This window comes from Malania oleifera, chromosome 12 (genome assembly GCF_029873635.1).
Source record: "Malania oleifera isolate guangnan ecotype guangnan chromosome 12, ASM2987363v1, whole genome shotgun sequence".
In the NCBI taxonomy this organism is placed as follows: Eukaryota; Viridiplantae; Streptophyta; class Magnoliopsida; order Santalales; family Ximeniaceae; genus Malania; species Malania oleifera.
In genome coordinates this window covers 80341218-80413306 of record NC_080428.1, presented here as the reverse complement: position 1 = coordinate 80413306, position 72089 = coordinate 80341218, and the positions used below count along the sequence as shown (strand labels likewise).

Sequence of the window (72089 nt, the reverse complement as noted above, 5' to 3'; positions counted from 1 at the left end):
AATCAGGTCTACCACTCTCGCACGAAACATATTGACGTGCAGTACCTTGCAGTTAGAGGTTGGGTTGAAAGTGGTAAGTTCCAGTTATTGAAGATCCACACAGATGGAAATGTTGTAGATATGCTCATGAAACCTGTTACATTAGCTAAGTTCAAGCGTTGTTTGGACTTAGTTAATGTAGTCTTTTATTGATTGTTGACAGAGCATCCCAGAGCGTGGGGATGAAATGTTGTGTTTGACTATGATTAAAAGTCAAGGTGGAGATTGTTAAAAAATATGTTATTTATTTATTTATTGTGGCTTTTATCACAACTGTTGGATCGTCTCTAAATCCAATGGTTGTGTGGTGTCATATATATGTTTTTAAGTGTTGTGTGTAATTAAGTTGATTGCTAATTCTAAATTTCAAATTTTAATTAATTATAAACAATCCACAATTTGATTTTACCTAAGCATCAACCACAATCACACCTAAACGAAAACCTGTTTATGTTAACGTGTGCGTGTGTGTTAAGCCTGAACAAGAAAAATATATGTTCACCAATCCAACATTCAGCAAAACATAAACATGACACAATCACAATCCACAAGAACACATTTACGTGGTTTGGCCAAAAAATTAGCCTACATCCACAGCAGAAACTCACATCCTGAGACACTATATTAAATTGGCAGAAATAAATACAAGTACACACAGATTCCTTTCTTGGCTTACCAATTTCCTCTAAAAATCAGCCCAAGAACGACCCAAGAAAGCCTCTATTCACACCTGCGAAGAACCCTACATTTCTCCCTATCATTCTCCCTAATTTCCCTAAAAGAAAACCTTCCCAAGAAACTAAATCTATGTTTTTACCTTCCCTTACCAGTGCGTGAACCTCCGCTGCCGTCTCCTTCTCTCGTGCGGCCTCACTCTCCCGTGCAGTTGAAGGAACTCGCTGCTGCAGATGCTCTTTCTCACGGTTGCTGAAGAAGAAGACTCGCGGCTGCAGGTTGAAAAGAAATCTGAAGCTGCCCCCCAAAACCTGAATCTGTTCTGAAGCTGCTAGCGCACATCCATCTCAAATCCCCCTGCCCCTGTTGTTTTTTTTTTTTATTATTTACAATTATTAAAAAGCAAATTACATACATGCCCTCAACTAACAAAAAAGGAACAACAGCCATTGGATTTCCATAAAGAATGGACGGCTCAGATTCGTTCCAGATTCAAGCTTGACACTCCAACAGTAAGTCAAAGGAAAAAGAGTGTATTACTTGTCATTTTGTGCAAGGAGAGTTAGAGGGGGCTCTCTCTCTAAGAAGCTTTTTTCTTCACTGATTGGTGAGGTGAAGGGGTGTACAGGGGATCTAGGATCGGGTAGAGTCTGATTAGATCTTATACTACCATCATTTTATAGTAGATTTTTCTCCAAGTGCACGCTCCATGGACGTAGACAATCTTGCCGAATCACGTAAAATCTCTAGTTTACATTTTTATGTGACTGTTCTTTGTATTATTTATTTTATTGATTGGAAGATTAAAATCGCTGCGCATCAACAATTACTTTTTACTAAAATTTTAATCATAGACAAATTAACCAACATTTTTTATTCAACTAAACAACATTATTATACAAATTTGTCTATTTTAAGAAAGAAATTATATTTTATACTTTTCAAAAAAGGAAACTTACTTTTCCAAAAGGCAAACATGCCTTACATATGCAAAAATATAGGAGTATAATTTTTTTACACAAGTGAAAATGTTCTTTTATAATTTTATTCAATAATATATATTACCCGTTTTTACACCCAAAAACAAAAGAAAAAACAAAACCAAAGCATTAATAAATCACAAGAATAATATAAAATATATATAATTTTATTTATATATAGATATTAATATTGCGCACGTTGTCTGCTAACTGGTGAGTAAGCAGATCAATAATGCTGGCGATACAATGTATCAGAAGGCCATTTGCCAAATGTGGGACCCACCCTCAACTTGTGGCTCTTCCTTCTCAGTTCCTTCCCACCCCCCCTCATCTCTTTCGCACGTGCTTCCCTCTTCCCACCTATATATACTCCTCCCAGCTGTCACCCCTCTTAATTTGGTGAAGATCACCCACTCCCTCCCCACTCTCGGCGCACCTTATCCTATGGCCGTCGTCCGACACCGCCGCCAGCTCAATCTCTGCCTCCCACTACTCGACCTCCCCGATCGCCGTAACCCTCGTTTCCCCTTACCCCTCCCCTCCTCCTCTCTACCCCCCGCCGCTGCCGCCGCAGCCGCCACGGCGGCCGTAGCCAGTTCGGATCTCGAGAAACTCGGAGTCCTCGGGCACGGCAACGGCGGCACCGTTTACAAAGTCCGCCATAAGCGCACCGGCGCTGAGTACGCGCTCAAGGTGGTGCACGGCGACATGGACGCCACCATCCGCCGGCAGGTCTTCCGCGAGAGGGAGATCCTCCGCCGCACAGACTCCCCCTTCGTCGTCCGGTGCTACGGTTTCTTCGACGAGCCGGCCGGCGACATCGGAATCCTCATGGAGCACATGGACGCCGGCAGCCTGGGATCGTTGCTAGAGTTCGACGGCACCTTCTCGGAATATTCTCTGGCTGACGTGGCCCGCCAGGTCCTCAACGGCCTTAACTATCTCCACTCCCACAAGATCATCCACCGGGACATCAAGCCATCGAATCTGCTAGTCAATGGCAAGATGGAAGTGAAAATAGCGGATTTTGGGGTGAGCAAGCTCATGTGCCGCACGTTGGACGCGTGTAACTCCTACGTGGGGACATGTGCCTACATGAGTCCGGAGCGGTTCGACCCGGATACATACGGGGCGAACTACGACGGGTATGCGGGCGATATATGGAGCCTGGGGCTTACCCTGTTGGAGCTCTACATGGGTCATTTTCCGTTTCTGTCGCCGGATCAGCGACCCGACTGGGCGACCCTGATGTGCGCTATTTGCTTCGGAGACCCGCCGAGCTTGCCCCGGGATGCGTCCGACGAGTTTCGGAGCTTCATTCAGTGTTGCCTGCAGAAGGAGTCGAGCAAGAGGTGGACGGCTTCGCAATTGTTGTCGCACCCGTTTGTTTGTAGGGATCGGATATCGGAGTCTCAGTGATCCGAGTTCTTATGATCGGATCCGAAATTCCAATTTTCCTCTGTACATATTTGTAGTTACAGCATCTTTGTTAGTTTTTGTGGTAAATAAGGTGTTGAAAATGAGGGGATTTCATTTCCGTGCGGCTGGAAGTAGAATCAAAATCCAGGAATTTTCATTTCCATGTTTGGCTTGACAAAACTGCAAGCCAAGCAAGTTGGTTTTTCTACTTTGCAAAATGGCTGCTTCCCACGTTCTAGTTTACACTTATTAATTTTGAATAAGATTTAAATTATATGAATTTTAATGAAATTTAACATTCAAATTCAAATTCTCCAATAAAAACGGGAACATTCTTCAATTCGATGCATGGATGAAGGCTCTAAGTTCTATCCAAATTTTGTGTCTACAAACTTTGAATATGGTTTCATTAATGAAATCATACTCCCAAACCATTACTTAAACTAAGAAAATTAAATCATTTTAAATAGTTAATCAAAATTTGGTCAATAATTTTAAATCAGTATCCGATGATTAATCTAATGAACATTGAATTGCATTTAAAATTTTAATGCATTACAAGTTAATATTGGTCTTCCTATAATAATCAAATGAACATTAATTTCTAGAGTAATACAATTATTGTTATTTAAAATTATTAACATTTTTTGTAATAATATACATGATACATAATTTTATTTATTTTTAAGATATTAATTTAATCATTTTTATTGAATGGGCATCAAACCAAACTGAATCGATAACCAACAAATTTAAAATTTTGAATCAAAAGCTCAATTTTGAGTTCGCTACCAAGGATTTGGGTTACCTTAATTACTTCCTTGGTCTTGAAGCTACCTGCCCCACTAATGGTCTCCTTATCAATAAACTGTAATATGCACGGGACATTCTCACACGTGCTCAATTACTTGACAACAAACCAGTCCACACCCCAATAGTTGTTTCCCAACACCTATTTGATGATCGTCCTCTGTTTTCGGATCCCATGCTTTACAGATCTCTCATTGGTGCTCTTCAATATCTGACTATCACATGTCCTGATATTGCTCATGCTGTCAATTTTATCAATCAATTTCTTCATTCTCCAACTGAAGACCATTTCCTTGATGTCAAATGTATTTTTCACTATATTAAGGGCATACTGCATTTTGACCTCACTTTTTATCCATCTATTGCTCCTGGTGCTTTGTTGCTTACTTCGATGCAGACTGAGCAGGATGCCCTAATGCTCGTCGTTCTACCTTTGGTTATTGTATTTATCTTGGCGACAATTGGATGTCTTGGAGTGTAAAGAAACAACCTATTGTTTCTCGCTCTAGTTGTGAATATGAGTATCGTGCCTTAGCTTTCACTGCTACCAAACTTCTTTGGCTCACGCATCTCCTTCATGATCTCAAAGTCCCTATTCCACAATAGCCTCTTCTACTTTGTGACAACAAGAGTGCAATCTTCTTGACTTCCAATCCAGTTTCTCACAAGCGGTCAAAGCATGTTGAGTTAGATTACCACTTTCTTCGTGAACTTGTTTTCGCTAGCAAACTTTGCACCCAGTATGTACTCTCTCATTTGCAAGTTGCCGACATCTTCACCAAAAGTGTGTCAATACCTCTTTTTGAATTCTTCCTGTAATGACCAGAAGAATAATGATATTTAAATAATAGAAAGAGAGAGAAAAATGGAAATATAAATAAGGTAGCACGACGTGGCATTGTGGGCTCGTCGATGAGGGTACGCTTCGTCGACGATAAGATACCGAGAGGATATTTGGACGACTTTGAATTTTGCCGATAAGGGGGAGAGTTCGTCGACGAGTAGCCTTCTTGACCTCGTCGACGAGGTGACGTGGCTCCTCGACGAAGGCCAGTATATAAATAGGCCAACTTCATTTTTTTGGCTGAAAATCGACGCGACAAGTCTCTCTCTCTCCTTTTGGTTTTCCTTCCTTCTCTTTAGGATTTCGAGCTGATCTCTTGTTGGTTCGAAGATCCAAGGCCACCATGACACTCCTTTGGAAGTTCTCTACAAATCTACTGGAGGGGATCGTTGGTGGGGCTGGTTCGGAATCTATCCTAGGTCCAGGGTAAGGCTTTCTACTCATTATTTGACTTTTCGACAGTTGTAGGAAGCGTAGTACGCGTAAAAATACTGAACTTTTGTTCTGAAAAATATCATTTTTAGGGTGTTGAATGGGGAACCCTACAGGTGCAGGACGAGTATAATTTAGGAGGTTTCTTCTCAGAAATCAGGTAAGAGAATAAACTAAAGCAATTATTATTTATTAGCAAATTAATTTTCAAGAAAGCATGTATTATATTTATATATTATGGAGAAAATACATATTTGGGAAAATACTGCTATTATGTTAAAATGTATATATATGTATGAAATGTCATAAATTATTATTTTAGAATATAATGTATGGTTTTATACAGAATTGTGTGGCATGAATATTATTTTACGTGGAAAGAATTATGATATGACAGTTTTATGAATAAAACATGTTTTTAGAGATTATGAAATAATGCAGTACATTATGATTTTAAAATACATGATAAATGAGTTATTTATTCAGAATGATAAGTGTGAAATATTCGACGCAAGACCGTGATTGATAGTTGGCGCAAGACCGTGTTTTACGTATGATTTCGGCGCAAGGCTGTATTTATGAATGTTCGGCGCAAGGCTGCTGATATGAAAGAAATTGGCGCAAGACCATATGTATGTATGTTATTTCAGAAAATGCTATCAATCTATTTATGTTAGACAAGTATATTATCATGTATTATATGTTATCAGAATCCAAATGATAGTTTAGTTTAGTTATAGGAGGACGATACTGTAACTATACAGATCAAATTATTATGTTCAAACTTGTGCTAACCGCCCCTGTTAGTAGGAGGGGTGGGAGATTGATAGTTGATGTGACTTTTACTGTAGAGTTGTAGACGTCTACCTGGCAGTCCGGACCAGGATATGGCGGACCCATTGTACTTACAGACATTTTTGACTCGGTAGTGGTCAGCCAGCCATTGTCAGGTCCCGCCTTTGGACTGCACAACCCGTCATGGGGGTTAATACACGACATCAGCTAGCTATACATCCTGGATAAATTTCAGTATTATCAGTTATATCAGACATTTCATGATTAGTATGAATTATTAGAAACTATGAAAGTATGTGATTATTTAGTATGTTATGATGAATGTTTTCCAGCATATGAAATGTACCGTATATGTATGATAGCACCAAATATTCATGTTATCACACAGTTATATTTAATTTATTTTCCCTTACTGAGAGGTGTCTCACCCCCAACATTAAATTTTTTTCAGGAAAACCAAAAAGACCGATGAATCGAGGCTGCCATTGAGATTGTGTGAAATTACCCTGCTAGGAGGATAAGTTTTGATATAGGAACAAGAGATTTACGTTATGGGTTCCTAGACATGTATGTATGTTTTGTGTTTTGGGAGATTATATATAAACACAGTATTGTGAGATGTAGTTGGCTCTGGTATTATACGTTTTATGGTTGTATGAATGTCGATTTATATTTATTGCTGCTTAGGTTTCCGCTGTGAATGTTAGATGTGTCCTCGTCACCTAAGGGTTTGAGTTGACTTTATTATTAATTATGTTTTAATATATGATAAGATAAGCAGGTCCTTACACTTCCGATCCAAGTTTCACGTCCGTTCAAATCCGACGCTCAGCTTGCAGGGGAGTGTCGAGGATAAAAATTTTTCATGACTTTTCCCTAAATTTCCTAAATTTTTCTTTGTTTCCCTAATTTTTGATTTTAAAAAGTATTTTTTCTCAATTTAAAATTATAATAAATAAATAAATACATAAACAATTAAATGTCCAAACCGGTTCAAATGGGGGCCACATGTCAATCCTGTGTAGGGACACGTGGTAGATTTTTTTTTTTTTTTTTTATCTTTTTTTTTTTCCTGCTATGGGGTGGCCTCATGCTAACGTCACCTATAGGAACCCAAACCAAGAAAAAGAAAAGAAAAGAAATGATTTGGTACAAAGACCAAACCGTCGATGGTTTAAGGAATCTCAAAAAAACTGTCGACGGTTTCCTGCGAGCCAAAGGCCTATAAGTTAGAATCTTATAATTTATTTTTCATTTTAACTTTCTCTCTCTCTCTCTCTCCTAAAGTTTTCTCTCTCTCTCTCTCACCCTTTCCCTAAACCGAGCCTCTCACTCTCTCTCTAGCCCAGAATCTCTCCACACGTGCTTTCTAATCCTCGCTCCCTCCTTTCTGCTTGTCAGTCCTCGCTCCTCGCCTAGGTTAAGAAGTTAGGGTTTTCCTCTGAACGTTGTAGGCGGATTTTCAAGAATAGGTAAGGGGATTAGACTATGTCAGTTATTTTTGAAATGTGAACCGATTAAACTGAAGTTTATGGATATAGGAATACTATGTATGATTTTTTTAATGAATCAGGCATATCAAAATGAGGATTTTGGTTATTGTATACGTATTTGGAGAAAACTAAAGTGAGTAGGGTAATCATCTCTTTTTTCATGTAAAACATATATTTTGAATTAAAGTAAACCCTAGAGATGATTATACCCTTATTTTTAGCAAAATATATTTTCCCTGGGTAGTTTATTATATTATGATATATCACTCAAATCGTGTGGCATGAGAATGATTATTATTGCATAATTAAACCTGTTGGTTTTTAAAGTATGATATGGTAAACGTTATGGTTTTATACTGATCTCAGGAAATGTTGAGAATAATGTGGATTTATGAAATGACGGTTTGATACCGAGTTATAATATGACGATTTTATACCGATTTGTGAAATGATGATTTCAAATGACGGTTGATACCGAGTTGAGAAAAATAAGATCATGTTATTGTTTTTATTATGTAAATTGCAATATATGATTTAAGAATCCTAAAGGACTTGATGTAAATGAAGAACAGTGCCGTAACTAGTGAAATTGTTAGTGCAACCACACTGTAGTGGAAGTGTATGCCATGGATAGTCAATTTGGCCTGAGAAGGGTAGGGTACCGTCCTGGGTCTGGACCAGGATGAGGTAGGCAAATCATACTTCAGGCAAGATATTTTTGACTTAACTTGGTGGTAGGCCAGCCAAGGTTAAGTCTAATCTGTGGACCACACAACCCGATCATGGGGGTTATAAATGATGTTAGCCCAACAAGGTTGGTTCTTTTATGCATATATGTGAATTTATGTAAAATGGGCTATATTGAGCCAAAACTATATTATGAAGGAAATTATGTATTTTCAACGATATAGGCGTGGGTACAGTTTTCAAATTCCATTTCACTTACAGTTAAATAAATGGATGTATTTTGTTCACACTAAAACTCATGTTAGTCACACACTGATGATAATTTAATCCGTCTTACTGAGAAGTGTCTCACTCCAATATCTACCTTATATTTTAGGACCTACAGGGAATCGAGCCTAGCGAGCTACAAGGCTAGGATTAGATTATATAGTTATTGTAAGTGCTTGCGAGACACTGGGTTGTCATGTTTTTGTCTATTTTGGGATGTAATATTAAGTATTGGAGGTACATGTGTAACTATGGTGGTTTTTAGAACTCTCGTAAAGTATTGAGATTTAATTATCTTCCGCTGCATGTTTTAAATTGAGTTATGGATAGTGATACCCGGGACCCGCTTTCAGGTTCAAGTCACCATAATTATGGTATCAGATATATATATATATATATATATATATGGGTTATTTATGGACGAAAATGTAGCACTCCGGGCCCCACCGGGTTCAGGGCGTTGCAGTTGTGGTATCAGAGGCCAAGTTGATAGGTCATGTAGACTTTGAAAGATAATTTTTACCAGAGTATAGGTTTAAGTTAGGATGAGGATAGGAATGGATAGATTAGGACATTGGTAGGTCATTATTGGAATTTTGGGTTTTGTTTCGCAGTCTGGATATAGAAATCCCTTAATGGTCTTCTGTGATTTTCCTGAAACGAAGGTTTCAAAAAAGCCACGAAAAATCCATCGATGGTTTTGTTTTGAAGCAGTGAGACTAGAACTTGAAAATTAGAACTGGAACGTTAAGCTGGTTGGATATGTCGTAATTTATGTGTTGTGATTAGAGGTCGGTACCTTGAAATAACTAAACGTATACAAGAAAGGGATTAGTGAAGTTTTCTGGGGCCAAACCGTCGACGATTTTCTGTGGCATTCACAAACTATCGACCGTTTTCTCAAAATAGGCTCTCGGTATCTCAGGAAATCTGTCAATGGTTTCAGGACTCTATGAAAAACCATTGATGGTTTTGTGTCTGAACAGTAAGAATGAACCTTAAATTGAGAACTTGGACGTTGATTTGGTTTCCTTAGTTAATGATTGTGCCCGATCGTGTTACGATATTGGAATTCTAAATTGATTTCTGTCTTATTTTCAAGATGGACCCCAAGGATAACGGCATGAATGCTGGAGGAAGTAGCAACAAGGAGGCTTCTAATGAGGACAACATTGATTCTACTTCAGTGCTTCATGGTTTAGCCCAGCAGGTCATGGCAGAGATCATACAGTATTATAGGGGACAGAATTGTCCCACCACTGACCTGGGTTGCACAATTGAGCAATTTACCAGCATGAAGCCCCCGACTTTTGTGGTAGGAGCCAACCCAATCATTACAAAAAATTGGGTTCAGGAGATATGGGAGATACTAGCGGTCCTTCGCTGTCCTTCGCTGCATTGATGAACAGAAGGTCCTTTATGCCACTTTTAAAATGACGGGAGAGGCCAAGCTTTAGTGGATGGCTGTGAAGCTACTCGAGGAATAGAGGCCAATACCCACAGCTCTGACCTGGAACCGTTTCAAAGAGATATTCTTTGATCGTTACTTCCTCGCCTCCACCAGAGATGCTAAGGTGTAAGAGTTTACAAACCTAACCCAGGGGAATTTGACCATTCAGCAGTATGCAGCCAAGTTTGTTGAACTGTCTCGGTTCACCCCTTATATGGTTCCAGATGAGTCAAAGAAGGCGTGGAGGTTTGAGAAAAGCCTAAGACTTGGGATCTACGAGCAAATGGTGGCATTCCAAGTGCAGAATTTCTTAGAGTTGGTGGATAAGGCCACAGTATTGGAAACGAGTCTGTAGAGAAGTGTAGGGATACTGAATAAGAGGAAGAGGCCAATGCATCATGATTTTCATGTAGGTACAGGTCAGGGTTCATGGAGGAGAAATGGTAACAGTAGAAGCCAGAGGCAGGAAATGGGGAATCGAGCGTATCAGTTTAACCCATCCCTACTTGTCCTAAATGTAACAAGAGGACCATCTTAGAAGAGGCTCACAGATCTCTATACACAGTTCATCCTAGCAGCACGAAAATGTATAGGGATCTGCGAGAGTCTTATTAGTGGAGTGGTATGAAGAAGGAGATTACCGAGTATGTAGCACAGTATTTGACGTGCCAGCAGGTAAAGACTGAGCACCAGAGGCTGGCAGGGCAGTTGCAGCCACTTTTTATCCCAGAGTGGAAATGGGATCACATATTTATGAATTTTGTTTCAGGATTGCCGTCGGCATTACATGACCAGAATGCAATCTGGGTGATTGTAGATTGTTTGACCAAGACTGCCTATTTCCTTCCATCAAGATCAGCTACTCCATTATTAGATTAACAGAGATTTATATTTAGGAAATAGTCCATTCTCACGGTGTGCCAATGTTTATAGTGTCAGATCAAGATCCACGTTTCACGTCATGATTTTGGAGGAGTTTGCAGGAGGCTCTAGGGTCTCAGTTATCCTTCAGCATGGCGTTCCATTCTCAGTCAGATGGGCAGACTGAGAGGACGATTCAGATATTAGAAGATATGCTTCGAGCATGCGTGTTAGATTTTGGGAGTAGTTGGACCCAGTTTATGCGACTAGTGGAATTTGCGTACAATAATAGTTATCAAACCAGCATTAGCATGACACCGTTTGAGGTGTTCTACGGTAGAAGATGTCGTTCTCCTCTGTACTGGGATGAAATGGGATAATGCTGAGTTGTGGGACCAGAGTTAGTACAACAAGCGTATGATAAGGTTTAGCTCATCAGAGATAGAATTAGTGCAGCTCCTAGTTGACAGAAGAGTTACATCGATACCCACCACGGGAAATTGGAGTTTGATATTGGCGATCATGTGTTTTTGAAAATAGCTCCGTTAAAAGGGGTTATGAGATTTGGAAGGAAAAGTAAACTTAGCCCTAGGTTCATTGGCCCGTTCGAGATTCTAGAGAAAGTGGGTCGGTTGCCAACAGGCTAACTTTGCCACCTGTGTTGTCTAGGATACACGACATATTCCATGTTTCCATGTTGAGGAAATACATGCCAGACCCTTCTCACGTAATTAGTTATGGTGAATTAGAGTTCAATGATTTTCTAGTTTATGAGGAGGTACCAGTACAAATTCTGGACAAGAAAGAGCAGGAATTACGTAATAAGAAGATTCCTCTAGTAAAAGTTATGTGGAGAAATCATGTAATAGAAGAAGTTTCTTGGGAGCTCGACGAACAGATAATGCAGAAATATCCGCATTTATTTAGTGGGGTTCAATTATAATAAAAAAAGTGTAAGTGGTTATGAAATGTTTGCTTTGCAGGTTAGTCAGTACATGTAGTAGTTTAGTTAGTAAGTAGTATTTTTTGGAAAAAATTTATTTTATATATGTAATCTCCCAAAACTTTGAATGTAACCACGGTATTCCTCCGCCATAAGTGAGGGTAAGTAATAAAATAAGTAGACTGTTTGTCTTTAGGGGATGGTGAATCATATGAATAGTAAATTTTGAGGATGAAATTTTTATAAGGAGAGGAGAATGTAGAGACCCGGTGAATTATATCAATTAAATAATAGGAGGAGGAGAGAAAAGGAAATTGTAAATTTGGAATTCAACTGTGTTCGTGGATGAACATGCTTGATGGGATCGTCGACGTGGACATGTGTGTCATCGACAAGAAGTTACCGAGAGGCTATTTTCAGTTTTGAATTTCGTCGACAAGGAATAAGTGTTCGTCGACGACCTCCCTTCATGGCCTCGTCGACGAGGTGATGTGTCTCGTCAACGAGTGCAGGTGTATAAATAGTCTAAACTCGATTTTCACCGTAAAATTCACGCGAAGAACTTCTCTCTCTCTCTCCTCTTCAGTTCTCCTTCCTTTTCTCTAAGATTTTGGGTCCGTTCATTGCCAGATCGACGATCTGAAGCCGCCACCTTACTCCTAGGGAAGTTCTCTTCAAGTCTGCTGGAGTAAATCGTTGATGGGGCTAACTTGGACTCCATTCCAAGTTCAGGCTAAGGCTTTTTATTGAGTATTTGACATTCCTACAATTGTAGAAAAGATAGCATTTATAAAAATATTGAAGTTTTGTTTGGGGCAATGTTATTTTTAGGGTGTTGAGTGGGGAATCCTGCGGGTGCAGGACTAATTATTTTTGGGGTTTTCCAGTAGTCAGGTAAGAAAGTAAACTAAAACAGTAATTTTTCATGAAAATTATTATTAATTAATAACAGATTAATTTTCAGAAAACATGTATTATGTATGAGTATATTTGGGAAAATACTGCTGTTACATAGAAATATGTTTTTAGTGTAAAATGTCAGAAAATGTAGTTCTAGAACATATTTCATGTTTTTATTCAGTTTGTGTGGCATGAATATTATTTCACATATATTGTACTATGTTAAGTTAGGTTTACAGAAAGACATGTTTACAGTTATTTTCAGGAATAACATGGATAATGCAGGAAATTATGATTTTAGAATATATGATAAACAATACATATGCTCAGTTTATTATCAATGATATGTTCGGCGCAAGGCCGTGATTGATAGCCGGTGTAAGGCCGCAGTTATGTATGTTATCCGGTGCAAGACCATGATTATTTAAGTTATGACAGAATTCAGAAAATGCTATCAATCTATTTATGTTAAAATAGTATATGAACATGTACTATATGTTATTAGAACTCGGATGATAGTTTAGATCAGTTTTCATGAGTACGGTACCATAACTAAACAGTTTAGTTCAGACTTGTGTTAACCACCCCTGCCAGTAGAGGGGGTAGGAGATGGATAGTCGATGTGACTTTTAGTGTAGAGTTGTACTCCACCTAATAGTTCGGATCAGGGTGTGGCGGGTCCATCGTACTTACAGACATTTTGACTCGGTAGTGGTCGGCCAGCCATTGTCGGGTCCTGCCTTCAGGCTGCACAACCTGTCATTGGGGGTAATACATGATACCAGCTAGCTATTCATCATGAGTATATTTCAGTACTACTAGTTATAGTAGATGATTTTATGAACATTGAGATAAAATATGATTTAGTATAACTATGAAATTGTATGTTTATTCAGTTATGATATTATCAGTGTTTTGAGGCATGTAATATGTACTGTATATTTATTATAGCACGCAAATATTTATGTTACCACGCAATTATATTTAGTTTATTTCCCTTACTAAGAGGTGTCTCACCCTAGTTCTAAACCATTTAAGGGAACCCAGAAAGATAGACGGACTGAACTCTGCGCCATTGAGGCAGTTGTTCTACCGTACTATAAGGGTGAGTTTTGAACTAGGGTCAGTAGATTTTTGATGTAAGATCCTAATTTTATCTTTTGGTGTTTTTGAGAATTGTATATACACATCTACGGGAATATGGTGGAATGTAAGTAACTTTAGTATTGTATTTTATGGTTGGATGAATGAAATTTATATTTACTGCTGTTTAGGTGTTCGTGACAGGTGTGTCCCTGTTACCAACGGGTTCAGATTGACTTTGTTATGTTATAAGTTAATGGTATCATGGTATTTATTGTGGTTGATTATATAGTAAGATAAGCAAGATGTTACATCTTGCTTACTTATTTCTCGATGAAATAATCTTTTAAGTTAAAGTGTTGTATTTTAAAGCTTTTTTCGAATTCATGTAGAGGGTTATTTTTTTATAAAAAAATTTATTAACCTTATATTTTAGACTTAATTAAATTTAAATGATATAAATATAAATATAAATTATGTATACACAATTAAGATTTAAAATCTATACTCCAAAAACACAAACTCATAAAATTAATCAAACCCTAAAATTTAAATTTATTTAAATTTTAAATTTAAATCCAATGCTTAAAACTCTCTCAATTCCTTCTAATTATCTTTGGAGAAAAACATGGAGTTTTTTCCCGTTTTATAATTAAAAACAAATAAAATATAAAATAACACTCTGATTGAGAAATTTTTTCCCAAAATTTAAAAGCGATGCCAATGAGAAGCTGATGCGTGGGAGAGTGCAGAGAAAATCTCGCAGCTTCATGCTGCGAGATTTAAAGACTCAGACGAACACGGTGGTGACACGTGACAGTGGGAAAATCTCGCAGGTTAGTCCTGCGAGATTTCTGGCTCTATTTACTCCCCTTTTTTGCAAATTTAAATTTAAATAATAAACATTTCCTTTTAATAAATTTAATCATAACTTTCCCTTAAAAATATAATTTAAACTTAAATTTTAATTTTTAAATTGTAAATATATAATTTAAAAAAAAAATCTACATAAAAGAAAGTATTGATTATAAATAAGTATTTTGTCATAAAAATTTGGATAAAATCCAAAAAAAAATTTCAAAATATGATTCTAACCCCTGAATTTACAAAAATTACTACAAAATTTCTTATAATTGAATTTTATTGACGAAATGATTATTTTGTCAGTTAACTATTAAATGCATGTGGAATAAAAAAATTTGTCCTTAATAAAATGATATTTTAAAATGAGTGGATTAGAGACCGAACAAAATTTTTTTTACATATGTAATTATAAATATTATATTACATACATATAGTCTCTCTAAGGAGTGTATGAAAGATAATAGCAGCATCAATACCTCTTCGTACGTCTTAATTTTTTTGTTTTTACTCTTTTTTATTATATTTTGACTATCCGCATACTAAATCAATTATTTTGACCCATCCTTTGGGTGTTTGAAAGTAGGATTTGAATTAAATTGAATTATTGTTAGAATGTTTTTTTGTCTTAGTCACCCATTCATATTAAAATAATTAAATTTTTAAAAAATTGAGTCTAATTAAAAGACAAAAATAATAATTATCTCTACAATTCCTTTGACAAAAGGCATGTTTATCGCTAAATTAAAATATATGAAATATTCAAAACACAGAATATATAGTTCAATTTGCCAGGTTGCGCTTCAAGTTAATAATAACCTGCACTGTGAGAAAGGAGGAAGAAGGCAGAGATATTTCATGAGAATGAAATTTATTATTATTTTCTTTCAAGTTCAAAAATTGGACCTCTCTCGCCTTGACGCATGTGTGTAAAAATGAAAGTACAATATTATTTATATAAAATTAAAAGATAAAAAAAAAAGATATAACATTATTTGCGTGTGGAAACAAATATTTTTAATTTTTCAAATAATTGTAAAAATATCAAATTAATTTTTTATTTTCTAAATTTATATAAAAAAATTAAAATATATTTTTATTTTATATATATTTAATTTCTTAAAATATTATTTTCATGAATGTAGAGAAAACCATACTAAACTTTTTCTAATTATACAAATTTAAATTCAAATGCAAAATTAACGATTCTTACATGTTGTAACTACATGAAGTTTGAACTTTAAATTTGGATAGTCAATTAAAGTATAAGTTTAGAGAAATCATGAAATAAACTTTAATTAAGGATATACATACTCTCAAAATTAATATATCACTTAATCAATAATATTTTTTTATTAAAATTAATATACGTAATTAATTAATATACTTTAAGACAAATTGACTAGGAGTTTAATGGAGAGAACATATATTAAGTGCTCCCTAAGATTTTCGGTGCATGTAGTATATGGCGGTGAGGGCAGGTTAACGTGTAAATGTTTAGAGTGCTGAAACACGTTTGGATCTGACGACGCACGTAAATGCATGCAGACATACAAATTTTAGCAACGCGAATTTTGCAGTAAAAGACAATTCAATTTAAGGAATTAACTTAACTAGACATACAAATTTTAGCGATATGAATTATGTGTCATTTTTTATATTTGACAGTATTGAATTCTTTAGAGATACGAATTATTAAATGATATATACAAAAGAATAAAAAAAAGAATCAATTATATACAAATGAAATCAAAACAATCATTGATATACATACAAATAAAATGCAATTAAAATAATGCTAAACTACTCCGTGCCGCAGCGAGGTCGTCTCCGGGGTCGTGGTGGCTGCCGTCTGCGTCTATCCTCTCCCTGCTCGTCAGCATCATCAGGTGTCCTGTCCCGTCGTACTGGATGTGAATCCTCTCCACCAAGAGGTGCTGCATCATCATCATCAGCCATGTGGAGCGCACGCGGTGAGAAATGATACGATGTCTCGGGACGAGAACGAGGCGGCATAGGGGGTGCATCGACCTCCACCCCATCGAAAAGATCGTCCAATAAAAATGACATGGATGGGATAGCAGCAGAGTCGGATGGGGCATCAGTTGGTCTGCTCGATGGTCCGGCAATATGAGCTGCAGTGGAAGCATAAGGCGCTGACGGGCCGAACAAGTACTCGGCCTGTACGACTAGTGGGGAGGACATGGGAGTCCCTGGACGACTAGAGGAGGCATGTCTTCCTCCTCGTACTGGAGCTGGTCGACCTCCTCGTGCTGGTACATCAGGTCGACCTCCTCGTTCTGGGATCCGTCGACCGTCCTCGTGGACGAGGTCCAGTGCAGCACTCATCAATCGGTGAATCGCAGGATCCGACGAGATCTGGTCTGCCTCAATGACTATGTCAGCCTGCAGGACATGAACATATATTATTAATGCATTCAAATCGGAACGTATATATAATAAAATGAGTTCTGGCATTAATCTTCTTACGAGGCTCAAATATACAGCTGCGGTCCTGTCGACGAAGTGGCGTGTGATAGACCTATACCAAGTGAAGTATGGGTCATCTAGACGCATCGGACTGTGCTCCGCCACTCCTCGTACGATGTAGTCTCGTCGATGCTCCCACGCAGTGATGAATATCGCGTGCGTCCTCAACCAGTCTGTGACCCCTCGACCGTGCCCATCCATGCTGTGGATATCGTCCCCAACAATATCTACCCCCGAAGTCATAAATGGGGCGGGAATGACCTATCGAAACCCGAACTGTCGCATGACTCGATCGGGGAGATACCACTCAATAATATGAAAGCATATGAGTGGCACTCGCGCTACCCACAGGTCCCTCCCGTCTGCATAGGCAGGCGGCATGTCGGCTAAAATCTCATCCGTGTAGGGCATCCATATAAACTGCAGTTAGACAAAACAAAAATAATACCGGAACTATACACAACTGAAAGAAAGAAAGAAATAATATCATGTGCTATACTTTAACTGATTTATACCTCATGCTCCCGGTGCATGTCCAACTCGAACCTGTACCAGGGCAATGTGTGAAGCGCAACCATCGATGCCCTCAAGTCGTCCCTCTATCTATATAAGATGAAACGTAAGTTCCCAAATGCAAGACTACTACATATTACGAATTAGTATTCGTAATAGTTATTGAGTGAATGAGAAGAGTTAGATAAAATTTGTACTAACCGATATGCAAGTGGGAGAGGATCAACCGAACGACCGTCCTGACCCCTCTCAATCTGCAGGAAACCTCGCTGCGTAGGCGCGAATGAAGGAAATCTCTCCCAAGCCCAAACCTGGAGTAAGCGAAGGGGGCTTGCAATCTGTGTCTTCGAGTGGTGCGCGGTGCGACACATCTCCCTGTACAACCACGCCAAAGTGGCGGACCCCCAACTGTACGAGTGACACGCTTTGAAGTCCTCAAGGAGTGGAAGGAACATCAGATGCGCATAACTGCCGGAAACATCCGAGAAGATCACCCCACAAATCAAACGCAACAAGTGGGCTCGTGCGTGGCATGCTATCGTCTGAACATCTGCATGTGCCGGGAGCTCACGAAACGCATCCCCCTCAAGGAACCGCATACGGATGCGTGCACCAACAAACTCGCTGTCAGGCGGAACGACACCTAACAAACGCTCGTACATAGTACGCAGTGCGAGTCGACCCTGACGGTCTGTAGGTCCCTCCACTGGTCCGGCAGTGCGACCAGTGACAGCTCGCCCATCAATCGGCAACCCGAACAAAACAGCTACGTCCTGTAATGTGACGGTGGCCTCGCCATGAGGTAGGTGGAACGTGTGCGTCTCGGGTCTCCATCGCTCTACCAATGATGTGACAAGATGCCAATCATGAGCAATCCGATAAATGCCATAAAACCCCGCATCGCGTATCAGCTGGACAATGCGGGGGTCTGCCTCTAACCAACGCTCGGCAAACTGCGTGCCCCCTCGGCAGCACAGGGGCTCCGCATGCCCATCAGCCCACGCTCGGCTGGCCCTGTGATGATCGCCCATCGTCAATACGCTCGGATCGGACGGCCCTGGATCAATCCTGGAAATGCATCGTTGCATCAGAATAGGTATATACAAAAAAAAAAAACCAGTGTGAAATAGTATAAAACTGCATACGACATCAATGCGACGGTCCCGCTGCATCGCCCGAGTGGGTCCTTGTCGGACACCTTGTGCGATTATGCCCTTCTTGATGACATATACTGCACGTGCTCCTTTTCCTACCTTCCCTAGCATCCATCTCATTGTGTATACGGGAGCTCCTTGGACGACCTTTATGTCGAGCATACGCTGGATTTGCCTGTATAGTCGGCAACGACGATGCTGGTCAGTACGCCTCATGCATAATCGGCTGAAAATCCACCGCATATGTCGCATAATGTTCGGCGGTGCTCCAATAAGGCTCAACGTACTGCATGGCGTTGAGTCGTGTCTCCGCACATGCAGCGAGAAGGTGGGAGCATGGAAAGTGTAAGGCTTGCCACTTCCCACACGAGTAGACATGCAAATCCTGAATGCGCAGCGTTTGCACGTTGTTTCCTTTATGAGGTCCCAACTGCGCAGTCGTGATGTTAAAAGTACCTCTAGACCGGTTGAACGTCGTCACGCGATGTCTGGTTGCCTTCAACTTCCTTCTTTCCATCGCAAGCAATATATGAGGAGTTAATACATTTCCTCATGATATTGCATTACGAGCAGCCTCCCGTCGGCTGTTGAAATAATGTGCAACGCGATAAAATGTCAGTTGCACAAGGGCAGTGATTGGGAGGCTACGAGCGCCTTTAAGGACGGTGTTGAAACATTCGACGAGGTTTGTCGACATGTTCCCATATCTTCTACCCCCGTCGTGGCACTGAGTCCACATATGAGGAGCGATTTGATCAAAGAACGTCTTCGCGGGTTCCCCACCCTCATCGAAGATCTTCTCCATCCACATCTTAAACTTTCTGACCTGATGCTCCCTTCCCGCGCGCTCAGCCATTCGCTTCAGATTGACACTGTACACTTTCATGCTGAAGTTGCTTACAACGTGTCGAAGGCAGAATCGGTGGTGCGCACGCGGTGGCTGCCAATCGGGATTGTGAGACACTGTAGCGATGATCCTTGGATGCCTATCTGATATAAGGCAAATGACGTCCCTATCGGTAATGGAACGAAGACAACACAGAAACCAATTCCATGTGTCCAAACTTTCCTCTTGCACAATAGCGAATGCAAGGGGAAGTATTTGCCTATTTGCATCCGGGCACGTCGCAATAAGGAGTTTTCCCTTGTACTTACTGTACAAGTGTGTCCCATCTATACATAACACAGGAGGACAGTGGGGAAAACCCTGAATAGATGCTGCGAACGCCCAAAAGACTGATAGAAATGTTACGGTCTGATCGCTGTCTGGTATAGGGTTCCACCTCCAGTTGACGACAGTACCAGGATTATAAGTGCACATTGCTTCCATCCACCTAGGCAACGTCTGATAAGACTTCTCCCAATCACCGAATACTTGGGCAATTGCCTTCTGTTTTCCTAACCAAATTTTCTTATATGAGATGGAATAGTCGAAACGACGATATATGAATTCTTTCAATGTAGCGATTGAGGTCGACGCATCACCCCTTATCATATTCACAATCTCCTTAGCAATAAGGGACGACGTGATTTGGCTATGGTCTTGCGAGAGGAGTTCATTCAAGCATGTGTGCGGACCACCATATTGAGTGATTTCGAAGAATCGATGTTTCTGACGATACATCGCACGCAGTCTCCAACTGCATTCAGAGTTCTTACACCTAACAACCCATAATAGTGGGGTCGACTGCAGGACGTGGAAGTCATGGTGCGTTCGAGCGTGGTATATTCGCACAGCAGCTATCAATTGATCTTTCGACCCGAATAGCATCCCTTGACTCAGTTCTGATGATTCATCCCAACGAGTTACCCGTATAGGAAGCTCGTCACCATGGGACAAATCTGCAGCATCTACGTCAATTACACCATACATAGGAGGTTCGTCCATGAAATCTGCCGTATACGTGCCATCGTTCGATTAACGGGGGGGGGGGGGGGGTGGTTCGACATCATCGGGGAACTCGTTCGTCCCTTCACCAATTTCCTCCTCGTACGTGTCATCTTGTAAATGAACATCGTTCGTGATGTTCATCCCGACGTCCAGCACGTTGTTCTGCTGAAACATCTTCGCAAACACCATGATAATTCGTATGAATAATAGTTCCTTCGTACGTCTGCGCCTCAAACAACAATCGTGGACATTCGTTCATATCCACAATAGGCATCCCACCAACATCTGCATCTTCTTCCTCCGCTTCAACCACGTGCTCAATAGACGTTCCCGGCTGCCCATGTGCGGCGACACCCATCTGAGGAATGAGTTCGACATACAGTTGCACAGTCAAATATGTCGTCCCTACGCAGTGTGCATCCAAGACCATGCGCAAACCGTAATCACTAGTTACAGGAACAACCTTATAGAAGATTGTATCATGATGCCCCTTAATCGGGTATCTTGCGGTTAGCCGCAATGCATATTGATTTGGATCAATATGCAAATACTTGTATATCTTCGTATGCAATTTAGTTAATTTACACCTATGACCAATTCTAATAGGTTGAACTGGCGGAATACTATAACTAACACCACTTTGTCCGGTTATAATGTTACCCCCCATGTACAATAATACCGGAACCGGAATACTGCTTGAACTTCCTGCCATCTAGATTGACGCCTGGTAAATATAAAAGACCTACGCAAAACAATAATTTTATGTATAAATCGTATGCTAAGTGAATAGTGAACAAAAATTATTTTCAATACGTTAATGTGCATGCAATATTCTCTAAATGTTTCACTTGTCACTTTGAAAATATTCTTGCATGCAATTCTGACTTCTCTACGAAAAGTCGTATCGAAATTTGGGCAGCATGCCAAGTGTAATTTGAACATTTACCCATTTTTACAATGACCCTTAAACGTTTGCAGACAATATAATAATATAGTTTAAGCATGCGAGAACCTATGATATCTACCAGCATGCAATTCATATCACTGCATCAGTCATGCAGGAGGCATGCAGGAGACATTTAAATTCGCGCTTAGATAACATATAATATCTTTGAAACTTTTTTGTAAGCAAGCCTTCAATTAATGCGTGTGTCACAAATATGTATTTAATCTTTCATAAAAATTAATTAACATTTTATATTTATATTATATAATAAAATTAATTATATATATATATATGTATGTATATACATATCTCAAATATAGATTCAAAAGCTCCAAAACATCATGTGCCATTGAGTGTATACTAAATAATTAACTTATAATTCCTTCACCTTATATGCATGCCACTATCATATTCACATTGCTTTCAAACATTAAAAAAAAATTATTTTAATGTGTAGTAGATCGGATCGTACTCTGACAAAAAAATTTGTATAATTTTGGCATGGAGCACACTCAATATGAGTATATAAGACTAATGTTAAACAAGTTAAATTAACTTAAATTTAACCTTTTAACTTTATTATTAAACATTTATAGATCAACAAACTACAACTTATTTGTTACTATTAGATAATTATACAATAGAAAATTTTATTCCTATCTTTGCAACTATTAAAACATATTAGATTTTCGCGATATTTATTCATAAATTATTTCATGTTATTTTTTAAAAAATCTTTGTACTTATTGTGAAACGTGCAACAATTATTACGGAAAAAACACAGAGTTAGATTTTTTCATCTAAATAATTATCTCATGTAAGAAGTCTAAAAATAACAATAATTTTTATTTTTTTTCATTTTCTTTCATGTGACTCTAATAAATAATAAATATTGGTAAAAGATTAACTTTTTCTACGTCCACAATTTTATAATAATTTAGTTTGTGTGACAGCCAAAAGTATCTCAATTAAGTCATTTTGATAATGTAAATATCTATTACATGTTAAACTATCCTAACTCTTTGTCTCAATTTATACTTGATGATCAAGAAGACACGCATAACTAGTACACCCAAATAATAGATAATGTAAATTATGGATCGATTCATCTAATAATGATTTTGTAATTAAAGAACCTTATCAAAGTGAGTTAAGACCCACAAACAACACAAAAAATACAAACAAACAAATGTCCTAAACAGTATTTCTTCTTTGATATTAATGAATATGTTAATTTAAAATATTGAAGATAAAATTTGAAGCATAAATATTAGATCAATATACTTTTTTATTTATTTAGCATATTCAGATTAAATTATTAAAAATTTACATGATTATGCGGAGTATATACAAATACTATTACATACATAAACGTTAATGAAATTATTAATTAAAAAAACTAACCTTCCTCTAGATGCAGCAACGAACCCAAATAGTCGGAACGCAAATATGATATCAAACCAACTCAAAATATAAAATAAATCTCAGTAAGTTAAATAAATTATTCATGTTTTTTTCTAAATAATAAATAACATACCCCATCTTCGGCCCTTAAATAGCCTCGCCTCACCTCGCCTTCGCCCGAACGGTCACCTGCACCTCGAACGGTAACCTTCGCCTCGCCTCGCCTTCGCCCGAACGGTCATCTGCACCTCGAACGGTAACCTACCAACGCAACGGTCCTCTGCAAGTTCGAAGGTCTGCAACTTTTCTCTCTGCAATATTTGTGTTCTGAGAAGGCTCGGGGAGGAATTTTGCAGACGAAGCAAATCTCGCAGGTTAGTCATGCGAGATTTACCACGTGTCACCACGCGGATGGATGTCAGGCACAAATCTCGCAGTTTCGTCCTGCGAGATTTCCGCCACGCGTCACCACCAGTTCGATACCTCATTTAATCTCCCAGCCACGTGTCACGTTTTGGTTCGATGACTCATTAAATCTCGCAGCTTGGAGCTGCGAGATTTCTTCAAGCGTCGCCACGCGTCACTTGCCCCCTATTTCTCTCTTTGCCACGGCGTCGAAGGCAGAGTGGCCATCAGTTTAAATCTCGCAGTATGAAATTGCGAGATTACGTTAGCATTATTTTGAAAAAAAATTTAAAAAGTGTTATTTTATATTTTATTTGTTTTTAATTATAAAACGGGAAAAAACTCGAAAAACATGACTTTGATTTTATTCCACTCTATCACTTCACTTCTTCTTTTCTTCATCTTATTTCTCATTTTTCATCCAGATAAATTCTAAAATGTCAGATTGTTAGCCTTTACATGTTAGAATTGTTGGCGATCCTGCGAGATATCTCCAAAGACCCTCCCGACTCTAACGACATTGATTTTAATTCGCCGGCGCCAGAGGTTCCAGTGCACGCTGCAATGCCTCTCGGCGCCGAGACTCGCTCAAGCGCGCTATGAAAATCCAACGTTTGCCTAGAAATCATCATGCGACTCCAGCTCCGACGAACTACTTCCATTTGCAGCAACTTCGTAATACCTCTCAGGTCTCTTCCTCTCTCTCTCTCTCTCTCTCTCACACACACACACACACACACACACACACACAAGTTTTAACTGCATTCATCAATTAATTGATGAATGTTGTGTGTATTTTATGGAAATTTGTGCGTTGAGTTTACTTGATGGTCACTTTCACGATCATTATTTGCGGGCAATAAAATTTATTCAGAACAAGAAGTTTGCTCTAAATTCTTCACCAGCAACTTGGATTCCTAAGTTTACGCTAATTAGTTAAAGACTCTAAACATCGCGTATTGGGGCGTTGGATTAGTCTTTAGTCTCTGATTTTTTGTTTTCTGGGTGAAATGGGGTAGCGAGGATGTTGAATAACACCAAAAGATGCTTGTGATTGTGAGAATTCCATGATAATTACGAGTCCTCTGGTTGAACAGTTAGCATCTGTGTAGTGTGTAACAAAAAATGATTATGTGAGGACAGATGCCGCGTTGATTTTTGCCCTTCTCAATCTTTACTGGTCTTCCATATTCTATTTTTGGAGTAAGCAAGCTGGTATTGAATCTAATATTGTGCAGTTTGAGCTGTGATTTGATCCTACTGGCTTAGAATTCAAGGGAAGATAGTTATGCAAAGTGATCTTTTAGGCAATTCATTTGTCCATCGGCAGATTCTAGATTTAAATAAATAATTGATGTTCGTAGTTTCATATACATTTAAAAATGTAATTTAAACTATTTGTTAACAAAATTATATATTTTTACACTATCATTTAGCAGACAAAAACATTAGTCTTCTAAGGGGATGGCAAAACAGTTTTATTGCAGGTGGTCTTTGGTTCAAAAGTTGGCATGTGGTAGGAAGAGTTTGGGAAGGTGGATGGACTATTTGAGTTGTATAGCCCAATCTCAGTACGCCCCTTGGAGTTGGGGCTGTAGTGTCATATAAATTAAAAAACAATCTTGTAGTCATTGTGATAAATTAATTGAAATTTGGAGCCCCCCCTTTTTAGTTGTGATTGAGTTCGTGGGTTTGGGGGAGGTGACTTGTCAACAATGTCTACGTAGAAATATTGAATATGTGGGCATTGGGACATAATGACAAATGGTCATATACTTGATGCATTTTTTATTTTTTGATGTCATATTATATCCTACTGGGTTCATTAAACATATATGTTTTTTCTAAAATAAATAACTTAAATTTTATTAACCTGAATGGCACTTTCTTCTCATGTTGAAATGGTGTTCTCCAGATTACAACTTATTAAGAGTTGATAAATCTTCCTGTTCTCTCTTCCATTTGCAGGATGTTTCCAGACTCAAACTGTGTGGGGGACAGTTCACATCAAAATTGCTTGAGAGAAAATGGTCATTGCTCAACCCAGATGCACAAATTCATCAAGTAATGATTTCTAAGAAGCAAATACAAAATGAAGGTGGATCATTTAATAATATTTCCTTTTCAAACAATACTCATCCATATTTAGGTGACAATATGATGAAAAATAACAGACAGCATCCATCCTTTTATGTTGTGAGGGATGACTTGTTGCACCCTCTAGTAAATGGCAATAAAGCAAGAAAGCTGGATGGATTGCTTCCTCTCATTGAAGATCATTCAGTAACTGATGTGGTACTCAACCTCCCTGGATTTATCATTGCTTTTGCTTGTCAATTTTTTTTAAATATGCTTATCTGATACAAACTTGTTTAGCTTTTGTGTGCGCGCACTTTTTCTTTATACTTTTAGAACCATCATTGGTATAACAACCAGGTTTCCTCCAATATTTAAATTGCTTTTTCAACAATTCTTAGACTATAGAACAACTAAAATAAAAGAAGTAAAACATATTAATTGAAAGAGAAGCAAAATGCAAACACATGCTCATAGAATCACACACTAGAACTAAACACAAGTGGTTGCATATAGTCTGAGGACTTCAGGGGAATGAGAAAGAGAGAGAATAGGAGAATGAAACATGTATCCATAACTTTGGAAAATACAACTCAGCTCATAAAAAGAATAAAAAAGAATAGAGAAATGCAAAACATATGAACATGACAAAAGGAAAAATTATATATTTTTTTTAAAAAGTGCCCTGATATAAGAACTTTAGAATTCCAGTGGAATTAGCAACTGAAAAAACTAAATTATCCTCCATTCCTTCATAACATGGAAGCCATGCATGTGATGTGGCAATAATTAAATTAATTTAGTGGAATTAACTACAGTAATAGATCAGTTATGGGCCTGTTATATAGCTAGGAGCAGATAGATCAATAGACACCTGTTTGATTTAGTAAGAACTTTTTGATTCTCATCCATTATAGTGCATGCTTTGTTGAAAGGTTTTATTTATTTATTTATTTATTTTTCCTGTTCAAAATAGAATTTTTTTGAGGGGAATGAGAAAGAGAGAACAGGAGAATGAAACATGTTCCCATAACACTGGAAAATATAACTCTGGCCATGACAAAGTTAAAATGAGTTTTACCATTGGAAATGGATAAAACAAAATAGAGAAATGCAAAATATATGAAATGACCAAAGGACAAAATATTGAAAAGAAAGGGGCCTTGATATAAGAACTTTAGGATTGCAGTAGAATTAGCAACAGAAACAGCTAAATTATTCACCATTCTTTCATAACAAGGATATCCATCATGTGATGTTGCAATAATTAAATTAACTCAGTGGAATTAACCATAAAAATAGCTCAGTTATGCGTCCATTACGTAACTAGGAGCAGAGAGATCAATAGACATTGGTTTGATTTAGCAAGAACTTCTTTGGTGAATCCATTATAGTGTTTGCTTTATAGATTTTTTTTTTTTGGGTTCAAAATATATGTTTTTTTTTTACTCAATGAAAGGGTTGTAATTAAAAGCGATCTTATACCTTTTCACATTATTGAAGATATTGATTGAAAACAAGCTTGATCTGCAACAAAATCATGCCAGGCAAAGCAAATGCGCTATCAGGAAGGTAGCAGAAATAGTGAAATGTTGCAATGATATGTCTTTTTATCATAGTAGTCAAAGGCGCGCTTGAGGCGATGAGGTTTGTGCCTCACAGGGGTTGAGGCGAGGCAACCTTTAAGAGGCACAGTGAGTTGCAGCAAGGCATGAGGTGCAGTGAGGTGCCTCACAAATGTTCAGATTATACTTCGTTTTTTTGCTTCTCTTTTAATCTTGTTGAGTAATTGGGTAAAATGGAAGACCTAAACTCAATGATAGGTTTCTCCCTCTATTTATAATATATGTAAGTACAATTGGAATGACCATAATACCCTTACTAACAAAACTCCAACACATAATAATAATAATTATGCTAAAAGACTAAATAACCATTAACACTCCCCCCCCCCAAGCTGGAGCATATATATCATATACTCCTAGCTTGTTACAAATGAATTTCACACGAGCACCTCCCAAGGCTTTAGTGAACAAATCAGCAAGCTGAGACTCATACTTCACATGAGTGGTCGTAATGAGCTTCTATACAAGTTTCTCTCGAATAAAGTGACAATCAACTTCAATGTGCTTTGTTTGCTCATGGAAGATAGGGTTGGAGGCAATATGAATAGCAGTTCGATTATCACACATCAACTCCATAGGCTGAGAATGTGGAAAACCTATTTCTTTCAACATGTTCTTTAGCCAAATAAGTTCACACGTAGTGTGCGCCATAACCTAGGGGTGAGCAAATGGTCGGTTCGGCCAAATTCGGTTAATTAACCGAATTAACCGAAATTTTCGGTTTATGAGAATTGTTAACTGAACCGACCGAATAGAGTGGCCTCACCAAACCGAACCCTACTGAATTACCTTTTTGGGTAATTCGGTTAACCGAATTTGACCGAATTAATTTGAAATTAATTAATAAAAACATAATATAATTGTAGATTTTTTTACCAAATGCTAATTAACATATTAACAAATTAATATATACTAATTAACATATTAACAAATTAACAAATTAGCATATACTAATTAACATATTAACAAATTAACATATACTAATTTATATTTAAATTTTAATTAATTATTAAATCAATTATTTCGGTTAACCGAATTAACATTCCTCTTAACCAAACCGATTAACCGATTAACCAAACTTTGTAAAATCATAACTGAACCGACCGATCTTATGTTCTTAACCGAACCGAACCGACCAATTTTGGTCGGTTAATTCGGGTTTCCTCGAATTATGCTCACCCCTACCATAACCCTATACTCTGACTCAGCACTCGACCTGGCAACCACAGTTTGTTTCTTACTTTTTCAAGACACCAAATTACCACCGACAAAGATATAATACCCGATTGTGGATCTTCGATCAGACGGTGATTCGACCCAATCTGCATCGGTATAATCCCTGAATATGAGCGAGACCCCGATCCTGATATAAGAGACCTCTCCCTGGTGCACCTTTGAGATATCTTAAAATGTATTATGTGAAGTATTGCATCTCAGTGACTTGTTCTCGGGGAATCGAGAAACTAATCCACAACACTTGTTGCGAAGAATACATTTGGTTGAGTGACTATGAGATAATTAACTTTCCAACGAGTCTCCGATACTGACCTGGGTTAGGCAACAAATCACTCATATCTGGCATTAACTTACTTATTGGGATCCATGGGTGTATCAACAATTTTGGATCCTAACAGCCCCTTCTCATCTAAAAGATCAAGAACATACTTCCTCTGTGACAAGACAGTTCTCGTAGGAGATCTCGATGCTTCTATACCCAAAAATTACTTTAATGGTCCCAAGTCTTTGGTATGAAACTTACCTTGTAGAAAAATCTTTAAGTCCTGGATGCCACGATCATCATCACTAGTGATCACAATGTCATCCACATATACTACTATAAGCAAAATACTGCCCGATGGAGTATGATGATAAAATACAGAGTGATTTATTGCACATTGACGAAGGCCAAACTCAACTACTATAGCACTAAATGACCAACCTATGTTCTTGGAGATTGTTTTTAATCCATAAAATGACTTCTTGAGCCGACATACTAAGCTCGACTCCCCCTGAGCAACAAACCCACGGAGTTGCTCCATAAATACCTCCTCATGAAGATCACCATGTAGGAAAGCATTCTTCACATCTAACTGATGTAGAGGCCAATGATAGGCGGTGACTAAAGAAATGAACAAACGTACTGAGGAAAGTTTAGCAACAGAGAATGTCTCTGAATAATCCAAATCATACACCTGAGTATACCCTTAGCAACAAGGTGGACCTTCAGATGAGCCATAGAACCATTAGGATTGGCTTTCACATTGTACACCTAGCGACAACCAACCACAGACTTATTAGGAGGAAGAGGTACCAAATCCCAACTATCATTATCACTTAGTGCACTCATCTCTTCAACCATTGCCGTCCTCCACCCATAATGGGATATGGCTTTAGAAATAGATCTTGGAAGAGTAACAGAAGACAAAGTACTGACAAAACAGTAATAAGAGGGTGACAAGAAATCATAACAAACAAAATTAGAGATCGGATGTTGGGTACAAGTGTGTTAACCTTTTCGAACAACTATTAGAGGATTAACATCACGAGAAATAAGATCATCCAATGAGGGAACTAGAGGCACAGTAGTAGAAGCTGGAGGAGGCATTTCCCCCTTGAGTCGCCGTGTGTATACCTGCAAATTGGGATGATTCAAGCGACAAGAAGGACTCAAACTGGATGAAGATGTAGGAGGATTGGGCACAAATACTAGGTTTAGATATGGAAGGCAAGGCAAAGGAAGAGACTCATCAAGGTCAATAGAACTCAAGGAATTAGAGTAGTATGGTGTAGACTCAAAAAAGGTGACATCAGCAGAGACAAAGAGTCGATGTAAAGTAGGGGACTATAACATCAATATCCCTTTTGAGTATAGGAATAGCCTAGAAAAATACATTTGATAGCACGAGGATCCAACTTATCCATTCCTGGAGATAACTAATGGACAAAGGACACAACCAAATATACGTGGCGAAAGGGAGAACAAAGGAGCCTTAGGAAAGATAACTGAATATGGAATTTTACCACCAAGGAACAGAGATGGCATTTTATTGATGAGGGAGCAAGCTGTGAGCACAACATCACTCCAAAAGACTTTAGGGACGTTTTTTTTGATACAATATGGTACGAGTGACTTCAAGAATATGTCCGTTTTTCCGCTTTGCAACTCCATTTTGTTGTGGAGTGTGGGCACAAGAGGATTGATAGATCATACCAGAGTTAGTCATAGAAGTACGAAATTGGATATTGAAGTACTCCTTAGCATTATCACTGTGACTGTTTGGCATGTCAAATTGAGTCTTTATTTGGGAACAGAAAGCACGAAAGATATCAAACAACTCAGAACAATCTTTCATTAAATATAACCTAGTCATCCTAGAGTAGCCATCAACAAATGTAACAAAGTACCGAAACCCTAACTCTGATGTCACACGACTAGGATCCCAGATATCAGAATGGACAAGCATGAAAGGATTAACCACCCGTTTGTCGACTTGGGGAGCAAAGGGAACACGATGATGCTTGCCCAATTGACATAATTCACACTCAAGATTAGACACAAAACTCAATGTAGGAACTAGTTGTTTCAACTTGTCCAAGGGCGGATGATCAAGACGACAATGGATTTGAAGTGGTGTAGCTGCGATTGTGCAGGTGATGGGTGGAGAAGATGACTCAAAGTAGTAAAGTCCACGAGCCTTACGTCCTGTGCCAATTGTCTTTCCCATCTTCATATCCTGGATAACCTCAGAATCAGGAAGGAATGTGATAGAACAATTTAGTGACTTTGTAAGCTTACTAGCTGACATAAGATTGAAAGGATATTTAGGAATGTATAAAGCAGAAGAAAGAGAGATAGAAGGAGTAGGATTTACTATTTCTATCCCCTTAATAGCAATAGTGGACCCATCAGCAAGGGTAACTTAAGGGAGATTTTTAGGATATTGGAGATCAGAAAATAAGTTGGTTGCACCTGTTATATGATCAGTGGCAGAAAAAATGATAATCCAAGGACTAGTAGGAAGGATACCAGATGACATGCAGACTATAGGATTACCTTTCTGGGCAAAAGAAGCAATGTGATAAGATGCTTGTTGAGAGAATTGATACTATAGAAACTTGGAATACTCCTCCTCTGATATAGTCATAGTACGCGGTTAACTCAAACAAGTGACTAATGAAGGAATCATACTTTGGGGATTTGCGAACGCCATCCCAACATTCACAAACTCAGACCAATGATCATAAGATTAATTGCTGAAACAATTGGAACAACCACGAACAAGATGACCCACCATGAACAAGCCACAGATAAATCAGTACAAGGCTGCAGCACCAAGAAACTCACATGCAGCCCCAAGAAAGCAACACTCAGCACTGGAACAATTGGAGAGGTGAACCACTGAAACTACCATGAACAAATCACCAACAACCTCAGATGCAGCCCCAAGAAAGCAACACTGCCACAGTCTCACACGTCACACAAAAGAAAAAAAAAAAACAACTTATGAGCACTGCCACTGCCCCAAGAAGGTCACCAATGACCGTTACTAACACCGAACAACAACTAACGAATTACCATGAGTGCATTGTCACAACAAAGATTGGATCTTGGAGCAAAGAAAAAACACATGCCTAACAGCTTGTTATTTTGGTATATGGAAGGAATTGGAATAGTGAATAAAAAAACACAGCAAATCCAACTGTTTCAGACCCAATAAACTCATTAACAATTGATAAACAGCTTCATGAAGCATCAAACAACCATTCCTTGGGTGCCGCGCTGCCACGGATGAGTTGAATGACTCACCGACAGATATAGCACTGCCACAGCCTCACAACTGAACATATGAATGCTGCCATGGCTCCAAAAAAACTCACAAAGAAGCCTTCACAAGTTGAACAAACAATAACGGAATACCGCGAGTGCATAGTCTAGAGAAGGAATCAGAGCATGGCAGAGGAAAAAAAGAAAAGAAAAAGGTGGCTGGAAATTCACTCACGCGCCGGCGCGTGGGTCGGCCCTGGCGGCATTTGGCCAGCACGTGGGGGCGTGTCTGGAGATGGGGTTTTGTGGGGTGAGTCGTCGGGGGGGGGGGGGGGCCGGGGCTCTGTTTATGGGTGTATGGTTGGTTTTGTGAAATAATATGGGATGGAGGTGAATCTAGGAAGGAAAGCTGAGGGAATGGTGTTTTCCGGCGATGGATGAGGAGAGTAGGGTTTAGTTTGGATCACGCTCTGATACCATGTTGAGTAATTGGGTAAAATGGAAGACCTAAACACAATGATAGGTCCCTCCCTCTATTTATAATATATGTAAGTACAATTGGAATGACCATAATACCCTTACTAACTCACACTTATTACTAACAAAACTGTAACACATAATAATAGTAATTCTAAAAGACTAAATAAGCATTAACAAATCTCACCATTTGTTTTCTTCCTTTTTCTTTATTTTTTGCTGCTTCATTCGAATTGCTGCCACTTTTTCCTGACATATATACTCAGCTGCTCTCAGATTTCTTTCATCTTTTCTTCTTCTTCTTCTAGCTTGCCGTGCTGCTCTCAGTCAAAGCTACGAATCCTCACCCCCCTCCCACACCTTTGTTTTTTCTGTCTTTTTTTTTTTAAAATTTTTTATTTCTGTTTCTTTTTTCCTGAAATTTCTGCTTTGCTGCTCAGTTTTCTTCTTCTTCTTCTGAACTGCTCTGCTGCTCTGTGCCACCTCATTAATGTTTTTGTTTTTCCCTTTTTCTTTGCAGTTTTATTGGGAAAATGAGCTGTTTTTTTCCCCATGGAAGCTTTTCTTTTTCTCAGCATTTCTGCTTCTGCAATCTGGAATTTCTGGCATCAGTCAGTGCTGCACCCTGCTGCTTTTGCTGTTTTATTTTTTTATAATTTCCCTGCTACTTACTGCTGCTTCTAGTTTTTGGAACTTATGGCATGAACAATGCATATTATTGAAAATTTGTGTTATAGTATTCATTTTATGTCCTAGTATCGAGTATTTTGATATTTTAAAATTAAAATATTAGTCCTAATGTGTTTACAATCAATAATTTATGTAGGGTATTTTACAGAAAATTTTAATAAATGTGTGCCTCACCTCCATGAGGAACGCATTTTCGCCTCGCGCCTAGGCTCCAGGCACCCTTTGCGCCTTTGCGCCTCAGTGCACCTTACACCTTTGATTACTATGCTTTCTATTATACGAAGATCCAAGAGGCCACTATCAGTGAGATAATCACCTGTGCACTCTAATAAAAACGCATCATGAGTTTTCTGAATTTTTTTATGAGTAATTTTCTTCAGATTATAAAAATTTAAAATTTTCTATAAATTATTATGGTTATGTGCATTTACAATTCCCAGTTTTATTTCTCTAAACTGACAAGACAAATTTTCAACTTATTTAGCAGATCTCTGTTGATGCTTAACAATTTCCAAACCATAAAATTGTCAGTGGGAAAATGGACAACTGCTCATCTTGTTGGGCTAACTCATCTGTATATAGATGAACTCTATATATGTGTGTGTGTGTGTTGCCTTTTTGTGAATTCTAGACACTTTGGAATAGCTGACAAACTTTCATTTGCTGTTTAGGAACATGAGAATATGAAAATAAGTCTTCAACAACCAATTAGTCATTCAACAAGTAAACATCTAACACAATTACATATCCAAAATTTTGACAAGCAATCAATCATCCAATTACAAATAAATATCATAAAATGTCATTTTTGATAACATAAATCCTCAATCTTCTGGAGTGGACATAAAAATAAGATCAATAAGCCAAAAGGGAGCTGAAATCTTATAGAATTAGAAAATGATAAAAGTGGCGAAAAACAATACTTCTAATCTTTAAAATGAAGCATAAACCACTAAAAGCCAAGAGGATGCCTAGTCCCATAAACCCCTGGAAAAAAAACAAGCATTAGTGAAAAATAATCAATGCACAAAGCCAAAACAGCATCATGCAATGGGTGATAAACAAACAATTTTGGGTGTGATCAGAGCACAAAGGAATTTCCCATGCAAACTACTATGTTGTGGAAAGAAGCTTCATGCAGTGGATAAACAAGAAATCAAGAAAAAAATGAAAAAAAAGAGAGCACAGCATATTTCCTCCAAAATAAATACAATTAGCCTGGCTTTTTGTTCAGAATTTGGCCTGAACAAAATTAGTTGAATCAGCTTAACAGAATAGTTTTATGAGAGAGAGAGAGAGAGGGAGGGAGGGAGGGAGGGAGGGATGGTGATGTTATTTCTCCGGGTAGTGTTTAAAATGAAATAATACTTCCAAAAGATATGTCATTTGAAGTTTTGAACAGCACATCTTGTGGGTCCGCACAGATAGTATTTCATTAGTGTGGAAATATGCGCAGGGGTGGAAGAAGATAGAGAGGGGAGAGGCACATCATTTCGATATTGTGTAAAAACACATGTTGATTCTACAATCTTTTTAAAATGGTATAGATTTTTTTTGGATATTGGAAATTTTCCCATTTCATTGGACCACACTGGAATATGGGAATATGGAATACAAGTTTGGAAGAGTTAACCATTGTCATTTGATGTGTACATGAGTACTTGAGATCTTCAAATTACAGTTTTGGATAACATATCTCACTGTTTAGTATTGATTTGAATTTTGAATAGTTGCATCACATATGATTAATAAATTAGTATAATTAATATGGGGCATATTGTGGGCATTTGTGGTATAAGAAATCTGATCCACCCTAATGGTGGATCAGCCCTGCTCATTTTCTATGTGCTTCATCCTTGTTAATATGCACAGCATTGCCAAGTATTGTTGATCACACTTTTAGGGACTCTTAAGTCTTAAGTACAAATAATATCTGATTGGGACATTTTCTAGGTTTCATGTGGAGGTTGTCAAAGTGCACACGCAGCAGCTCTTGGTATGTTGTCTCATTTTGTGACTACAATAGAAACTTTCTCTGAACCCTTTAGTTTAAATTCATTTATCTTAGTGAAATGAGAGCCATGGAAGGCATTTTTTCTGGTTATTAAGTTGCATGTATTGCAGCTGTTTCATGTGCAGAGCGAGGTCTCAGGTCACATTTGCTTCTGCGAGGAGAACAGCCTGAAATTTTAACTGGCTACAATCTGATTTCCACGATATATGGAAATGTCACTTATGTTCCAAGATCTCTTTATGCGAAGAGGGAGGAAATGCTGATGAGACATGCTGATATGGTGGCTGGCAGTAGCGGTTCTGTTATATCATTGAGTGATATTTATGAGGCTTCCTTTACAGCTTCACCATCTGGTAAACTGAGCTTTGTTCAAATGGGTGCTCATAGAAGAGTTGAAAACTGTTCAAAAAGAATTATAATTGTCAATGAAGGTGCCGGGGATGCTGTAGGGCTACTAGGTCAGTGAAAGTTGTATTTGGTAATTATGTGATGCGCCTTTTTCCAAAACCACTTTTTGGGTTAAGTATGATGTCTATGTTTAGGCATTTTTATCTGCATACTTGAGGTTGTTTGTAACACAATAACTCGGCTATATGTCATGCTCGATTAGGTGTATTAGAGCTATGATTCATGTGCTTGTCATTCATAAGGTGAAAATGATGGTTGTGAGATTACCACTTTCTGTGAAAGCTTAATCTCTTAAGGTTGTGGATCAATATGTTAGGCCTTAACATTCCCCCACCTGTACGCCTTAGGCCCCTAGTTATCTGAAGAGATAAACAAACCTGAATAATATGAAATAATCATGGCTGGAAATTCATCCCCAATGTTTTATTTAGCTCAAAATAATTATTAGAAATATGACCACACTTTACGGTAAAATTAATATGTTTAAATAACTAAAAAATTCCTTGTAAATTAGGATGTTGGAGATTTAGAATCTTGAGGGATATTTCAATGGTTGAAACCAATGTTTCCTAGAACATGGAATGTTTTTGCACGTGGAATGGGAATGGGATTGCAATATGGTACATACTCTAAAATGTGGAACATTAGGAGTATCTTAAATAGATATATTGGTGAAAAAAGTGTAATGGCACTTGTATATTTTGAAGAGAACATTGAGGTGTTTCTAAATGCAAAAGATATTTCCTATTGTGGAATAGATTAATAATGATAAAAATAGACTTAATATGTGATGATTCCCCACTTTTAATTTATAAAAAGTTATGTTATTTGAAAAACATTGAATTAAAACTTTGGATTGATAGATTTTGCATTCTGGGTAGAAAATGTAGCACATTTTAGGACGTTTGTACCAATACATGGTTCGTTAGGGTGTTAGCATTTTCATGTAATTGTGGTTAGAACTTGGGGCTCCTATGTCAGAGGTTTGAGGTTCTTGGAGGAATGGAAGAGTTATGGGATGGGGGATGGACTACCTACCATTATGTAGCCCATACTCAATAAGGGGCCTCCAACGAAATGAAAAAAGGAACCTTTTAAATGTCATAAACACTCAAGACGTTACATGAAACAAGGTAATTTTTAAGAAACAAACATTAAATGTGAGCAACAAGAATAGAACTCAAGAACTCTTGGCAACTTTTGCTTTAATAACATGTCAAAGAGCCACTCTATCTAAAAGCTTAAAGTTGTTATATTGTTGGCCAACAACATTGATTATGTTAAGTTTTGTTGCATATGCCTTTCTTTGTTATATTATTCAAAATTGATTTGAATTGTTTGAATGTTCCTATAAATATTACTAAGGGGTCATTTGGTGTGTGGTATAAAAAATATTCCTATGAAATGACATTCCTGGGAATGGGTTGCTTGCCTCGTGGAGGTTTGGTTTGCGTTGTAAGATTCCCAAGAATGTACACAGACTTCCCATGTCAATGTTTGGTTCAACATGGGAATCTTGGCAGGCATTTCAAGAAATGACCATCATACCCTTGATGTGTGTGTGTAATCAATGTATAAAGAATAATTATATTTCAACATAAGAACCTACTAAGAATACATAATTAATTGAATCCATGTCCCAAAATTTTTAACAATCATAAATTTAAAAAATTTAACACTTCAATAATCAATTTTAACCAAAATAATTGAGGTAATATAGTGTCTAAATATTAGCTATTATATTAAATTATTATCAAACAATAATAATATTACTTTTATTTTATAATAATTTATTATTTTAAATATAATAATAGAGTGTAATAATACTATATTCTAGTAGCATTGTTTTCCAACTTGTCAAAATAGTAAGGGTAATTTGGTTAAACAAGCAGGATTCCATTCCCATTTATCCTTATGGGAGGGTGGGAATAGGATGCACCTGTTTCATGAGAATCCTTTTTGTTTATTCTAAAGAATGTGAACACTCCTGCCACATCAGATTCCCATGCTCAAACAAATGTGGGAATGAGATATCATGAGCATCACATTTCTAGGAATCTTGAAAGATGCCACAAACCAAACATCTCCTAAAGACCTGTGGAAGAATACATGTTGAGGGTATTCATATTTATATGTCATTCATATTTGTAGTTACTATTTATATTTAGTCAACTTTAATGGTGGGTATTCGATTGCTCTATTCAAATATGGTTTCTCTCTTAGGTGTCATTCGTCTTGTGCGCTACTTATCAAATAATCTTATACTGGGGAAAGAAAGGCCTGTAAACATTGTTGTTGATGCGGGCACTGGGACAACAGCTGTTGGTTTAGGACTTGGAGTCATATGTTTAGGGTAAGTTCCTTGTTGTGTTTAATGATCGTTCGTTTGAACCTTAAAAACTTGCCTGTGGCATTTTTCATTTCTGTAATGAGTTTCTGAAAAGCAATCTCAATGTCTGAGAGCACACTAACAACTGCCATTGTTTACTGTCAGGCTTCCATGGAAGGTAACTGCTGTGATGCTGGCTGATACAATTGATGGGTACAAACAACAGGAGAAACGCTTGATTTCTGACTTCAAGAGGTGTAGTGCTTCTCATCTTATCAGACAGGAGTTAAATAGAGTAGATGGCGGAATTGTTCATTGGGTAGAACGTAGGCATCCAAGAAAGTGAGTATTATGCTTATGTGTTTCTATAGTTTTTTGTTGTAGCAGATGGTACTCTTTTAAAACTCTGCATTTCATTTGGGAATCATTTGGTGCTCTACTTAATGAAATGTTATGAATTTGTATAAGTACTGCACTTAGTACTTATAATAAAGTACAGTTACTGAGCTAATGAAGTAAAACAATAGTGTCTGGTTGTGTTTGAAAATAAGTGCTGATTTTAAGTATTGACGAATAGGTAGTATTTACGATGTAATTAAGCACTCATTTTACATAAACTGGTACATATTTCCTTATCAAATGATCACGTGCATGTATGAAATAAAAATTAAAGTCTGGAGAATAATAAAGACATAAGCCCCTGTTGGTCCATTAAGATCCCATTAATATGATCGCTGCATCTATGGTGTATTGTTTTGCACTTACAGTAATCTTTCAAAAATTCAACTTTTTTATAAATGAGCACATATATATAATTTTTTTTCTTGACATTAATAGAAGATGAATTTGTTAGAGAAAGAAGAATGTGCAAGAAGGAGAACAAGAAATCCTCCACTACAAAATAAAAGTAAAACAAAGAAATAAAGCAAAACTCAACAATCCGACTAATGAAGTTAACCAATCCCGATGGAATGATCTAGGTAATGTAAAATGTATAAAGGACGAGAATGATAATGACTTAACTAAAAGAAGACATAAAAGAGAGGTGGTGGACATACATTGATAAGATTTTTAATGAAAACTAAACTAAAAGCTTGACTTGGTAGTGACAAATGAGGAAAAGACAAAAATAGGAGATTTATTTATAAAATTTGAGTCCTTGAAGTTAAGATGACTTTAAAGAAGATGAAAAGTGGGAAATTTATAGGACCAGATAACATACCAATTGAATTTTGGAATGTTTAGGGGATAAAGGAAGTATAGGTTAACTAATCTATTTAATATTATTATAAAAACTAAGAAAATGCTGGAGGAATGGAAGAAAAACATGTTGATACCTTTATACAAAAACAAAGGTGATATTCAAAAATATAACAACTATTGAGGTATTAAGATTATGAGTCATACGATGAAACTATGGAAAGGGTAATTAAACAAAGAATTTATTTAAAACGAAGGTTTTAGAGAATCAATTTGATTTTACATTGGGAGATCGACAACAGAAGCTATTTATCTTTTAAGAAGATTAATGGAGAAGTTTAGGGAAAAGAAGAGGTACTTGCATATGGTTTTTATTGATTTAAAGAATATCTATGATAGAGTACCTAGGGAAGTTCTTTGGTGGATTTTAGAAAAGAAGGGAGCATGCAGTAGATACATTTAGATTTATAAGGATATGTACGTAACAACTAGTGTTGGGATTGTAAAAGGGGAATCTAGAGATTTTCCAATCACAATATTTGTACATCAAGGTACTACTTTAAGCCTATATTTTTTACGTTAGTAATTGATGAATTCACTAGGAATATCCAAAATGAGATCCCTTGGTGCATGTTGTTTGCAAATGATATTGTCTTGATTGATGAAAGTAGGAGTAGAGTAGAATCAAGTTAGAACTTTTTGAAGAACCACTCTAGAGTCTAATGTTTTAAGATAAGTAGGACTAAGAAAGAATACATGAAATGTAATTTCAGTAACATAAGGAGGAGTATTGGAGAGAAGATTAAATTTGATAATCAAGAAATTTAATAGCATTTGTAAATTTTGATATCTTGGATCTATCATGCTAGCAAAAAGGGAAATTGAAGAGGATGTAATACATAGAGTTAAAGCAGGTTGAGTAAAATGAAGAAGCGCATTAGGTGTGTTGTGATTGTAGAATATCCTTAAAATTAAAAGGAAAGTTCTATAAGATGACTATAAGGCCAGCTTTATGGTTCAAAATGTTAGACAACTAAGAAAAAACATGTTCAACAAGTAAAAGTTGTTTAAATGCGAATGTTAAGGTGGATGAGTGGTATAACATAAAGATAAACTAAGGAATGAGCATATACGCAATAAACTAGACATAGCACAAGTTGAAGACAAGGGAGGGGCGACTTAGATCATTTTGACAACACCTGTGAGGAGGAATGAGTTAGTTATTTTTTTGGCATGAAAAGGGGTAGGGGTAGACCTAAAATAACTTGGATGAGGTAGTGAAGAAGGTCAGGTGAATTGACGGAAAATGATTCATGTAGCTGACCATACCTAGTGGGGCTTGAGGCTGCTTGTTGTCCTACTCCATTGCTGTCCTGCCTCATTGGGTCATTGCCTCTTCTTATTCCTTATTCTTCTTTTCTTGAGCTTTGCCTATCTAACCTTCAAGTCCTCATAATTTGTGGCAGTAATAATTGTTGTTGTCCTACTCCATTGTTGTTCCCCCTCCCCCTCCGTTTTTGTTTGTTTTAGTGGCTGATTCTTTGAGTAAAATGGTGGATAGAGGTTTAGTGAAAGGCTTGGAAGTAGGAAGAGAGAGGGTCAAGGTTGCGCACCTTCAGTTTGATGATGGTACTGTCTTTTTTTCTACTGGATCATAAACCATCCTTTTAAAATATTTTGGGTCTTCTGCATGTTTTTGAGAAGGTTTCTGGGCTTAAGATTAATATGCGTAAGAGCGGTATTGCGACTATCAATATGGTTGTTGAGAATGCTTATGTAACGCCTTGAACCCAAGAGTGGGGCCCGGGGTGTTATGTGTTCCATTCACAAATCTCTAATACCATAAATATCATCCAAACAACGAAAAATAATTAAACATCCTCAAATAAAATAACAGAGTTCTATACTATCACCAATATAAGCATCTCTAAATAGTGTTATTATAGTCCAAGGATTTAGAATAAAAACATAAAGTTCCATATCTTACAACCACTCACAGCTACAAAAAACTAAACCTTTCCCAAGCTTTCTAAGCCCGATCTCCAGAAGGACCTGAAAAGTTAATAATTCGCTGGAGTGAGATACTTCTCAATAAGACGAAATAAGTTATTACCAATGTGTGGCTAACATGAGTTTTAGTGTATATAAAATATAACCATTACTTGAACTCAGAGAAACTACATTTATAAACTGTAACTCACGGCTATATCATCAATCATATCACAGAAAACTGCATACACGTATTGTACATAATACCACATCACATCCACAATCACAATACATTTAATTCACATACAAGTACTCACACCCACAAAGGATAATGCACAAATACTTCGCTTCTCGTGGTTCTCAGGGCATCCCTCCCCATCATTCCGTCTACATACTGAGCATCCCTCTCCATTGTTCTCAATACGTACTTCACAACAGATAGCTGTTATACTTTCACAATGACCTATTCATGGTAAATTAGTAAAACGACCTCCTTATTTCACTACCGACGTTTTACCCCCTTTATATAAATGACAATATAACGAACTCCTCATATCTTGACAACGTTATATCGCGATTTATATCAAGGACAATATAACGAACTCCTCAGGCCTGCCAACAATATATTGTGAAATACACGAATAACCACACAAAACAAATCACCCAAACATACCCTATTAATTTAACCGGAGAACATATATCATATAATACTCAGTATACTTTAATGAAACCCAGGGTATGATCACTTCTACCATTTTAATTTAACTCAAAATATATAGTTTATAGGAAAACGGAGATGATCAACCCTACTCACCTTAGTTTTCCCAAAATACGGGTATAACCACCAAAACCATCGATTTCATACATATATTACATTTAGAAAATACCATATGATGTTCCTGTATCCACATACTCAAATTTAAATGGTTCCATTTCCAAATTAAACTGATATAATATAATCCCCATACCCATACTCAACTTCAATCGGTTGGATTTTGAAATACAACTAGTATTATGTTTCTAGTATCATAAACTTTAGTTTAATCGGTTCAAATTTAATAAAAAGCTGACATAATTTATTCCCCTTACCTGTTCCTGAAAATATGCCTAAAATGATTGGGAAGATGGAAACCCTAGCTTTTCAAAACCGCCGTGGGAACTGATCCGGCAACCCAAGAATGGAGAGAGAGACGATCGGAGAGCGAGAGCGGATCTTGAGAAGCTTGGGAAGAGAGAGAGACGCACGGGAGGGAGAGAGAGAGCGGAGCCCTAGTTTTTAGAGAGAGAGAGGGATAGAGTTTTCTAAAAAAAATGAGCTTAAACCTATTTATAGGCAAGCTGACCCGCATGAAACCATCTACGGTTTTCTAAGACTTTCTCAAACCGTTGATGGTTTGACCCTATAACCCTTTATAAACGCTCTTAGTAGTTTAAACCTCGATGGTTTTCTGAGATGGCTTCAAACTGTCGACGGTTTGGTGCTGAACCAAACCATCTCCATTCCTTTTCATGCTTTTCCTTCCCTTTTATTTATTTTCCTTTATTTCTTGGGTTTGGGTCTTTACAGCTTACCTATCTTGGGGTTCCTTTAGGGGGTAACCCTAGGTCTGCTAGTTTTTGGGATCTTCTTGTGAAAATGGTTTCTAAGAGATCGGATGGGTGGAAAGGTGCTTTTTTTTTTTTTTTTCTCTTGGTGGTAGAATTACTCTTATCCAGGCCTGCCTTTCTAGTATCCCTTTATATTTCTTTTCAATTTTTAAGATTCTGATGGGGGTTGATAATAATATTGAAAAGATTATAAGGGATTTTTTGTGGTCAAGGATAGCTGGTAGTAGGGATCATTTGGTTAGCTAGGGAGTGGTGGGTAGCTCTGAATATGAGGTGGGTTAGGTATGGGGAATTTGATTGTTAAAAGCAAGTATGGATTGGATGAGAATAGGTGGGATACTAATTTGAGATTTAGATATTCTTCGGAGAGTTCATGGAAAGCTATCTCTCAGAGTTATTCCCTCTCATTCCCCATATTAAATTCCTAGTGGGTAGAGGTAGTAATGTCTGGTTTTGGAGAGATCCTTGGTTGGGGATTGTAGTTTTGTCCACCTCTTTTCCATGCCTTTTTGGCCTAAGCTTAGGGCAGGATGAGTCTATTTCTTCTTTCGTTGTTGATTCAGGTGGTCCTTTGTCTTCTTGGGATTTTCACTATTCTCCGAAGAGTTTGTGGAAAGCTATCTCTTAGAGTTACTCCCTCTTCGTTCCCATATTAAATTCCTGGTGGGTAGAGGTAGTAATATCCGGTTTTGGAAAGATCCTTTGGTTGGGGAATGTAGTTTTGTCCACCTCTTTTCCATGTCTTTTTCGCCTAAGCTTAGGGCAGGATGAGTCCATTTCTTCTTTTGTTGTTGATTCAGGTGGCCTTTTGTCTTCTTGGGATTTCCACTTCCGTAGATCGTTAAATGATAGGGAGATGGGAGAGCTGTCTTTTTTGCTAGTCTTGTTAAATAATTGTCATTTTTCTTTGGAGGAGGATAGGTGATCTTGGTCTTTGGACCCTTCGGGGGTTTATTAGTGTAAATCTTTTTGTGATTTTTTGAATAAATCAAAATTTTCTTTTTTGCTCGATAGTTCCATTTGGAAGGCCAAAGTCTCCTTTAAAATTAAGGCTTTTATTTGGTTGGTTGCACTTAATAGAATTAATACCAATAACTTGCTACAGGTTAGGAGACCTTTAAAGGCTATATCCCTAGACATATGTGTTCTCTGCTTTAATTGTTCAGAATCATCATTGCATTTGTTCATTCATTGTGACTATGCTTGGAGTGTTTGGAATAAACTATTTGGTATTTTAGGCGAATGTTGGGTGAGTTCTAAGACAGTGGAGGATTTTTTGGTAGTGACTTTTGCTGGATTTGATGAGAAAAAGGAAACAGCAGCACTTTGGAGTGTGTGTGTGTGTGTTTTTTTTTTTTTTTGCAGTTTTTTGGGGGTTGTGGATGGAGCAGAGTGTGCACATTTTTCTAGGGAAGCAATCAGCTCAGGTGCTGGTTGAGAGAAGATACATTATTTGGCTTCTCTTTGGTGTGTGTGTCAAAGTATTGTGTGAATGGCCGAATGGTTTGGCCTTGAGTTCTGTATATTATATAATTTGTCAAGCCCTATACATGTAAACTATAGTCTATCAAAAATATATGCTAATTATACAGAATAATGAATGGAGAAATAGGGAAATAATTGTGGGCTGAAATAAGGAAAGAAGTCTTTTGCTATTTGTTGTTCCGTTGACAGCCCCCCTCAAATTGATGCGGGTTGATCAGCAAGCATCAATTTGCTACTTAGGAAGCAATGTCGATGACGAGCGAGAGCCTTGGTGAAGATATCAACAATTTGTAATTTAGTGGAAATATGTGGAAGAGTGATAACACGAGCTTCAAATGCTTCGTGGATAGAGTGACAATCGACTTCAATATGCTTCGTGCGCTCATGATAGACAAGATTGGCCGTGATTTGGATAGCACTCGTATTATCAGCTTGTAGAGGTGTAGGATCAGTGTCAGAAAAATCTAGCTCAGCACGCAGACCACGAAGCTAAATAATTTCAAAAATCCGTCGATGACTTAGAAACTCTGTCTTGCTTCTTACTCTTCCAAGAGATCAATGCATCGCCTAAGAACACACACCAATCAGTGATGGAGCGACATGTATGCGCACAACTATCCCAATTAGCATCGCTATAAGCAGCAAGGTGAGTATAATTGCCTGTAGGGAAGAATAAACCACGGGCAGAAGTGCCTTGAACGTAGCGTATGATCCTATGGACAGCACCCAAATGAAAATGACGAGGAGTTTGAAGAAATTGGTTGACTTGCTGTACAATAAAAGAAATGTCCGATCTAGTAATGGTGAGATAGACAAGACTACCCACCAACTTCTGGTATAAACTCGGATCAGCAAATAAGTCACCCTCCTCTTTGGAAAGCTTGACATTTAATTCCATGGGAGTATCAACAGAAGTACCCTCTTGAAGGCCAGCTGTAGCCACCAAGTCACTAGCATACTTATGTTGATTGAGTGAAATACCAGAGGGACTACGATGCACCTTAAGACCAAGAAAATATGTGAGAGACCCAAGATATTTCAAATGAAAGGACTCTTGAGCTGAGCAAATAAAGCAGAATCAAAATCAGTGATCACAATATCATCAACATAAACCAAAAGAACAATAATACCCATGTTTGATTTTTGAAGAAACAATGAACATACTTGCTCTGCTTGAATGAAAATTGTTATAAAGTGGTGCGGAATTATCAAACTAGGCCCTCGGAGCTTGTTTGAGACCATAAAGAGAACGATGAAGCTTACACACATGTGAAGTCGGAGAGGGAAACAAGCTCGTGGGTGGCTTTATATAAATACACTCTTTAAGATCCCCCTGAAGAAAAGCATTCTTGACATCCATTTGATGTAGTGGCCAATCACTGGAAGCAGCAATAGCCATAATCGTACGAACAGTAGTCATCTTATCCACAAGAGCAAAGGTCTCTTCGTAATTGACACCATATTCCTGATTATTCCCAAGTGCAACAAGGCGAACTTTGTAATGATCCAGACTTCCATCAGATCGGACCTTGACCGAGTAAACCCATTTGCAACCCAGAGGAAAAATGGTGGGAGGACAAGGCTTAATGTCCTAGGTGTGATTGGCCTCTAGAGCGGCAATTTCTTCCTGCATAGTTTGTCGCCAACAATCATGCTTGGTAGCGTGTGAGTAGGATGTGGGAATATCTAAATTGGACAATGTAGCAGTAAGAGCTGAAACTGAATTGCCAAAACTGGAAGAGGGAAACCCATACCTATCCGGGGGTATAGATACTCGAGGAAAGCGAGGAGAGTGACGTACGAAAGGCTCTGGAGGTGCTTCAACTAACTGAATCTGGAGCGTGGTAGCATATGATATCAAATGAGCCACCGGAAGAGACCGTGGGCGGGAGCGTCGCGTATACACGATACCTGGTTTAAAACGAGAATTGATTTGATGAGGATCCGAGAACTACTCCTCAAAGCAGGGGAGAATCACAGTAGAAGAGGAGGGCACAGAGGACACAGGAAAGAAATATTGATTTTCTAAGAAAATAACATTCCTAGAAATGCATGTACGATGTAATATAGGATTATAGCAAACAAATCCCTTTTGACATACATTATATCCCAAGAATGCACATTGAACAGATTGAGCAGGTAATTTATGTCGCTCATGAGGAGGTAAATGAACAAAACATACCCAACCAAAGGTACGGAGGTTATCGTAACTAGGTTGCTTAGCAAATAAGCGGAAATAGGGAGACTCCATGAGTAGGACTTGAGAAGGTAAATGATTAATCAAGTAGCATTTTTGAAAGCCTCAACCCACAACATGGATGGAACAGAGGATTCCAGCAAGAGAGTACGTACCACATCTAGGAGATGACGATTTTTGCATTCGGTTACTCCATTCTGTTGGGAAGTAGCGGGACATGAACGTTGATGAATAATACCTTTAGAAGCCAAAAATGCCTGAAACTCAGTAGACAAATATTCACCACTGAAATTTGTGCGTAGTCTTAATAGAAGCAGAAAATTGATTGTCAACATACGCTAAAAACTCAGTGAAAGTACGAAAAACCTCAGATTTAGAGCGAAGAAAGTAGACCCAACTAAATCTGCTATGATCATCAATGAAAGTCACATAGTATTTAAATTTTTCATGTGAACTAACCGGGGAAGGTCCCCAAACATTTCTATGGATAAGATCAAAGCACTGAGAAGCTCTACTAGCATGCAAAGGGAAGGGAAGAGTTTTGCTTTTACCAAGTTTGCAAGAAGCACACTCAAGAGATAAAGAAGAACGTTCTTTATTACCTAGTAAACCATAGTTCAATACATGAGATAAGATCTGAGTATTGGGATGGCTTAAACGACGATGCCACACCATACTAAGGTTTAAAACATTATTACGAGCAAAAGACTTAATAGAAGAAACTGGAGAAAGTGCTAGAATAGGCAAAAGTAGTGGAAACAAGCGCCCCACTTTAGGTCCCTTCGTGATTAGCTCCCCCGTTACCTGGTCCTACACAACACAGCCATCACTAGAAAAATTAACAGTACAATTGTTGTCAACTAATTGACCAACAGAAATAAGATTCGTGGAAAGCTGAGGAGTAAGAAACACATTAGTGAACTTAGAAGAGGCATCTTCGACAGCAGCTATTGGCAAAGAATTGCCATTGGCAGTCTGAATAGCAGATTGACCAGCATAGGGCTGAACATGACAAAGAGTAGTGGGATTATTCGTCATGTGATTAGAGGCACCCGAGTCCACATACCAGAGTCTAGTAGAATTATTATCTTGGAGCCTCATTGCTGATAATGCCGAAATTAGCATCTGTTACACCATTTCGGGTGTGCAATAATTCGCTGCAGGAGGTGCAGGAACAGAGGAGTCACTTGAATAAGAGCCAGGGGCTGCAAAAGTCACCGTGAGGGGTACAATAACAAAAGTCTGAAATGCTTGGGTCTGACAATTCGGCGGGCGGATACGACAGTCTTTGATAATGTGACCCTTCTTCTTGCAATAAGAGCAGTATTTCTTGGAACAATTAGCAGTGATATGCCAAAATTCTTTGTAGCAAAAACACTGCAAGGTGCTATAATGCACAGGTGGTCCTTGTTGTTGAGCAGCATAAGCCACAGGGACGGACCCTGAACTACCATGAGATTGTGCCAGAGTAACTTGAGTACTAAGCTGTTGTTCTTCATGAAATAACTCACCAAAACAAACATCAAGAGAAGGAACAGGAGAGCGATTCAACATAGAAGAGCGAACAAATTCATACTTGGAGCGGAGTTTCATAAGAAACCGATCACGACGACTAGTCTCATGAAGACGTTGAATAATGGGAAGAGAGGCAACAGGAACATCAGTGGTAACTAGATCAGAATATTTGTTCCAAAGAGTCAGAAATGCCGAATAATAGTCTTGGATGGAGCGATTGTCATGTTGAAAGATGACAATTGCATGCTCTAACTGAAAACGATGGGCACCGTTATCTTGATGATATACTGTTTTTAATTAAGTCCACATGGATTGAGCGGAGCAATAAGGCTGCAAGTTGGGGACTATGTGGCTCAACCGAGCTAAGAAGCCAAGACATAATTCGAGCATCAAGCACAACCCATGAAGGACAAGCCGTTGAATCCTTGGCATCAAGCACAACCCATGAAGGACAAGCCGCTGAATCCTTGGATTTATCAGGATTGGGTGCACAATTTGTGCCATCAATATGACCCCAAAGATATTTTCCCTTAAGGAAAAGTTCAAATTGAAAAGCCCACGTAGAATAATTGTTGCTCATAAACTTGGCACACACAAGTGCGTAGTCCATGCTAAATAAAGGAGAAAATCGAGAAACCCAAAAAAACAGACTGTGCCGAAAGAAAAATACTACTAGAAAATCGAGAAACCCAAAAATAAATCAACGCAGGTACAAAGAAAACCAAGATCAACCTGACTGCACTAAAAATAAATTGTGACCGAGCCGAGAATCACAAGGACAGAAAAGCACCAGAAACAGCAATAGAAAGCTGTTCTGATCAACCTGCCTGTGCTAAAAATAAATTACGAACTAAGGAAACTGCTGTGCCACGAATCACAAGGACAGAGAAGCACCGGAACATCAACAGGAAGCTGTTTCGACAGCCACTCGGTCACATAAATACTGAAAACAGAAAACCAAAAAATTCCAAAAGAGAATAGACGCACGACAGCCACGGAAACCGAGAAGAAAAAAGATTTGTGTTGGAAAAAAAATTAGCAGTCGACCGACTCTGATACCATGTCAAAGTATTGTGCGAATGGCCGAACGGTTTGGCCTTGAGTTCTGTTTTTTATATATAGACTTTACAAGAATGCTACATGGAAAACAAATAAGTTCCAGCATGATTCTAGCCCTATACATGTAAAATATAATTTGTCAAAAATATAGGCTAACTGTTCAAAATAATGAATGGAGAAATAAGGAAATAATTGTGGGCTGAAATAAGGAAAGAAGTCTTTTGCTGTTTGTTGTTCCGTTGACAGTGTGGGACAAGGGATTTTAAGGGGGTGAGCTTTTTTGATATTCAGCACAATTGGCATTATGTGTTGGAGTGTTAGTTCGTGATGGTTTTTTTCTCTTTTGTTCTTTATTCTGTACGTTGTTCCTTTGTGTTTTTTATTTGGACTTTCCAGACTTTCTTTAGGAGATATTTTATTCTCCTAGATGTATATTCTTATTCTATTAATGAATTCTTCTTTTATTATAAAAAAAAAAAAAATCCTTGATTGCCTTTTTACCTTCTGTTTCTATTCTCAAATCTGTTTCAGAGGCTTTTTTCTTATTCTCTATGGAAGGAAACCATGCAAGAATTGCTTGCTTTACATCAAATGATTAATAGAATCCTTTTCAATTCCTCTCTTTACTGCCAATATCTCTTTGAAGGTGGAGTGATAGTGCGATTCTGATTCTATGAATGCTCCACTCTTGTATCCACAGATATGTCTAGTCCCGTCATGTTAAATTTCAAATTGATGGTACAATTGACGGATTGAAAGTTGAATCCTGTCCTATAGCAAAAGCGTAAACTCAAGTCTATGCCATTGATTATATGGAAATGCTTTTCCCTAATGGCAAAGATTGTTTAAAAAAATAAAAGGGCTACTTGGTGCACAAAGCTCCCGCGTATGCGGGGTCTGGAGAAGGGATGTAGTAATGTCGTCTAGACTATGATGTTGTGGAGTGGATCATTAGGGTTTTATTGGCATTCTAAGGTTGGTAAAAATATTGTTGATTGTGCATGTAGATGACGTTGTGGTTACAAGAGATGAGAGAAATCTCAAATTATGTAGTTGACTTTGTGATTAGTCATAGTTATTAAAATCTTAAGATTCACAATTCGGTTCATACCATTTATATCAATTCCGCACCAAATCGATTCGAATCTTACTAGCGAATCTAAAATCAAATGATTCGGCGATATGCTGCTGAATCTATCGTTAACAAAACCGTTCTTTGCTATAGGAGCATACTAGCATAGTGCTTTACCATTGAGAAGAAAGGGTGGAACACTCACCAGCTAAGGTGTACTCGTGTTTATTTATGTTGTTAAGATTCAAAAGTTAGTTCTTTTAGTAGTTTGTTCAATTATTATCATTTTTTTAGGTTAATTATTTTTTTATTTTTATCCGAGAAAGAATATGCATGAAATGTTATTTTTTTAATTGTTGATAAACACCAAAAGTTTAATTTTTTGTCATTTTTTTCTTGATTCCTTCCCTTAAACAACATAAAATTCATTATTTTATTAATATTCCCTAATTCTCTTACTTTTTATCTGTTTAGGGACAACATACACATGAAATATGTCTTTTATTTTATTTTATTTTTTATAATCAAAATTTAAATATATTTTATTGTTTTGCTCATTGTTTGTATATCAGTATATGCATGCCATTCAGAACTGATTTTGGAAAATTTACTGAATCTTACGATTCAATTTGATTCTTGATTCCCAAAATTGGAATTTTGATTCATGATTCGAATCTCAATTTGACAACTATGAGTGATTACAAGAAACAATGGTGTAGGAATCTAGGATTCAACATACTTTTTATAGGACTAGTCTTAAAACCAAGGATTTGAGCCAATTTAAGCATCTTCTGGTATTGAAGTTGCTAGGTTATGACGAGCATTTCTTTGTCCTGATGGAAGTATGTGCTTCATTTGTTATGTGACTCAGGGATGTTATGGCAACATAGACGATTGGCTGGGAAATTGAACCATCAGTCACTTGGACAAATATTTCCCTTGTAATTATTATTAGTAAATTCTTGGACACTAGGTTGTGACTTCTTCTGGTCATCCTCAGATTAATATATATTCTGATGCCAATTGGGCCGAGTGTCCCAACCGATAGAAGGTCAATTACTGGATATATGTAAATTTTACGCATAACTCTGTCTTGTAATAATAAAAAGTAGAATGCTGTAGCTAGATCAAGCACCAACAGCAAACAGCTATCACATGTTTTCCTAGTGAGTTGGTATTGGGGTTGATTGGTTGAAGCATATGTTAGAAAACCTTGTGTTCATGCATCCTGAGCCTATGATTTTGATGTTTGATAATCAAGCAGTCATTTACATTGAAACTTGGAGAGAGATTTTTTTTGGTGCCCCCGCCCGGCACCCACGCGGGGGGGGGGGGGGGGAGGCGTGACAGAAAGAAAGCTGTTTATATTGCATCTAACCAACTATTCTTTGTGAGGATCAAACATATTAGGGTTCATTGTCATTTTATAGGTGAAAAACTGATAAGAGGATTTGATCTGGACATCACATATCTAATCAGAGGATCCTTTAACATCTGTGAATCAAAAGTTTGGGGGGGCTCTAGAGTGAGTATATTTATAGCAGGCTGGGCACAGATGTATGCTCCAGCTCAAGGGGGAGAGCTGCAAATAAACAAGTTATGGAATCTATTATTGTAATCTTCCACATTGTTAAATATAAACGTAATAATGAGTAGAAGAGATATGGATCTTGTCTCCTCTTTTTCTTCCTATTCAGCCCACTCACCCTTTTCTCATGATTTCTCAATTGCCCTCTTTTCCCTATTTTCTGGTTACTAGAACAGCTATGATGTTCTTGCTGAAAGAAGAAACCGTTTGCTCATCTCCCACAGCAGGGACAAGAAAAGGCCTTGGATTTGTCATCATAATTTCTTTGTTACACTCTTCCGCTGTTAGTAAAACAATACCAGGGAAATTTGTCCAGACTGAACACTAAAATTTTCCCTGCATAACTTAATTGATTAGTCATTAAACCCGTAATATTGCTTCAAGAACCTTGTTTTGTGTCCTTTATGCAACCCATGCATTATTTGCAATGCTAATCAAGAATTTGCCTGAGTAAAATTCTTCCCTGTCTTTGAGCCAGTTCAATGGACGGCTCTGCATGGACTTGTTTTATGACTTGGCTTTATATCATTGGATCATTTCAAAGTGCTGAAAATATTCCCACATTCATCATACATGAGTATTGAATTGAGTCCTCAATGTGTTGTTGTTTTTATAGCTGTATGCATTTGGGGAACGATCCCTAGAGATGAGAGGTTTTTTCTCCACATTTATTTTCCCTTGTACAGATTCGGCAACGTATTGGAAGGGGAGCTGGAGGCATGCCAAAGTATTGCACGGCAAACTGGTGTTCTAGTTGATCCAGTGTACACTTTAGCTGCTTGGGAACTGGCGACACTCCTTAGCCAGGAGGAAGCTAAAGATGATACAAAAGTGGTGATGCTTCACACTGGTGGCACCCTTTGCATTTTTGGACTAGCACAGAGGTACAAATCTCTCTTCCAAAAGCTCGAAGATGGACTGCCCAGTTAAATCGTAATCAACGATTTCATGCCAGAATATGAAAAATTCGCTGGGGATTGGGATGACAGACTGTAACACTAGCTGTATGAAAAAACCTTTAGGTAGTATTTGGAAGCTTATGTTGGATTTGGATTTGTGTAAATTTAGAAAAAGTTCAATACAATTTTGTATACTTTTTGCACAAATTACACAAATTCAAATTCAAAATCCAAAATCCCTGCTCTCAAATATAAAACTAAATTCTTTGCTCCATGCAGAGCGTGGCAAAAGAAATCTAAATCCAATATGTAAGCACCCGTACTTGGATTGCTTTTTGGATTGAAATTTTTTCCCTTGCTGGATTTTCATTTTAGATTTTACATTTTCTCCATGGACTCTCGAAACTGTAAAATGTGGAAAGTAGAAAAGAAATATTTGTCTGTATGGGGCTGCTCGCAGACCATGTAATTTTATAACTGAAACATTCTTGGTCACAGTGTTGGTTCAATTAAACTAGCCATTTAACATCACCCATAATTGCACCCTGGCAGCCACCTATAAGCAGAATCCCAATTGCAGAATAGGAAAATAGTACACAGGTCCCAATTATATATATAACAACAGTAATAACACGTGTTGCAATTGTGGGTCGACTTGCCACGGTGACGGGACACGACACGGTCCACGTCATGGGCAATAAACTTAACTTAAAAAAAAAAAACAGGGAAAATGAAGCACTAGCAGGAATTAGGCATCCACCAGCCATCCCTTTCCCTTTAGGGCCAACAAGGAGAAGATGGTGGCAGCATTCCTGGGAACAAGGGGGAGCAAAGAAGGATGGTCTCGGGGAGCCGGTTGTCCTGATGGTCACAGTTCCATACTTCAATGGGCATGCGCTTCCTATTTGTATGGGCTGATGAGGGGAATGGTGCTTCTGAGAGTGTCTCAGACACTTGACATTGCCACTCACAAAAGGGATTTGCTTTCTCTCCCATTCTCCACCTTTTAAGAGAGAATGCAGTATTAATATATGTGTGCTTTTCGAGAAAAGAACACTTTTAGGGAGCAAAAGAGTTTTGAAAAGAAGGCAGGCAATTAGCCTTTATGATTCCAAGCCAAATGTTTAGTTCCAAACGCTATGATTCCAGGCATTTATTTGTTTCTTGGTGTTGCCCATTAACATTGAGGGCAAAAGTTATTAGCCATGCCCATAACCATTAATCAATAGAGCTTATGCCTTGCAGGAAAAAAAAAAAAAAAAAAAAAAAAATCAAAATCCAAGCAGAATGTTAAAAAAGTGCTTATAGAAATTATCGCTTGAGATAAATTTGCCCAGTGTTAAATTTTTAAAATTAATAATTTTAATAACAAATTACTCTTAAAACTTTTCTTAATTTTATTTAAATTGTATCTTAATAAATTATAAAATTAAAATTTATAGAGTAGTATTTTTAATATGATTCATATATTCTATAAATATTATTAAAATATATAGATTATTTTAGTTAATAATGTTATATACATTGAATAACTTAAATAATTAATAAATTAAATATATTATTTTTCATGTTGTAAATTTAGAAAATATTGTTTTAATAATGACAAATGTAATTAAATTTATTACATTTGAGAACCGAACATTCGACAATTCGGTTATGGCTTTTTCCCAAACCGAAACCAAAACCAAACCAAATTTATTATCCCCTGGAGAACCGAACATTCGACAGTTCGGTTATGGTTTTTTCGATTTTTAACCGATTTTTTAAATATTCAGTTTTTACTTTTCACAAGGGTTGTTGAGAATCTATTGAGCATTTTGATTTCTAAATATTAAATGAACTAATCATGTATTAACATACTAATTAAGTAATTATATTAATTTATATATATAATTTAAATTTAAATAAGTTTTTATGGTTTTTGGGTTCGATTCTATTTTGGAAACCGAAATCGAAACCTTACATTTTCTAAGACCGAAACCAAAATCAAATACCGAAAAATCAAATCGCTTGTGATTTTGGTCTGATTTTTGATTTTTCGATAATTTTTGTACCGCCCTAGCTACCAATAAGGAAAAAGACTAAATACAATTAAGGTACATATCTATTGGAGCAATGCTATTCCACATGGTAAGTAATTGGAGCTTATTCTACCTGTTCTAGTGTCATAGGGGTCCATGATGCTACCGTCTCGTTATACTAAGTTTTTTTTTTTTCTATTAATTTTCACTTAACACACAAATACAATAGTTATAACATATAATAGAAAAATTAAAAAAAATTGCTTATGCAGAGCCTTTATGTTTAAGAAATGCAAATAACAACATCAAAGTATAATAGAAAGAAAATTATTCTACAGATCCACCACTTTCCTCTTTCTCCTCCAACTATAGGATCATTTAAATCCATAATAAAATTTAGGGGAGATATTTTGCACCTGTAAGTATGAAACATAATTTTGCGCCTTTGAAAGTTAGTTTTACAATTTAGTTTTATGATTTTGCCGACTAGGCGATAATTTCATTCTTTGGATTATATTTTTGAATTCTTATATTTTCCTAATTGTTAAAAACTTTATTTTGAGAATTTGATTTTTAGAGGACAAAAATCGTTTTTGACATAAAACTCAATAAAGCTAGAGAAAAGGTAAAACCTAAAATTATAAAAACAACAAAATGAGAAACATGACTAACTATGTTTACAATCTTTCACTCACCAAAAAGAAGAGAAAAAAAAAAAAAAACCACAAAAATATACTTCATATCAACTCTCTCTCTCTCTCTCTCTCTCTCTCTCTCTCTCACACACACACACACACACAATAGCATCAATAGTTTTGAAATACAAGCTTACAGCATTTGGCCAAACATTTTCTCCTATTTTGACATAACTTCATTTACCTATATTTATATCGAGTTAAATTAGAATTGATTGTCAGTTGAAGTAAATATACAGCACAAGTGTAGTAAAATATTAAATCAATTGACATCAATAGAAAAGTATTCAATATTATAGTCATTTTATTTTAGATGCAAAAAAGAAAACTCAAAGGCTAAGCGGATTTGCTCCATATTGTATGTGCATGCGTGTACATGTAATTTTAAAATTATTAAAGTCATAAAATATCAAAACAGTTCAAGCTATTAGATTTTTTTTAAATAACTTTATTTTTCATGCGAACATTATAAAGAACAGTACAAAGACACTCTCCGATTCTTTAAAATGATTCTTACATTTTTTTTATATTTAAATTGTGTAGATAAGCACTATATAAGATTGGTTTGAGCGAAAACATTTGTAAAAGTAGAGCCTTTAAATTAAAATTCACAGGAATCCCACCATTTTAATTAGAATGAATGGAATCTTTTGAAAGTTATTTAGATTAAATTTAGAATAATGAATCACATAAATACAAACAAAAAAGAGAAATTGAAAAAAAGTAAAATTGACATGCTGAAGCTAGATACCAAATCAAGATTGAAAATGAATCTATTGGGTTTTTTTTTTTATTAATTTCTGTTGGAAAAAAAGTTAAAGCTCTGTGATTTAATCCAATGTAATAGCCAAAAAGAGGTGTAGGAAAGACTAATTACAACTATTACATAAGGGCTAAATGTAGTTACTTATAAAATGAATTTCACCAAGATGATGGGCAAAATCATCAAATATAATAATTATGTGCGGAGCATGCTTGCCATTTAATTTCAGTTGATTTTAAAAAGATTATGAAGATGCAATATCGTGATTTATTTGCACATTCGAGCATGGATTACTAGAGTGAGTTGGAAAGAGTGAATTTGCAAAGATAAATGAATATGAGAGTTTGATGTTGGGAATAATTTTAATCCATAAAATCTAATAATCCAAGATCATCATGTTATTCAATTAAGAAAACTAAACGCAGAATAAATACTTGGATCCATACTAAATGCGGGATAAATACGTGGATCCATAAATGTGTCGATTTGATTATTTAATATCTTTTAGCGGAGAGTTTTGATATTTTACAGTCAAATTCCTAAGTGCCTTACTTGTGTTCTTCTCTTTAGATGGGGAAAGCAAGAACGTAAAAATTGTTTCTAATTTGACTTGGGGACCATAACCCTATTATCTTTTCTTTATATATTAGGTTAATTTTAGAAGTCCATCAGTCCTAAATTAACTTAATATTGGACTTCTACACATTGCAAAACCCATACCCAATAGATGTTAAAATAACCTAGTAAAATAATTGTTCTTAATTATGTGAGCCCACAATAGGAAATTAAAATTTCCTAACAATCTCCCACTTGGGCGACACATAAATATTGAAAACAATTATATTACCCAAATCTTAAGTGTGCACAATATGACTATTATCCTTATATACATCTCCTTAATTCAATCTTGTTCATCTCATATACTAGTATGAGATCAAAGCAGCATTTGTTACACTCATATTCGTAACTAAACTTATCAATGGTCACCACACTAATATACTCAACGACATAGATCGAGTATGGATGTGTAGCATGGTAATATGCATGCTCCTTAACCTTAACATGCATATCTTCCTTATTCCTTATGAGATCAATCTTAGTTCCTTAGTCCTTAGCTCTTCCAAAAGGAAGATAATATTCAGAGTCACAAATACATAAAAAATGCATTCCTCTATTACTTTATTTCTACAGAAAATAATCTGAAACAAGTGTTTACAAGAAGGAACATCAAAAAACAAATACAAACTCCCACTAAACCGCAGCATCATCAACTAAGACAAACACCCATACGAGCAGTGTGCTCATGAAACACCTTGGGCGGTAAACCCTTGGTGAGTGGATCTGCAACCATGGAGTTTGTCCTAATATGTTCTATCGTCACTTGACGACTCTGAACCCTTTCCTTAACCACCAGAAACTTGATGTCAATATGCTTTTACTTGGTGGAACTTCTGTTGTTGTTTGAATACAACATCGCAGACTTATTGTCACAATAGATCTTTAGCAGTTTTTTAACCCTGTCCAAGATATGCAACCCCGTGACAAAATTTCACAACCAAATTCCTTGATTAGATGCCTCGTAGTATGCTATAAATTCTGCTGCCATGGTCAAAGGAGTTATGAGAGTCTGCTTAACACTGTTCCAGGAAATAACACCTCCAGCCAACAGATAGATATAGCTCGAAGTGGATCTCTTGCTCTCTTGGCATCTAGCGAAATTAGAATCAGAATACCCAATGATCTCAAGTTTATTTGATTTCCTGTAGGTGAGCATGTAGTCTTTTGTTCTCTGAAGATACCTCATAACCCTTTTGGCTGCCTTCCAATGATTCAATCCTAGGTTACTCAAATATCTGCCTAAAATTCCAACTTTGTATGCCAAATCCGGACGCGTACATACCTGAGCATACATAAGACTCCCTATAGTTGATGCATAAGGAATCTTCTGCATTTCCTTCTTTTCAACCTTAGTCTTGGGGCATTGTCTGAGACCGAACCTTTCTCCCTTAGCTGTGGGTGTATCTCCTGGGTGACAGTCTTTCATGCCAAATCTAGCAAGTACCCTTTCGATATAACTCTTTTGTGATAACCTAAGTATACCTCGAGAGTGATCTCAATGTATCTCAATTCCTAATACAAAAAAGGCGTCCCCAAGATCTTTCATCTCAAAATTTTTGATCATAAATCTCTTGGTTTCGTGCAATAAGCCTATCTCACTATTTGCTAGCAATATGTCATCGACATACAAAATCAGGAATATAACCTTACTCCCACTGACCTTATGGTATACACAATCATCAACGGAATTTACCTTAAAATCATACGAGATGATTACTTGATGCAACTCATGATACCATTGATGAGAAGCCTGCTTGAGCCCATAGATAGATTTCTTTAATTTGCAAACTATATTTTTTGGATTTCCAGAAATAAAATTTTCAACCTGCACCATATAAATCGTTTCATCAATGTCACAATTGAGAAACGTTGTCTTTACATCCATCTGATGAAGCTCTAAGTCCAAATGAGCCACCAATGCCATTATAATCCTGAAAGAGTCTTTCGATGAAACCGGAGAGAAAGTCTCTTTATAATCAATGCTTTCCTTCTGAGTGAATCCCTTACCAACTGGACATGCCTTATATTTCTCAATATTGCCCCTTGAATCCCTCTTGGTCTTAAATATTCATTTGCAACCAATGGGCTTCACACCCTCGGGTAATTCGACGAGATCCTAAACATCATTTGCTTTCATGGAATTCATCTCATCATTCATGACATCAAACCACTTCCGAGAATTAGAACTTTGTTTGACTTGATGGAAGTTGATTGGATCATCTTCCACCACACCTATGTCAAACTCATGTTCTTGGAGAAAAACAATATAATCATTCGAAATCGCACTTCTCCTTTCTCTAGTTGATCTCCTTAATGGCATCACTTCTTGAGGTTGTTGAGTTTGCTATTCTGCACCAGTATCCTCATTTTGTGTAGGGAGTACAATGATAATGTCTTGTATTGTTTCTTGAATAGGTTCAATAGCAATACTAGGAAGAGAAATAAATTCCTCCTCAAACACAATATCCCTAACCTTATCTCCCCCCACAAACTCAACTTCCTCAAGAAACCTGGCGTTTCCTGTCTCAAAGAAGGTCCTTGTCGAGGAATCATAAAATTTATAACCCTTTGACCTTTCAACGTACCCAACAAAGTAGCAGCTAATTGTCCTTAGGTCCAGTTTCTTTTCATTAGGCCTATATGGCTTAGCCTCAGCTGGACAACCCCAAATGTGTAAATGCCTAATACTTGGATTTTTACCAGTCCAAAGTTCATAAGGAGTTTTAGCTACTGCCTTTGTAACGCCCAAACCTGGGTCTGCCTGGAAGCACTGCGTCTCTCCTCCTCCACTTGGACCAAACAACAGGAGGACCTTATTGGACTAATGGCTGGCCCCACAGACCGACACATGTCCTTTTAAGTGTGTTTTTTGTAATAACCTGAGAAAAAAAAATAAAAAAATAAAAAAATAAAAAAATAAAAATTTTAAAATAAAAAAAAATTAACTAATTAAAATTAATTAAATTATTATTATTGATTAAATGATATAATATAATATAATAATATAATATAAGATTATATATATATATATATATAAATAGATTACTTCTGCTTCAAGAAGATAGTATCAACTTCAAAGGCACTCTTCTGCTCCCTGAGGCGTACATCCACTCTCCGTCTTCGTCTCTCTCTCTCCCCTCATTTCTCGACGGATATTCGACCGATCGGGAAACAAAAGGTGCCGTTGGATTCCTAACTCCACCACCGACATTTTTACTGGAGCGAATTTGTCGTGGGAGCGGCATAGACACCATTCTTGAGGTAAGACAATTTTCCCCTAATTTCTCAATTTCTTGTTAAATTTGCTGTTAAATCGACGATCAAGCACCACCATGGTATCCTAGTCGTGATCGTCGTCATTTTGACATAAGTAAAATTTCAATTGGGATTTTTTAGGTCCCACTCCAAAGCGAGAGTGAGATTTGAGAAATTTGGTAATTTGGATATATTTAAGGGTATATTTATTCATTTGGAATTTATGGGTTTAGGAAATATTAAAATAATATTTTATTATGGATTAATTACGTGGAATTAGGATTTTTGATTCAGGGTTCGGGTGAGCACCGCAGGTACTTTTCGGGGTCCCTGTTGGCGTAGTTCAAGAAACTTGGTAAGGGGAAAAATATATATTAAATCAGAATTTTTATGAATTTAAGGAAAAATAAATTGTGCTATATGTACGTGTATATGTTTTAGTATGGGTTTAAAATGCTAACCATTTAAATTATATTTTTTTGAGTTTATGGCTGTTTATTAGATATGCATATGCGAAAATGAACTTATGAAAGTAAAAAAATATTTTCAAGATAATTATGTAAGAAATGAAAGGTATTTTTAAAATATAAATGTTAAATATTGGTTGACTTATTTTACAGGTAGTGTATGAATTTTATTGCTAAACTGTGTGGCATGAGATTCTGTGCAAATATATGTTAAATGTATGAGATGCAGATTAAGTAAGTAATGCATTGTGAATAAAACATGATATGGATTATGCTGCTTATGTGTGTTAATGCAACCATGTAAACAGCTGAAAAATACTGGGTAAACAGTTGAAAAATGTTGGGTAAAACAGCTGAAAGATGCTGGGTAAAACAACTGAAAGATGTTGGGTAAATGTGTAACAGCTGAAAAATGCTGGGTAAAACAATTGAAAGATGCTGGGTAAAACAGATGAAAAATGTTGGGTATGAAATGAAATGAAATAAAAAGAAAAATGAATGAAATGGAAATGAAATGTGAAATGTGAAATGTGAACAATGTAAAATGGGAAAGAGTCACTTAAAGTGAAATGAAATGCAATGTTTAAGTTATGAACATGAATGGATGTGTATGATTGAATAATGACAGAAAAGAATAATGTATTATGATATTAGAAGTATTTATGTATGTAGAACATATTACGTTTGGGCGGGGCGCACTCTTCGCCTGAGGGCTTGCTTAGTAAGGCAAGTGCACTAATAGTTTCAGATGTGGCAGTAGCTGCATAACGAACTAGGGCAGAGGGAACCTACTTATATGGGCGGGTATATTTCCCTATCCTTAGGGCCTTTGCCGATAAGCTATTGTTGAACGGTGTGAGTACGAAATCAATCTTACACTTGAGGGCTTACTGAGTAAGGTGAGTGCCCTGGTATGCTTTATTAGTGACCTTAGGGTTGCCAAATGTATTAGAGTAGAGGGATGTTACTTGTATGGGCGGGTAATCACCCCTATCCTTAGGTAATTTCGTGGGTTAAATTTTTTCCATGTGATTGATTAGGTTCAAAAAATGATTTTAGAAATTATGTTAAAGATCTTCAAATGTTAAATTTTATGTTGATTATAAACTCATGCTGGCTACACACTGTTTTAATATATTATTTCTTTCCTTACTGAGATGTGTGATACCCATGGATGAAAGGTTTAAAGAATTAGATGTTACTACCCATATCAACAAGGTGCACCTTTCTTTTTGGGAGCCTTTCCCATAAGAACTCCATGGTTAAATGTGCTTTACTTGGAGTAATCTTAGGATGGGTGACCTTCTGGGAAGTTTTCTCAAGAAGTGTGTGAATGAGGACAAAACACACTAAAAAGGACACGTGTTGGTCCGTGGGGCCAGTCATTAGTCTTATAAGACCCCAAGCTCCCTGGTGGTTTGGTCCAGGTGGAGGAGGAGAGATGCAAAGCAGCCTGGCAGACCCAGGATGGGGCGTTACAGAATGGTATCAGAGCCAACACCCAGTTAGAAGTGTGATGAGATTCACATCACTTGGGTTGGGAAATGTGGTTTGTAATGAGGACGTTGCATTCTATAAGTGGAGGAGAATGTGATACCCATGGATGAAAGGTTTAAAGAATTAGATGTTACTACTACCCATATCAACAAGATGCACTTTTCTTTTCGGGAGCCCTTCTCATAAGAACTCCATGGTTAAGCGTGCTTGACTTGGAGTAATCTTGGGATGGGTAACCTTTTGGGAAGTTTTCTTAGGAAGTGTGTGAGTGAAGACAAAATACACTAAAAAGGATACGTGTTGGTACGTGGGGCCAGTCATCAGTCCGATAAGACCCCGAGCTCCCTAGTGGTCTAGTCCAGGTGGAGGAGGAGAGATGCATAGCTCCCTGGAAGACCCAGGATGAGGCGTTACACCACTTCCACTCAAAGATGTAAAGTGGCTGCAACTGTCCTACCGGCCGTTGATGCTCAGCTTTAACCTGTTGGCACGTCAAGCACTGTTACACAAATTCGATAATTTGCCTTTTCATGCCACTCCACTAGAAATACTCTTACAGATCCCTATACATCTTAGTCCTGCCAGGATGAACCATGTATAAAGATCTGTGGGTCTCCTCTAAAATCGTTCTCCTAATATCATCATCTTCAGGTAGACACAACCTGGAACGGAACCTTAAAGCTTCGTCATTAGAAATGCTGAAATCCTCTCCGTAACCATCCTGTACTCTGGCTATCACCTCTACTAATTCTGGGTCATCTTCTTGACCGGCTTTAATATTTTCATATAGCGTAGGCTGCACAACTAGGCTGACAATAATTGTCTGGTGACCATCCTCCACTAACTCCATGTCGAGCCTTTCCAAGTCCATCTGAATTGGGTGCTGATTTACAGCTGCTAACTGTGTTGTACCCTCTGATTTACGGCTCAGTGCATCAGCCACCACATTTGCTTTACCTGGATGGTATTTAATGGTGTAATCATAATCCTTGATGAGCTCTAACAATCTCCTTTGTCGCATATTCAACTCTTTTTGCGTGAAGAAGTATTTTAAACTTTTATGATCAGAGAATATCTAGCATCTATCACCGTACAAGTAATGCCTCCAAATCTTTAGTGCATGTACCATAGAAGCCAATTCTAGATCATGGGTAGAGTAGTTTTTTTCATATTCTTTCAACTGTCAGGAGGCATAAGCTATGACCCTACCATGCCGCATCAACACACAACCAAGTCCTTTCAAAGACGTGTCATTGTAGATTACATAGTCATCACCTCCAGATGGAATCATCAATACTGGTGCAATGATGAGCCGCTGTTTTAATTCCTGAAAGCCTCGCATTCATCATCCTATGCAAATCTGGCAGTTTTCCTGGTCAGTTGTGTAACAACCCGACCCTTGATATGGACCCAGATTGCTACCATACCTACAGAAAACCTCTAGCTGATAAACATACATAACAGTAGGGGTGCACAAAAATTACCGAAAAACCAAAAATCGGACCGAAATCATAAACGGTTTGGTTTTTCGGTTTTCGGTTTCGGTTTCGGTTTACAAAAATAAAAAAATTTGGTTTCGGTGTCGGTTTCTGTTTTTATGTAAAACCAAACCGAAAAACCAAAAAACCGAATAATATAATATATATATATATTTATATATAGGGTTTTACCTTTTAAGTTTTAACTTTTAACTTCCGGCTTCACCCTTCCCAGTTCCCACTTCCCAATTCCCAGTTCCCAAAGGCAATCCCAGTTCCCAATTTCCCCTCCCGCCTCCTCCTCTTCCTTCTTCCACAAGCCTCGCCAGTCACCGCCTCGGTTCCTCACTTCCTCAACTCTATTCAGCTGTTCCTCATGAGTCACGAGTCACGACTCACGAGTCATCTCTGATCTCTCTACACTGACTCTACAATCTACACTCTATTAGGCCGTGCGTGTGCAGCGACCAACGTGCCTCCCGTCTCCGCCTCCTCCTCCTCCTTCCTCATTTTTCTTCCTCTCTTCTCAGCTCTCTGTGACTCAGTTCCGTTGTGCGTCCGTCATCACTCCAGCCAAGACTCACTTGTTCGGCTCTGCCTCTGTCTCGGCTCCCGTGGTCTCGTTTGGCAGTCCCTAGTCTTCACTCCCGACCGTCCGGCTCTGCCTCACTTTCAGAGTTCAAAGCTGAGAAAAAGGTTATTTTTTTTTTTGTAAAAAAAATAGGTTTAGAACCGAAAAACCGCAACCGAACAGCCACATTTTCGGTTTTCAATTGGAGCATATTTTTGGTTCGATTTTGGTTTCGGTTCAAAAATCCCAAAATCGACAAATTCGGTTCGATTTTTGGTTTTGGCCAAAACCGAACCGCATCGAACCGTGTACAGCCCTACATAACAGTAATTCAAATGTAGCGGAAAAACATAAAAATCTATAGAGATTCTATTAGACAAATACTAGAGTTTACTAACTGTGCTCTCAAAAATATTCATCCATACTAAAAACATAAAAAGTTATTACAACCTCCAAAAAGGTACTCCAACTAAGTTTACTACACAAATAATACACTTACGTAAGCTAAAACCAAAACAACCTTCCACTTGTCCCTCTAGCAACTAAGAACGACGTCCTGTAGGACCTGGAAACAAATGTTGTATAATGGGGTGAGACATCTCAGTAAGGCGGAATATATTACAATAGTGTGTGACCACATGCGTATATTTCAATTAAAAATGATACATATAAGGCATATTTGCAGCACTGTTAATATAAGAAATCTATGATCATCAATCTCTGATTTTGCCCATTTCAGCTGTTAAATCATGCATATGAATATTAGAACAACGACCAGCTTGGTATGTCAAATTATGCCTATTTATCCCGTGGCTCAGGTTGTGCACTGATAACTCCGACATGCCCTGTTCGTGCAGGCATTGTCAAGCATCTATTATATAGTTTGACTGCCCCCACCTGGTCTATTATTTCACCAGTGGTCCCAATACTCCTGCAAGCTGACTATCTTTATACTCACACTGATTCACATGTGTGATTGCACTGTACTTTACTAGCAACGAAACCGTGCCTTTAGTAAGAGGAGTATCTTTCAACCCCTATAATCTGAAGTATCTTTCAACTCCTTTAATCTGAAGTATCTTCCAACTCCTTTAATTTGAAGTATCTTTAAACTCCTTTGGTAGCAAGCTGTGGTTCCATTTATCATATATACAATTTACAATAAAACATAATAATCTGTGCATTTCCAGTATTTTCACAAATTCATATAATCGCATCGAGATATAAACTGGCACACACCCTTTCGGTTTAACCCTTTTTACATATATAGCTCACTATATAACCGGAACTTTTTTTTCACATTTTTCATAAAGCAAAGCAGAACTCCAGTTCCCATAGTTCATACCAATACTATAAAAGATTCACACACTCCATTTCCTTACACATGTCACACTCATTTGAGCGAAAATCCGCTATATCATATAAAATGCAATAAATATCATTTAAATGGAAAATAAAGGTTTCAAACATCTCCTACATTAATAATAATGCAGATAAGGAAGTTTTGAAAAGTTTGGAGATCATACGCCAAAACTCGTATTTTTACCCAAAATCGTAAAATCGTAAAACTGACATTTTTACCCAGTGAAGTTTAGCAAATAAGCAGTCATATTATACATATAAAAATAAATGAGTTTTTTAGCAGTTTAGTTTTACAAAAAGACTGATGTAAACAAATTTCCCTTACCTTAAACCCAAAAGTAGAAACACGTAGGGAATGATCCAAAACAACTACCTGGGATCCTCGAAACCTAAAAATCACAAAACATCACTTCACTACAATTTCAACTACTATATAACTACCTAATTGAAAACGAAATCAGATGGGAAAACCCGAAAATCTTCAAAACAATGATATGATCCTCTATATTTGTAGAGTTTCCTCCCCTCATCCACGCAGATACCTCTGATTGTAGAAACGGACAACGAATGGTGAAGGATCATAGAGAGAAGAGAGAGAGAGAGAGAGAGAGAGAGAGAGAGAGAGAGAGAGAGAGAGAGAGAGAGAGAGAGAGAGAGAGAGAGAGAGCTTTTGGGTTTTCTTAGCCTTTAAGCAACTAAAAAGGATATTTATAGGGCCTTTGACCGAGTCAAACTCATTGACAAGGTGGCTTCTTCATCGATGAGCCCACCACTCGGTTCGTGAGCGAAGCCATACCTTCATCAACAAACCCCATTCGAATATTTTCTTTGGCTCGCTCAGTATTCCTTCGTCGACGACGCTTTGAATTTCGTTGATGAAGCACTGAAGGGACTTCGTCAACGAACATACGAGTATTACAGTAGGGTTCGTCAATGAAGCACTGAAGGGACTTCATCGACGAACATACGACCTTCGTCGAAGAACCCTGCTATAATACCCCTTTATTCCGTTTCTTATTTATTTTCCTTATTTACGAGTTCGAGTCTCTACAAGTCACGTTAAAGGCCCTGAAAATCCTAAGAATCCCTTTACAAACCGATGGTAATATCCTGTTAGTCCCAAGAAACTCTTAATCTCCTGAACATTTCTCGGCCTTAGCCAGTTTACCACTGCTTCTATTTTACTAGGATCCACTGAAATTCCATCCCCTGATATAACATGCACCAGAAACGCAACTTTCTCTAACTAGAATTCACATTTACTAAACTTGGCATACAATTCCTTTTCCTTGAGCATCTAAAATACCAACCGTAAGTGTGCCTCATGCTCCTCAAAATTCCTCAAGTAGACCAGTATATCATCAGTGAAAACCACAACGAATTGGTCTAGATATTGATGAAACACCCGATTCATTAAATCCATAAATACTGCTGGTGCATTGGTAAACCTGAACGGCATCACCAAAAACTCGTAATGCCCGTATTTGGTTCAAAATGTTGTCTTCAATATGTCCTCTGCTTTAACCTTCACCCGATGATAGCCTGATCTGAGGTTGATCTTAGAATAGAATCACGCACCCTGAAGCTGATCAAATATTTAATCTATATGGGGTAGAGGATATCTGTTCTTAATGGTTACCTTGTTTATTTTTCTATAATCTATGCACATCCTCATAGACCCATCTTTCTTCTTTACGAACAGTACTGGTGCTCCCCAGGGCGATACGCTAGGTCTGATAAACCCTTTATTCAATAGATCCTATAACTAATCCTTTAATTCTCCCAATTCAACTGGAGCCATACGGTAAGGAGCCTTAGAGATCAGCGTTGTCCCTGGAGGTAAATCTATAGAAAAATCTACTTTGCGATCGAGAGGCAACCCAAGTAGCTCTTCTAGAAAAACATCTGGAAATTCTTTCATCACTGGTGTACTATCAAGCTTCAATTCATTTTCTAACATCTCTTTTATAAAAGCCATAAACCCCTGACATCCTTCCATGAGCAATTTGCTTGCTTGCATGGCTAATACTAACTGTGGCGAGGCACGCACATGTGAACCAATAAATTTGTATTCTTGCTCACCAGGGGGTCTAAAAATTACTTCTTTCTGATGGCAGTCAATACTAGTGTGATTAGTTGCTAGCCAATCCATACCCAATATTACATCAAACCCCTGCATGTCTAATATCACAAGATCAGCTGGTAGTACTTTCCCTTGAATAGCCACTGGAAAATTCCTAAGTACCTTCCTACATCTCACAGTAGATCTAGTCGGCATGACTACACCCAACTAACATCTAACAACTGTGCTTTGATCCTAGTTAACTTAGCATACCCCGATGAGACAAAAGAATGGGTGACACCTATGTCAAATAAAACAACAACTTGATATGGAAAAGCAGTAAAAATACCTGTAACAACATCCCTAGCTACCTCAGCGTCTCCTAGCGTCAATGCATATACCCTCGTAGAGGCTACATTTCTCTACTTGTCACCCCGAGGTGCTTGGTAACCTCCCCGGTAGGGTCTGGGAGCTGGGACCTGGATCGGCGGTACTGGGCATGCTTGTGCCATGTGGTTGAGTCTTCCACTCTGATAACAGACATCTCTCCCAGCTCGGCACTCTCCCAGATGCCGCCTCCCACATGTCTGACACACAGGGTAGGTCTGCACACCCTGATTCTCACGAGATCCTATCATTTGCTTTTGACCTCCCCTATAATGGTCTCCTCTCATGGGCCCCGACTGGAACCTGCCTGAAAACCTTGAGGTGCAAGCCTCTTTCTCTAACTCTGAGCTGTGATGCCTCTTTGCATGCCACTCTCAATAACCAAAGCCCTATCTACGACCTTCGCGAATGTATAAGCCCGAAAATCGATAACCTGCTCAAACAAGTTTCATCTCAGGTCTTCTTCAAGCTTTATTCCCTCCTTCTCCTCATCTAGTGCCAAATGTGGGGAAAACCGAGACAACTCAATAAATCGAACTGCATACTGTGCTACTCTCATCTGCCCCTAAGCTAAGTGGATAAACTCTGCTGCCTTTACGCTCTGAATGATAGCAAGGAAATATCACTCGAAGAACAGCTCCTTGAATCGACTCCATGTCACTAGCACTGAATCCGACCTTTGCTCCTCAATTAATCTCGCCGATCTCCACCACGTTTTTGTTGGTCTAACTAGGTTTTTCAATGTTGTTTTGATGATAACAAATGAAGCATGTTTTAACATGTGTTGTTGAGTGACTTTATTTCAGGTCAAAGTAAAAGGACACTCATGGTTAATCATGGAAGTAAGTAAGAAATCAAAGTCAATCAAGTGAAAGCTTCTTAGTATATTGAAGCAATGAACGACAAATGAAGAGCTTAAAGGCTAAGCATGACTTGAAGTAAAGACTGAGCCTCAAGAGGCTACAAGACTTAGTGATTAAGGAGATCATACTTAGAGGGATATTTGTAAGTACTTCAATTCATTATTATTTAAATATGTGAAGCTCCTTAAGATACAAAGACTAAGAGACCAGCACTTGAAAAACCTTTGAAAATGTTTTTGAAAAGTTGTATTTGAGTTTTTCAAGTAAACTAGATTTTAAAAATTAGAAATAAAAAAATATTTGAAAAGAAAAGACTACTCAGCCGACTGACAATTTTGAACATGGTTCAGTCAGCCGACTGACCCAAGTTATCTTTTGAAAACCTGTCCAGCCGACTGATCTTTCTGAACTAGAATCAATCAGTCGACTGACATCCTTACCTGCCCAGCCGACTAACCATTTTGAACGTGGTTCAGTCAGTTGACTAACATTTTATTGAAGTAAATTTTTGGCAGACAGAATGTCCTCAGTCGCTTGTCCAGCTGACTGACCAATACAAATATTGACCTAGTCAAGTGAGTTAGCCGACTAACTTTACAGAGATTTTGAATTTTGAACTATACGGAAAGTTTTTCAAAATTAATTCTATGATTTAATATCTTTTGAAAAGTTACCTAAATACTCCATGTTAAATAAGGAAATTTTTTTTAAGAAGTCTATAAATACCTCTCTTACTCAATGAAAATATACGCTCAAGCAATGCACGCTTTCTACGCTAAAACTCTCCTAAAGCTCACACTTGCTCACACGCTTGCTAGGGAAAGCTCTACGAAATTATTGGTTGATTAAAAAGCTTTGGTTTTGATTTGCAACTAAAATTTCTATATCAATAAGAAAGAACCATTGGTGACTTTTAAACCTTGAGCTTCATATTTTCTATTTAGTTTTGGTTTTGAAGTACGATTAGTGATTTAACTTGTACAACTTGCTTTGTGTTTGAGAGTATTTTTGTACACAGATATCCGTTCCTTTCTACTTGATCTTTGACGGTCCAAGGTATAGTTGGATTGTTGTACCAAGCATAAGTTGTTGCTTGGAGAGGTTTCTCTTCCTGAAAAAGAGGTTGGTTATTGTAAAGGTTTTTTGTTCCACTCGGAAGGAACAAGGTATAGTGAAATCCTTAGGTGGTTGACCTAAGGCGAGGATGTAGGCTGGGATAAGCCAAACCTTGTAAAAACACCGTGTCACTCTTTTCTATTGTTCTCTTTAAATTCCAATAAAAATATAAACTACATGGATGTGTTAATCTTACAAACAACCTTAGATATTAAATAAACCCAAGATTAAAATTGATTGGGTTGATCATCATGGATTGCGGAAACTGAAAAGGAGTGCGTTGGTTAATCAACTCCTAAATTCCTTTAACTAAGGGTTTATTTAAAATCTGAGTTATTGAAAAGAGTGATTGGATGTTATTTTAATTTTTAGTTCAAAGGCCAACTACAACACTTGCACATTCATATACAGGGCTGCTAATAATTAAGCTGAATACTGCAAAGCATACATTAATTGATTACTTGTATTGTGTTTGATTGGTTTGAATAGTTGATTATTTGGTTGTTTATCTTGTGGATGAGGATTGAATATAATACATAAGTTTTTCATGTGGATTGCCTAATCAACAAGAAAATAAGAAGTCTTTAAAAAGAATTGTAAAAGGGTAAGATTTCAAAAAGGGACTTAAAAGAAAATTTTTAAATAACCCAATTCACCCTCCTTCTTGGGACTACACCTTTGGTTTCAATTGGTATCAAAGACCGATTATAGAAAATCCTAACAAGTAGCTATATAAAGATCTAGATGAAACAAATAGGAGTAGCTTCCTTTGGTGAGGGTCAATCCTCAACTAGACTACCCATTTTTTGTGGACTCAATTACACCTTTTGAAAACAACAAATAAGAATCTACCTTCAAACAATGGATTGGAAGGCATGGAATGTTGTCACAAATGGTAATCTGATCCCTACTAAACTAGTAGATGGAAAAGAAGTACCTAAAGAAGAAAAAGAACTAATCGAATTAGATTACAAAATGCTACAAATTAACTCAAGTGCAATAAACGCCCTATATTGTGTACTTAATGCAAATGAATTTAATAAAGTAATGGTGTGTAAAACAACTAAGGAAATTTGGGATAAATTAGAAGTAACCTACGAAGGCACGGTAGATGTTAGAGATAGTAGAATTGATATGTTGACTAGTGAGTACGAAGCTTTTAGGATGAATACCAATGAAACCATCACAAACATGTATACTAGGTTCATGCATATCATAAACTCATTAAGTGCCTTAGGAAAAACATATTCCACCCATGAGATGATTCGCAAAATTCTAAGAACACTTCCACCTATTTGGGACCCCAAAGCCACAGCCATAGCAGAAGGTAGAAACCTCAAAACAACTTCATTAGATGAACTCATAGGATCACTGCTAACCTATGAAATGACTTTGAAAGAAAGAAGCACTGAAAATAAAATAAGAAGTCTATAGCTCTAAAAGCCTCGAAAGAACATTCAAGTGAAGAAGATAATGAATCTAGCGAATTAGAAGATGAAGAATTAGCTTTCATAACTAAAAGACTTGGAAAATTCTTCAAAAGAAACAAGAAATTCACTAGAAAATTCAGAGGATCAAAAAATGAAAAAGGTGAAAATAGAAAAAAGGAATACAAGAGCAAAAATGAACCACCCACCTATTATCACTGTAAAAATATCGGACACATCAAGCCGAATTGCCCACAACTCAAGAAGGAAAAGAGGAAAAAAGAAGCTTGCATTGAAAGTAACTTGGGATGACACAAGTTCGACTGAATCGGAGAGTGAATCCAGCGAACAAGAAGTATCAAACATGTGCTTCATGGCACACAACAAAGAGGTAAACTCTTACTACTCTTTTTCGGTAGATTCGTGTAATGAATCATGTAATGATTCTTGAAAAAGTATGCCTTCTTATAAAGAACTTCAAGCTGAATTATTCTCTCTTCATAATAAATTCGTCAAGGGCTTAAAAAGGAACATAAGCTTGAAACAACAAAATGAAACACTTAGAAATTAGCTTGAATCTTTGAAAATTGTTGAAGAAGAAAAAGTCCTAAAAATTGATGAGCTTGAGAAGAAAGTAAATGAAATATCTCAGAAATTAGCTAAGTCTCAAGTGAATGAAGATGGCAAGAGAGAGCTAGAAATAATTAATCTTAAAAACTCAATTCAAGATAAGGAAAAAAATTATTTACAACTTCACTAGAGGTAAAGTGAACTTTGAAAAAATGGTAGGAAAACAAAGGATGGCTAACGATAGAGAAGGAATTGGTTACAATGGAACGCCAACCAAAAGAAAGAAACAATTGTTTATAGGGTATTTTGTAAAGCAATCTAAACACTATGCAAGTACTTCATCCACAAACATTTATGAGGATACTACTTGCTACATGTGTAAAAATGAAGGACATATAATGTTTAATTGTCCACTCAAGAAAAAGTACATCAAAGTGAAAAACGAATGGAAGATAAACACAAAAACTAGACAAGATTTAAAGAGAGTTAAGAAAGTTTGGGTTCCAAAAGTAACCACATGAATCCTCTCTTGTAGGTTTGCTTTAAGTCCACTCCATCTAAAGAAAAATGGTACTTGGACAGTGGATGTTCAAGACATA

At 37.3% G+C, this 72089-nt stretch overlaps 2 protein-coding genes across 6 annotated transcripts; both read left to right on the top strand.

Moving 5' to 3' along the window:
- Window positions 1-1847: 1847 nt before the first annotated feature.
- On the top strand, window positions 1848-3423 carry LOC131144651 (mitogen-activated protein kinase kinase 9-like). Its single transcript, XM_058093424.1, has one exon. The coding sequence runs from the start codon at window positions 1941-1943 to the stop codon at window positions 3111-3113; it is 1173 nt and encodes a 390-aa protein (XP_057949407.1). The 5' UTR covers window positions 1848-1940; the 3' UTR covers window positions 3114-3423.
- A 20273-nt stretch (window positions 3424-23696) lies between these two features.
- Window positions 23697-52833, top strand: LOC131144650 (D-cysteine desulfhydrase 2, mitochondrial). 5 transcript variants are annotated; one of them, XM_058093421.1, is made up of 8 exons: window positions 23714-24031; window positions 25311-25406; window positions 25517-25637; window positions 34929-34971; window positions 35100-35447; window positions 37621-37750; window positions 37892-38068; window positions 52126-52833. In XM_058093421.1, exons 1-8 carry the CDS (start codon window positions 23973-23975, stop codon window positions 52367-52369), a joined length of 1218 nt encoding a protein of 405 aa, XP_057949404.1. In that variant the 5' UTR covers window positions 23714-23972; the 3' UTR covers window positions 52370-52833. The 5 variants fall into 5 exon arrangements, with proteins under 5 accessions (XP_057949402.1, XP_057949404.1, XP_057949405.1 ...); XM_058093422.1 differs by having other exon boundaries at window positions 23729-24031; window positions 25492-25637; XM_058093419.1 differs by having other exon boundaries at window positions 23697-24031; window positions 25311-25637.
- Window positions 52834-72089: the final 19256 nt, after the last annotated feature.

Excerpts from the sequence above, each read along its gene's own strand:
- LOC131144650 (XM_058093419.1), top strand. The coding sequence starts at position 23,942 with ATGAAAATCCAACGTTTGCCTAGAAATCATCATGCGACTCCAGCTCCG. Across the intron at positions 34,972-35,099 it reads TGCACACGCAGCAGCTCTTG|CTGTTTCATGTGCAGAGCGA; the intron begins GTATGTTGTCTC and ends CATGTATTGCAG. Across the intron at positions 38,069-52,125 it reads GAACGTAGGCATCCAAGAAA|ATTCGGCAACGTATTGGAAG; the intron begins GTGAGTATTATG and ends TCCCTTGTACAG.
- LOC131144651 (XM_058093424.1), top strand. The coding sequence starts at position 1,941 with ATGTATCAGAAGGCCATTTGCCAAATGTGGGACCCACCCTCAACTTGT.